Source organism: Lissotriton helveticus, chromosome 8 (assembly GCF_964261635.1).
Source record: "Lissotriton helveticus chromosome 8, aLisHel1.1, whole genome shotgun sequence".
NCBI lineage: Eukaryota > Metazoa > Chordata > Amphibia > Caudata > Salamandridae > Lissotriton > Lissotriton helveticus.
Genome location: NC_136069.1, coordinates 87,868,871 through 87,940,959, shown reverse-complemented (window position 1 = coordinate 87,940,959; position 72,089 = coordinate 87,868,871).

The following is a 72,089-nucleotide window of genomic DNA, read 5'->3' as shown; positions in this document are numbered from 1 at the left end:
TCACTCAACACCACAGCACCAATCAATGCCACAGCACCAATCAACGCCACAGCATCACTCAACACCACAGCACCACTCAACGCAACAGCATCACTCAACGCCACAGCATCACTCAATGCTATAGATTCACTCAGCACCACTGAATGCCACAGCAGCCCTCAACGCCACATCACCCCTCAATGCCACAGCACCACTCAATGCCACAACACCACTCAACACCACAGCATCACTCAATGCCACAGCATCACTCAAACGCCACAGCATCACTCAGCATCACTCAAAGCCACAGCACCACTCAAAGCCACAGCACCACTCAACACCACAGCACCACTCAATGCCACAGTACCAATCAACACCACAGCACCACTCAACACCACAGCATCACTCAACACCACAGAACCACTCAACGCCACAGCACCCCTAAATGCCACAGCACCCCTCAACACCACAGCACTACTCAATGCCACAGCACCACTCAATGCCACAGCACCACTCAGCGCACAGCATCCCTCAATGCCACAGCATCACTCAACATCACCGCATCACTCAACGTCACAGCATTACTCAACGCCACAGCATCACTCAATGCCACAGCATCACTCAGCACCACTCAACACCACAGCACCACTGAATGCCACAGCATCACTCAGCACCACTGAATGCCACATCATCACTCAGCACCACTGAAGGCCACAGCATCACTCAGCACCACTGAAGGCCACAGCGTCACTCAGCACCACTCAACACCACAGCACCACTGAATGCCACAGCATCACTCAGCACCACTGAACACCACAGCATCACTCAGCACCACTGAAGGCCACAGCATCACTCAGCACCACTGAAGGCCACAGCATCACTCAGCACAACTGACCGCAACAGCATTACTCTGTGCAACCATTGAACAACAACTGGTTCTAATATGTTCTTTCAATGTTTCAAGCTTTATTGCAAATGTCACAAAAAGATGCTAATATTTCACTTCTGTTCTTGGATTTTCATCACAATAAAATACACTGAACATAATCTTCCCAAAAGTTATTTAAAAAAGTTTAAGCTATTGCCATTATAAATTACAATAAGTTTTAACTAAGTATTAATTATTAAAAAAATAAGCCTTTGTTATTTGTAATATCAATACATCTAAGTCATGTAAATACAACACATATTGCATTACAAATGCTATAGGTGTCACGTTTGCGAAAGTTAAAACTATTGGCATTGTAAATGACAAAGCTATTAATTTAGCTATTTTCAAAACCAACACATAAATAAAATATTTGTCATTTACAATAACAATAGCTCAAAATGTCCTAATGCGAGACCTATTGCATTGCAAATGCTTGTTTATCAGGGAAAGAACCCTGATATGCAAATCAAGTCCATGTCCAGGACCTGCCCCTGTGTGTGATGCAGCGCCACTCCGGAAATAATTTCTAAAATCCTCATAACCCTTTCCCTAAAGTCACATTTACCACATTTATTCATCAGTGGGACCCATAACACTGATTTCGCTTCACGCACTTTCTCTCTTACTTCATGGATTGGTGTGATTCAAAGGAGAGTGGCTGGATCATGGCGGAGTGTCTAAATTCAACTAAACTATTTACAAAATATACATCTGCAGTTTAAATTCTTTTACCATGGTTCTAGTATTAGCTCGATTTATTCAGACACACCAATATTAATTCTGATGGATCATGCTAGTAAAAATTAGGCTAAGGAAGAACAAGACCAGCTTAATTCTTCATTTATCTAATTTTTATTTAGCATAGATTCTTTGTCATGACTTATTTTATTAATGCAAAATTTAAAGTATACTAAATTCAGGTTTATTAATCATAAATCTCAAACATTTAATTTATTAAATGAAAGCTCAGAAATGGATATTTATTTAAATTCAAAGGACACTGTTATTTAAGAAAGAAGACATAATAGTTCCCAATTTCATCATTCTATTTCCCTGTCTATCAACATCACCTAAAGACTCTGGGGCTTTTTTACAGGCCCTTTGCGCCGCCTCTGCGTCAGTTTTAACATGGGAAAAAGTGACGCACTGGTGGCGCAAGGGGTTTGTAAATAAGCCCTTCTGTTCCCAATCAGGCTAAGTTCAAAATCCCAAGAAAAACTACAAAGTTCTTACGCATCAAGAATCAATCAGCATTCCGGCAACATGTCAGGAAACATCAGGAAAGAAATTTTTTTACCTCATCGGAACGCCTTCTTTTATACTTTTTTTACTAACTAAACTATCTAAATTTCTGAAACATCTGGGGTCTCGAATGTCTCTGATTGGTCCTTTCAAGGTGTGGATGAGCTTAACCTCATCTCAGCTTCCGCAACTTCAGCAATTTTCAAAATGGTCATTGTCTTTGTAAATGTTCATGTCACTCGCGTCCTCAATTGGTAATTTTACTCTTCTTTCCCATGATTTCACTACAGACTTCCATTTTGTTGGCAGTCATTCAGGGTTCCGGGGCAGTTGTCCTTCACCCATCTCATTCAGCTTGAGGCTTTGCAAGCTTCGTCTGCAGTTTTCTTTCCAGCTCTGTGCATGCGTAATACGCCTCAAACACGATTTGATGCAAACGTCCATTTTTCTACCGTCCGCAGAGGCCCACACTGGAACTATCATAGAAACAAACACAGATAGCTATTAATTATTGAATTAAACCCCATTCTGTTTACCTCCCCCTTTACTAAGGTATCCCTGTTAGTTGTTACCTAGCAAATAAAAGCACAATTAGGCGTGTTTCTCTTACCCATCTTCCTGTTTTCTGCCACAAATGGACAAACAAAAAGCACATTCATGCCGCTTTTGGTTTAATTTAAAGCTGCTTGTTAGTTTAGGACACAACAAAATCACTTTATTAGTTAATTACGGTTGCAACATAAGCAAAATTAGTTTCCCACGTGTACTTGTGTAGGTGCAATTTTACTCTAGGTTGATTAGTATTTCAAACCATTCAATTAGTTCCTGTTACTGTTATGGGAAGGAGACTTCACGAGGCGTATACAAAATTTTGTTTCTACCCTCGCTCCATCATGTGCATAGGGAAGAGAGACTCAGAGGAGGGATTGAGTGCTGCCTGGGTGAAGGGTCCTTGTTGCAAGCGGCCTGACTTCAGCAGCCGCCCCTCCTTAAGGGCAGTGAGGCCCGCCCCTTTTGGAAAAAAAGAGTGCATGTCATTCTGAAGAAAGGACAGCTAGACAAACACTCTTTATGTTCAGGCCAGGCAGCCAGGCAGATTTACAATAACTGGCGCATCCCTGCATATCAGCACGGATGTGCCACTTATTGTGCGCCGCGGCTCCGCCACCATGGATGCGCCGCATTTACACTGCGGCTCACCATGGGGCAAAAACGGCACAGATGCGCATTGCTGGAGTTGCGTCGCAAGCGTGACGCAGCTTCAGCAATGCTCTGGGGGCCCCATCTGTCCAATGATGCGTCAATCCTTACGCCGGCTTGAAGCAGGCCGAGGGTTTTTGATGCAGCATGGGCACAAAAGTGACTGAGTGAAATCTTGTAGATTTCACTCAGCCACTTTTAGGAGGCGTTCCTGTGCCGGAACACCTCCCCCCCCCCCCCGCGCGCACGCCTGCGCAGAAACGGATTGGTGTCACTACAACGCATTCTTTTACCACGCATGCCTTTACAACGCGGTTTTTGCCACGCAGTCCATTACAACGCATAATGCTTTTAGGCGCTGGATAGTGAATTATTTAATTTACTATTCCAACTCCAGTCCCCGTGGATAGCAGGGAAGGTGTTGGATAGTATATTAAATACATTCCCTATCCTAGAGCGCCCCCCAGCGCATTGCGTTGTAATGGTTTGCGTGGTAAAAGTTGCGATGTAATGGTAGTGCGTTGTAAAAAATTCGTTGTAACCGTGCTACACCGCAGAAACGCCTCCTTCTGGCGCAGGGCTTTACAATGTGACGTTGTAGATACCCTGCACCATGACGGATCTTTTGTGTCGCCGCTGCGTCACAAAAGTTTTGGTATACAAGGAACAACATCCCAACTGGTATTATTTGGAGACAAATATGAAGGATATCTCTACAGCATTATCCAAGAAGAAAACAAGGAGACCCAATATAATTTTTCATATGTGCTCAAGGCATCATTTATATCAACATTTTGAGGAAAGTAGGGCAGAAAAAAATTACAGTTAATATCAGCACTGCAATTTAATAAATAACAAGTGACAGCCCAGAGTTCTACAAAGTGCATGAGTGCAAAGGTGAGTGGCACTACGGAGGCACAAGTGACAGTGAAAGCAGCGGGGGCGGCGCAAGAAATAGTGGTGAATAAATATGTACAGTGAGTAAAAACAGAGTGGTTTAGTGGTTTTCAAACAGTTCAATTTATATTTTCATTTTTCATTTTTTCTTCAAGAACCACTGAGTGAAGGGCGCCTAATATCTTGCTGGGAAGTCAACGGCGTTTCGATCCGTATTAATAAGGATCATCATCTGGACTGGGGGGCTCAGTGCAGTGCTGTAAGGGGCAGAAAAGGGGGGGGGGTTAATTGTGTGGAAGGAAATGGATCACTGTGGGGAAGGTGATCAATCGGAAATGGAGAGAGGGAAGGTGATGGAGATCTCACCGTCAGGTGGGTTATTTGAGGCCTCGGTTGGTGGTCCGATAGTTGAAAGTCTATCTGAAGGCTTAAGGTATCATCCCGGAAAAGGGTAATTGACATGTCCGGGAACGGATATATGGCAACCTGATTACCTGGGAGCTGTGGATGATAACGAGAATTAAAATCGGGGTAGGGAAACAAAGCGTGCAATGTACCTGGAGCCAGTGGTAGACAAAGACTTACCAGAGGTCAGCAATAGAGGCAGAGAGGGGCCAGATCCATGTGGTCCTTAGTGAATCAGGCGCCGGTCTTGGCGAGATCGGAGAGGAGGAGGAGGGCGAGTCAATCTGTGAAAATTACAAGGGGATCAGGGATCTCTCTTAGTCAGGGAGCGGTCGGTTTGAAGCGGGGGTAGGGGATCTCAGGAGCCAGAGGAATTGGGCAAGGAACGCTTACCTGAGGGTTGTAATCACAAAGTGGAAAGGGGGATCCGAACGGTCCGGTATGAGGCGGGAGTAGATCTCGGCGTGGGCCGCGGACGGGATGAATAAATCTGCGGAAGTAGAGAAGTGGTCAGCGGGTGAGGGGTGGGGGGGTGAAAAAAGGGGGAGGCAGAACGGGAAGTTCTCAAAGGGGGCCGATAAGCACCATTACCTGGTCTCGAGTTGAATCGGCCGGCGAGTGAAGCGCTGTCTCTGAGTTGCTATGGCAATCCGAGACTTTGCTTAGTGGAATTAAGATAGGTCGGATTTGCAGAACCGATGACGTGGGCCCGTCGGAAAGTGGTAGAAGGGCTAGTATAGGAGCAAGGGACAGGGGGCGGGGCTACTGTCCCTGCCTCAAATCGGGGAACAATATTACCGTGACGTGAGGAAGGAAGGGCCGGACCAAGTCGGTCGGCCGGGAGACAGCCCGGAGATCAATGGGAGAAAGCTAATTGAAGACACAAACGCACGTGACTTACGAGTGCCTAAGCAGTGATGTCATCGGAGACACAAACGTACGTGACTTGCGAATGCCTAAACAGTGATGTCATCGAATTGTGACAATAAAGCAATAAATCACTTGCACAATTTTTGCAAAAGAGTTCTAGATTGAGCATACATCGCTACCAATTAAAGAGGAATCAGTGAAGGGGGTATATACAAGATCTGTCCATCAGGTAACATGGGTGGAGGGATAAGCAGTCAATAGGGTCAGAGATTCAGGTGGGAGTGCAAGTGATGGAGATGTCAAATGGTAATAGTACTGTTCCACTCATCAATTGTATTCAATCCGTTATTGACGGAGTCGCAAAGGGTCATCCACCTGCATTCACTCTTATTCAGGAGGGATCGGATGCCACCACCTCTCGTGGGTACTGTCAGCTGTTCAATTACTTGCCATTTTATGTCTATGTCCTTATGGTTTTTTTCAAGGTAATGGTTTACCAAGGGTGCTGTGGTCACTCTGCAGTTAATTCGGCTTTTGTGTTGTATAATCCTGTTCTTGATAGTTTGTGTGGTTTGACCAATGTAGAGGAGGCCACAAGGGCATTCAATGGCGTATATAACATTGATGGACCTGCAATTGGTGTGGTTTCTTAGGGTATGCGTTTTCTCTTTGTATTTGAATACTTTGGTATTGGTTGTAAGTTCACACACTGAACAACTTTGACATTTAAAGTGGCCCAGGACTGGCGGTAAACCCCATGCTGCAGAGATACTGTGGGGATTTTTTGTTTGTTCTGGCCAAGTGATAGCTCGTACCAAATGGGATGACAGATTATTTCCCCTTTGATAGGAGAAGAGAGGTTCCTCTTTGAAAGGTTTGAATATGCGAAGAATAGGCCAGTTCTTTTTGATTATTTTGGCCACCTTGTTGCTGCTGGGGCTGAACTTGGAAACGAACGGAATTCTCTTTGAGGGTTGCTTGGTATGACTGGAGAGGAGATGCTCCCTGTGGCAATACCACGCTCTTTTGCGGGCTCTTGAGACCAGTCGTTTGGGGTATCCTCTGGTAATGAGTTTTTTGGTCAGAACCTCAGCTTCCCTGAAGTAATCATGGCGCCAATTGCAGTTGCGTCTGATTCGGAGGAATTGTCCAAAGGGCAGGCCATCTCTGAGTCCTCTCGGGTGGTAGTTGGCATATTGGAGCAAAGTGTTTCTTTCTGTCGGTTTGCGGAACAGACGGGTTCCCAGTTTGCCCTCCTCGGCATGAATGATGACGTCTAGGAAGGGTAAGTCGTTCTGTTTACATTCGCTTGTGAAGCGGAGATGTTCCTGTGAACGGTTCAACCAGTCAATAAAGGACGTGAGAGTCTCCTTGGTGCCCTTCCAGAGGAGCAAGACGTCGTCAATGTATCGACGCCATAAGTTTATATTTTCGTGGAAGGGATTGATGGGTTGATGAATGAGAGTCTTCTCTAAGTGATGGACGTATAGTATTGCAAAGTTGGGGGCAAAACAAGCGCCCATTGCTACTCCCTTGATCTGTAGATAAAATGTTTCTTTGTACAGGAAGTAGTTGTTTAGGAGCGTAATACGTAGAAGATCCATAATAAAAAAAGTTGGTATTTTGGTAGGTTGGGGTCTGGAGTTGAGGAGACTTTCGATCACTTGTAAGCCTTCCTGATGGGGAATGTTCGTATACAACAACTTGATATCTAGTCCTGCCATCAGATTATGATCTATGTCATAGTCAAAGTCCTCGATGGTATTTATAAGGTCCGTGGTGTCCCTGATGAATGTATCTGTGTGGGGGACGAATTCTTTGAGAATGGCATCGATGTATTTGCCTATTGGCTCCAGTATAGACCTACAGCCGGATACGATAGGCTTGCCCGGTGGGTTATTTTGGTCCTTATGAATCTTAGGCAAGACGTATAGGACCGGAGTTCGTGGATGGGCATTGTTGAGGAAAAGGTATTCTTTGTGGGTTATTATGTCCATCAATTTGGCTTGTTCAGTCACATCTATCATCTTCGGTAGTGTTCGGCATTGTTGAGTTGACGTATAATTTCACCGTCATATTTATCAGCTTGTATAACAACAAAACACCCACCCTTGTCTGCCGGTTTGATAATGATGTCCGTATTATTTTTCAAAGTCATAAGTGCCTGTTTCTCAGCAAGGGGAATATTGTATGGGACGAATTGTGGTTGTGACTGGAGTTCGGCGATGTCCCGGAGCACTAGCCGTTCAAACCCTAGGATTTCAGGTGGCATTGTTGCCGACGGCGGGTTAAATGAAGAAGGTGGAAGGAACCGTTGTGGTATAGGTTCATACAATTCGGTCTCATCAATGAAGAACTGTCTAAGGCGTATTCTTCTGAAGAACTTCAGGAGGCTAGATTGTAATTCAAGGAAGTTGGGGGCATATTACCAACAACTAGCGATAATTATCGCTATGTTGGCTTAGCGGCAATATTTTTATCGCCGAGCTGCGGCGATTTTTATCGCTTAGGAACCTTGCTATTATCAAGGTTTATCTCCTAAGCGATAAAAATCGGCCGAAATGCATGAATATCGCTGAAAAGTCAGCGATATTCATGCATTACCGAGCTAATGCTCTTAGCCATGTTATCCACCTACCATTGGATAACATGGCTAAGAACTGCTCAGGGGCAGGTGTTAGCTTTTGGAGATATTCGTGCTTAGAGCGCATATCTCCAAAAGTTGGTAATAGGAGATAGTGATGTTAGCGACTGTTTCCAGTCGTTAACATCTTGGCACGCCCACTTTGCATGTCATTAGTGATAAATTTCACTGACATGCAAAGCGGGGCCCAAGATGGTCGCTATCTCCTGCTAGCTGTCGCTAACTGGTGTTAGCGACAGCTAGGTAATAGGGAGATAATTTTATCTCCGCTTTCTTGGCTTTTAAAGCCAAAAAAGCGGAGATAAACCCCCTTGATAATATGCCCCTTTGTTCTTTCAGTCTGGACGAAACTTAGGCCTCGAGATAGAATACTTGTTTCCTCATTGGTCAGAACATAGTTGGAGATATTGAAGATAGGTATAACTTCAGTGTTAGCCATGGTTGATAAAGTGGCGTGAACCAGAGGGGTCATTAGTGGGGGGGAGGAGGAGGCCCCCATTGGTAGTACCGGTTGCGTGTTTGTCTCTCTCCCGGTAGTTGCGGTTGGTATTGACGACCTCTCGGTTGTCGTGGATGAGGTAGGCCGCGTCCGCGGTCCCGGTCTAAAAAACCTTGGGGGAGTGACGCAACGTCGGCGTAAAAGAGGCGAAAGGGCCTTATAAATCTGCCCCTAATTATTTTAAACAAGCACGGTGCAGACTAGCTGTCAATTTGGAAATTCTGCTTTATGGCTTAGGGGATTCGTATGCAACCTCATAATCCCTGCATAGACGTCCTTTCATTTCAGTAATGAATGTAAGGGTGGGGGCAGTGGGAGGTTTAGACCACCAGCCATTGCCCAAAGATTCCGGGGCAGGGCATGTTATCATAGGGAAGTGGGCACGGGGGAGGGAGTGTTTGGATGTGAGGCACCCAGGCTGCGACAGACTGGAAAACACGAGCTCAGTGTTCTCTTCGTAAGGATGTACTGGGATGACAGAACATTTCCAGAGCTGGGAGGAAAAGCACAAATCAACATTCCCCGCACATTCACAACAATATCGAGGCGGTGTGTTCCTCATCACACATTGCTGCTTTTGTGCGCTTTAGGGAGGAATGGTATAGACAGAGGGGCAGATTTACAACAAAGTAACGCATCACGGTGCAGCAAGTCATTTTGCTGCGCCGTGCTGCGTTAGTTTGGAAAGCACATAGATGCGACATATTTACATGAATATGTTGCATCTCTGTGCTTTCCCCTGTGCTGGCGCACAAATTGCAGGCATGCGCCGGCACAGGCATCCTTGTACCATGGTGCAAGGATGCCTGCGTCGTGGGGAGATTGTCTTTGTGCAGGAAGGGGCCCCTTCCTGCACAAAAACAATCACAAGAGGCTTTTTCCTCTTTCAATGCATGCTGTAGAATGCAGCACGCATTGAAAGAGGAATAAACGAGGAGAAATTAAAACATTTCTCCTTGTTGCGCCTCGCTACGCCACCTCTAGGGTGGCGTAGCATTCACACGCATCTCCACATTTATGATTTCTCTTAAATCTGGAGATGTGCTTGTTTCATGGGTGTTGCGTGGGAACACCCACAGCAACACCCATGGAACGCCCCTTCCACGCACTGTGCTGCGTGTAATATGCCATTCAGCTTCTCCAGGTGCAGCGTCCCAGGCATATAAAAGGTCAAGTAAAGGCAGAGTTTCTTCCATGGAATATAGCATTATACCGTGACAGTACAGCCTTTTCTGTATTATTGGAAATAATGGGGCAGATTTATGAGGCCCTTGCGCCACGTTTACGCCGCCGTTGCGTCACGCAAGGTGGCGTAAACGTGGTGCATCCCTACGAACGATTTACAACGTGACGCATCTAGGCAGATGCGTCACGTTGTAAAGCCCTGCGCCGCTTGTGGGCGTTCCGGCGCTGGGTGAGCGTTCCATGGCAGGTGCGCCTCGCAAAAGTGGCTGAGTGAAATCTATGAGATTTCACTCAGTCACTTTCAGGCCAATGCTGCGTCAAAAGCCTGCGCCTGCTTGAAGCAGGCCTAGGTCTTGACGCAGCATTGTTAAGATGGGGCACCCCCGAGCCTTGCTGGAGCAGCGTCGCTCTTGCGACGCAACTCCAGCAATGCGCCACCTTAACGGCACAGATGCGTCACGCATCTGTGCTGTTTTTGCCCCATGGTGCACCGCATTATAAATGCGGCGCACCATGGGTGACGGAGCTGTGGCGCACTGTGGCGCACATTAACTGGCGCATCCCTGGGGATGCGCCAGTTAACATAAATCTGCCCCAATGTGTTTTTATGTAGAATTTCACAGTGCACTTCTACGTGTCTAGGCTCTAGTAAATAAAGGTTTTAACTTTCTCCAATTTACCAACCTCTCCAAAAGAGAAGTTCGCAGTGCAGGCACAGGTGCGCAGGCCATGGTTTGGGGGGAGGGGCAGGAGAGGTGACGGGAAGAAGAAAATAGGGAGGAGGTTCAAGCTAATCAGTTATTCCTCATTACTTCGCTTTGAATTTTGCAATTTGATATATTGACCGCCTATTTTGCACATATTAGGTTCACGCTATTGACTCTTTATTCTACCACTCTTTACTTTTCAATGGTTGGAACATTTCAAGCAGCATCTTTACGGCATGCGATTAACGCATCAGCAGATGCTCCCCGCGGGGTCTGAGTCACAGAGGGTACCTGACGAGACAGCCAAGGGCCAGGAAAGTGAGGCTCATGGAATGGAATGTGAGTACTGCACCAACGAGACTAGAGCAGTGTGCGTGCCTGTGAGTGCTGAAGAACACAGAGTAGAGAGTGCGGCCGAGTTAGACGGTTTTGGACAGTGACCGTCAAGGCACTGAGGCAGGAAAGCAAAGTCAGTACGTGCCTCATTTATATAACGGCGTGAAAACAGCGATGCATCACTTTTCACTGCGCCCTCCTTGCGACACCAATGATGCGTCATATTTACAGTATGACGCATCATGTCGCAAGGAGTTACATTTACGTCAGTATTTCTGACGTATCTGTATGGCGCAAAAGTGACGCATTTCTGGAGTGTGTCACAAAAGTGACGCAACTCCAGCAATGTGTCCTTTCACATGGGGCAAGCCCCATGTGAAAGGGCCTGCGTCAGTCTTAAGCTTGCTGTGAGGCAGGCGTAAGATATTGACGCGTTTGTGTCCTAGAAGTGGCGCAGTGAAATCTTATAGATTTCACTGCGTCACTTCCATGACCCTTTCTTACGTCAAAACTCCCCCCTTGCATGCATTATACCTGGCGCAGGTATAATGTAGCGCAGGGGTTTACAAAGTGACGCATCTACCTAGATGCATCACTTTGTAAATATGGCGCAACAAGGCGCATTTTATATGGCGCAACAAGGCGCATTTTTTACGCCACTGGTGCGTCACAAAAAGTGACGCACCGGCGGCGTAAAAGTGACGCACAGCCTCATAAATGAGGCCCTATATATGGTAGCGGGACAAAAGCGTGAAGTAGCCTCAAGGAAGAGAGAGCGCGAAGGTGCCTGATGCGTGATACTGTGAAGAAGAGGGCATCTCCAGAGCAGGCTTAAGCTACGTACACTAGTACACTAGGTATGGGCAATGGAAGTAGGGGTGGCTGCAGCACCCCAAAATTGTGGTTCGGGGGCTAGAAAGTGCTGGAAGAATACAAGCATATCCAGACTATAAGCTATTGACATTCTATAAACCAATACCTTTTATTTATGTTTTGGGTTTAATAACATTATTAAAGGGCATTGTTATTTACAACACCAGTAGCACAAGTGTTTCATAATAGGTTACACGGTTCTATATATTTTTTTACATAACACAATTAGGGGGGCATCAGCCTATACTCCTCAGTATAACCAAAAGAACAACCTCCTATGTTACAAAATAGTTTTAAAATCAACGTCCAATAATTATTGATAACGGTCTTTCGCTGCGGCGACAGTTTAATGCTTAAACAGATGCATTTTGGGTATGCCGGATTTACCATCTCTCCTTTATGGCCTCATTGGAGATTTCCTTCAGACTAAAGACTGCAATTCCACTGACTGCCGACAGAGGTCCACGCTCGGGTTTACATTGTCATTCCTGCTCCCAGGCTAACTTCGAACTTTGCCTCATTAGACAGCTATGACGTCTCCTCTGGAGCCCCGCCCACTCTAGGGGAGGCTGAACCTCCAGTCCAGGGAGCTAGCTGCTAAGTGCCCCCCATCAGTGGTCGAAGTTGGGGGAAAAGAGTAGGGGAACTGTGAGTGGAGAATCAGGGGGCGGGAATAACCGAAGATTGGATCAGTGGGCAGAGTCGGAGGTGTGGCTAGAAATAGCAAAACATATCAATTTTTAGTACGTTTGGCATTTCACTGACCAATTACAGCTTATAATGTTATTTAATTCAAACAATGGATAAACATATTTATTTGAGGTTTAATATAGAAGTTGTTTACATTTAATACATTTACAATCTGGTACATGTTTCCAATCACAGAATTTTCCAAATACGCTTATAAGTGGAATCATAAGCCATTTGTGTCGGAGCCACGCACTTTCTTTCATCGGCACTTCTCCTCCCTTTTTCTAACCATTTCTGAACATACAATTCAGGTTTAAATTCTATGACAGGAGGCCTCAAGGTTTTTCTGAACATTATAGAAGACAGATGATTGATTGATATTCTGTTCCGCAGTGGTGTGAGCACCTCATTCATTTCACTAAAGCCCAGTTCACATTCAGCAGTGGAGGTGCAAAAGGTGTCTATAATGTGCACTAATGGTTTCAGGCTTCCAGGGATGCAATTTTTATTTGGCTGTACTCTCTGAAACCAAGGATATACTGCCTAGTATCAAATACATGCAACCTGCTGCAAAGGTTTTGTAATTCTCCCTCACCATATAAGATGTCTACTAGATCTGGCCAATAAACTGGTTGTAGGAGTTTCATTCAATGTACCAACTCTTTGTATTCCATTTTGTCATTGTTTGTTGTTGTGCATCTAGAACTATTTGATGCATTAGTCATTGTCATCATTTTTTTGCAGGTTATTTGCTAAGCTCCTAAAGAACTGTGCTCTATTGATGCTAACACAGCCTTTGTTCTGTTGCAGTCCTACACCAACAAGCTGCATCCGTTCAGCAGCATTTATTGCAGTTGTAGCAAAGGGCCCAGGTGAATCAGCCATTGATTCAAGCACTAAAATCTGCATCTGTATTGAACGATCCTCCTCATATATGGTCATATCACGCCGCACCAGCCTTCTGGATAGGTCACCCAACTGGAACTTTGCGTTGTGCATGTACCACGTTGCAAGGCCCTTGTAAACATTCCCATTAGTCTGGTGTGCATGCAAATCTTGCATTGCCAATCCCAGGTGAGTTGCTTTAGTACTGCTGGAACAAGGCAAATGGAGGCATCAATGGGTGAGGCGGACCGGCCTAAAGGGTCCTGTGACCTTAGTGGAAAAGTCACAGCTGCTCTAGGGTGTGCTGCTTTGTAGGCCTGCCCGCAAGACTGGAGGTGACCTTCAGTATGGATTGTGGTGGGCAGGGCTTCAAGGTTAACCAACACTGGCCACGGGTAAGGTCCACCTGCTGGTGCTAAGAGACCAGGGCTCCTAAGGTTTAGTAGGGGAATGTGCTCTCTCAGGAGAGTGGTCTGATGGACTAATCATGAAGGATGAATCAGGTTGCCCAGTTCCAAATTCTGTAGCTCTGGCCATAGTGCCACATCCTATCACCCGAACACCCTTCTGCCCCACTGAGTGAAACTCGCACTGTCTTCAGCTACAACCCAATTCTGCCCCATTATAAACACCTGGATGGGACTCAATTCAAATTATGCATTGCCTATACAAAGTAACAACATTCTGGAAAAGGCAAACACTCGTAGGGAATGCAGGATTATGTCCAGCATGCAAAATATAAGCAGGAACGACATGTTTCCTTAACACTTTTACTCTCATTGTTCAGAAATCAATGAGTATTTTTGTGTCAAACATTGAGGACATGAATACAGGGCTCCTCAAGTACACATGTGTTAAGCAGGGCTCAGAAGAGAAAGGGCCCCTTCAATAGAATCTGATCTGACTCATGGAAACCCACAAGGGCTCCTTCACATTCATGTCAGCCAGCTAGCTGCTCAAACATAGTGCAAAGGATATCTTTTGAATTGTCCTGCTTGGCCAACTCTTCTACTCACAAAAAACGAGAGCGATATTGACAGTAAAAGCCAACATTTTTTCATTTGGAAGTGAACAAAAAGCAGTAACCCACTGAACTATGAACATAAAATATTGTTCTTGTATATGCATGGTGCACGTTTATCGCAGCAGGCGTATTAACCCTGGACGCTACAGTAGATAAGTCAAAACTAAAAACTGCCAACAAGCAAAACTCCAATCTTTCTCCAGCAGGAATATAAACAATCTTAAGACTTTTATTGTTGCAGAAAAATTACTGGGTTTATAAGGAACTCTGCAGTGATTTGTGTGTTTTTGAAAGTGAAACATTATGCTGCACGACTAATGGCTGGCAGATCTCAGCATTAAGAGTAACCCAGGGCGAAGCACTACGCTAAGCTCGCGGAGTTTGCGAAGTTTGCGCAACTTCGCATTACGCGAGCTGCACGTAGCACAGTGCGAACACGCATAGTGCAGCGTAGCGTAGTGCAGCGCTCATTTTTTGCTTGTTCGTAGTCCTGAACGTCATGTTCGCGACCGCGAGCAAGCAAAATGACATCCCGGCGAGATTCTCAACGCGGGGAGGTAAGGTTTCTCATTGTGAGAGGTTGCGCATGCTCGCGACCGCTCTCCATGAGAAACTACCAGTTCTAGTTGAGAAAGCTGCCGCTCGAGTAATAATCTACTTGAGCAGCAGAAAACTACAGCTCGCACTGTGCAAGATGCCGTTTTCAATGATTGCACAGTGCCGGATGCTTGTCCGCACTGTGCAATCATTGAAAACGCATCTTGCACAGTGCGAACATGCTACTACGTAGCTCGCGTAGTGCTACGTGAAGTTCGCGTAACGCTACTTCGCGAACTACGCCCACCCCTAATTAAGAGTTTAACTCATGGAATCAACCTTCTGAATATCCGCACCTGCAACCACTTGCTTAAATTAAGCACTGGCTGCAGGCTTCATCATGAACTGAGCTAGGACGGCGCAGTCACTTTACTGGCTGTCTTGACCGCAGAGGCTCAGATGCGAAACACTGTGGACCAGGCCTCGTGATCTGCACAAGTGGCGTGTATTTGCTGGGAATTGTTGTACCAATAGTTAGACTCTCCGTCTGGTAGAAAAATAAAAGGTTATGTTTAGCTGATTTATCAGGGCAAATGTGGATTTGTAACTGGTCGTGAATGCAACTATCACTGTAAAATGTTGTCAAAACCTGTACTAAATTGTCCAGCAGGTTAATTACACATGTTTTGGCACTTGACCTGGTTCTCACTAAAGCTCCACCCCTGTGCCTCTCTACCTGAGTAAATGCGCTCTTCTGTATTTGTGCAACCCTTGTGGGAGGGTGTGCTTTGCATGACTTCCACCTTGTAACCAACACAATGCGGACTGAAGTAGCTAGCAGGCACTATGGACAGTATTTCTAAGGTGCCAACATACCTCAGTGAATGAATACTAGTCATGTGTATGGATCACGCTGACAAAACCAATTAATCCTTCCCAGGTTGGTAAATCTGAGTATCACTAAATTGGATACATAATGCTTAGAAATGGCAGAAGTGGTGCAAAGTGCTTTGCAACTAATATTGATGTGTACACAAGTCAAGTTGAACTGACGTTGCAATTTACCAACGAACCACAGGCTGGTACTGCCACGCTGGCTTTGCAATAGCACAGCTCACATGCATAGAAACTGATTCTTTTTCATCTTTACAGTATTTTGTCAGCCCTTGTCTGTCTGACACCTTGCTTCAGAGTGAACAAGGCTGATACTGAGGAGCAACTCTAGAAGTAGCCATAATCAACATATGTTGGTGCCCTACAAGACTGAAGCTGGGGAACCAGGTTCGGGTCTGGCAAGAGGCTAAAGCATCCTTTGATTCTGGGCAAATCGCTTAGTCTCCTCGTGCCTGGAAAAGCTAGTATTTGTAATGCAATAGGCCGCACATTACTGAAAGTTTGAGCTTTTGGCATGCATTATTATTTGCAACGCCAATAGGTCAAACTTTCAATAATGCGAGACCAATTGCATTGGAAATGCTTGTTTTAAAAGACCACATCCCTAAACAGACAAAGGAGTGGTACACATTTAAAAAAAAATAACATTAAAAAATAGCAGATAAGACATTTGACATTTTCAAGTTATGCATGACGCCGACGTTGCTTTAGATGACTCGTACGTTGTAGTTTAGGTGTCCCCTCATGTTTAGCAACACCCCCTTATGACCTACGCAGACAAGCACACAACGCTAAAGTATTTCTGCACAGAAACCTACATGCACCGTGCGTGCAGAACACCAGAATTTGTCACCCATGTACACATGAGTGTCTCATATGAAGAGAATTCAAGTATACGTACTGTACCAGATAAAGCTTAAGGGGTATTCGAGAGATGATTTTAAGATGGACAGAAGGCTGAATGGATGAATAGATGTAGGTTTCATGTACACTTTATGAACAGGAAATATAATTTGAAGTAGAGAACACATCAGAATGCTGGCACCCATACAGTCATTGGCCTCTCCTTGGTACGTCCTTTCACATCTAGTAGTCAAAGGCCGTAAAGAGTAGGACATTTTTTTTAGAACTGGGGAAAAAACAGTCACCATGAAGAGCAGGTGCTAGCCTTGGGCTATCTTGTAGTTTGTGTTTTCTATTACTTGGTCCTGTTTGATTCTTACTCGATACTCTCTCTTATTCTTTGAGGGCTTCCGACATGATTACTGGCAAATCTGAACTTCTGTTTAAGATTACTTTGTTGGGTGTGGCGAATCGGAGTGTCCAAAGGATTACTGAGTGATGTGAACTTTAGAAAAAGAAAATAAGTTTTTAAAAATGTTTCCTGTGTCATCCTGTTTCAGTAAGGACTCACTACCAAGCAATATGTAATCTGGGAAAGTTTGAAACTGGTCCTTGAGCAAGAGGGATGGAATCCAAAGATTGGGACAAGGGAGACTTGGAGTAATGCAGATTTTCATTCCCTCATTGGGGCGCTGGTACATTTAATACTCAACTGAGCCCATTTGCTGAGGAACTCGCATTGAAAGCGGAGAATGAGTAGAATATCAATGCCCATTCCATCCTTGGCCTCTTATAGTAGAAATTCCTTGCACAGTGTGATAGAAGGCTTTGCTGCAAGCTGAAATTTCAGGGACCCCAATAGATCTCCCTTGGCTCCAGGCTGGAAAGAAAATAGACTGGTGCCTCATAACTCCTCCATCAAATCTTACATAAAGTACACATCATTTGCGTTGGACAGTCCTGTCAGAGAATGGAATGGTTGTTGGTGAGTTCCCCTCGGCCTACCCTCCTGGTTAACACACAACTGAATACATATGGCTTGGAATACTAATTGCTTCACCAACATATAAACATATGTACCAAAGTAGAAAAATTACAAGTAAATTACCCACAGCAAGCATAAACATGCATTTGCAATGCAATAGGTCTCCCATTTACGTGAGTTTAAGCTATTGGCATTGTAAATGACAATGCTTTTTAATTATGTTTCTAAAACAAAAACATAAATAAAAGGCATTGTCATTTACAATGCCAACAGCTAAAACTCGCGTAAATGCGAGACCTGTTGCATTGCAAATGCTTGTGTTTTCCTGGTGGCGACAGTCAGTCTGTGTGAGCCCGGAAATAAAGGGCAGAGGAGGTCAAGGGCGGGGACTCCAAAGTATCCTGATGTGACCATTGTATTGGTCACAGTGGGGGCAGGCAGGTAGCAGCCCCACTAAATGAGGTGTGAATCACGGCAGCAGGAGGACCATCACAGGTAGCAGTTATCATGCTAACCTAAGACTGATGGCCCTTTCAGGGTTGTTTTGCAGGTCCCTAGACACAGGGAAGGGGAGGAGGTCATGGGCACTGCAGAGGCCTTCCTCGATGTGCACCACACAGGCTGAAAAGATTAAAAGTAGGGCTATTCCTGCAGTCCCGGGACGCTTTATTAAAAGAGAGAAGAAGGGGAACGGACTGAAACAATTTTTAAAAGTAGGGAAACGCCGTGCCCTTCCGATCCCGTCCACTTCTAACACTGCTCCCCATCCATCCATCCATCCATCCATCCATCCATCCATCCATCCACGCACCCTGTGCCAGGCAAGGGGGCTGGAATTAATGACCGAAATGGGCGTTGCCCTCCCACCTTTTTGTGAGTAAAAAGAGGAGGATGAAAAATAACACTGGGCAGCTGAAAATAAATTTTACCTTTGAAAACTGTCTGATTCTTTGGGGCATATTCTCAAGGATTTATCTCTGAGTTATAGGCACTTTATCGGAGCCAAAGTGTACATTGGCAAGTCACATTTCCAGACAATGCCAAATGTGACTTGCCAGTTTCTACACACAAGTGGCACCAGTTGTGTCCTCTGTTCTGTTGTGGACCTGTTACGGTTTGTACCACATTGTTCTCAATGTTGATGTGCTCTGCATGTAATGTGTGTGTGCTGCATTTTGGGGGGCTTGCCCCTGCAGCTCTGATTTTGCTGCCCCTTCTCCCTTTCAAGCGAGGATGTATGTCGTTACAACGCATGCTTTTTCCACGCATGCCTTTACAACACAGGTTTTACAACGCAAGTCGTTACAACGACTTCCGTTGGGGGGCGCTGGATAGTGAATAGTTTAATTTACTATTCCAACTCCAGTCCCCGTGGATAGTAGGGAAGGTTTTGGATAGTAAATAAAACTATTCCCTATCCTACAGCGCCCTCCAGCGCAAGTCGTTGTAACGACTTGCATTGTAAATCCTGCGTTGTAAAGGTACTGCGTGGAAAAAGTTTTGTTGTAAAGGATGTTTCCCTTCATGCGATGTGCCTTTGACTTCTGTGCTTCTACAGTGCTGAGATGTCGCATACTTGCGTACATTGGTCTCTTGGTAGGAGTTGGGGGTCTGGGGCATGGTTTGTCAGCAGATATGCGCTACTTAATTGTGCATGTGTGCCACTGTGCCCATCTGCCCCCGTCCCCCCAGTCCCTGGTCGTTACTCGCCCTGGTGCTGTTGTGTCGGGTTATGTTGAGCAGTGTCCGGTCCCCCAACTCCTGCCACCGTCTCCCTACTGATGACTGTGGACACCATTTCCTCATTTTCGTCCAGCTCCTCCTGTGGCGTTGGACTCCCACCTCCAGTCTGCATTGCTGCGTTCCGGTTGTTGGCAAGTTTCTGCTTGGTTTTGCGCTTCACATCATTCCAGCTCCTCTTGACCTCTTCCATTGACCTCTTCAGCACTCCGACTGCATTCACCTTGTCCACGATGGACTGCCATATTCCATTTTTTGTTGCAAATGACACAGTGGAGGTGACGAACAGTAGTTGATTGTGTTCTACCACCTCTGTTATCAGGATCCAGGGGCATATTATCAAGGCAGGCGAAAGGACATTATTGCCGCTTTAGTAGCCGTTTTTGGCCGCTAAGCGGCGATAAATTCATCGCTCTATTATCAAGCTGTCGCTAACAGCAGTTAGCGACAGCTTTTAGGCGATAGTGAGCGGTTTGGGGCCCGCTTTACATGTCAGCGATATTTATCGCTAATGATATGCAAAGTGGGCGTACCCAAACTGTTAGCGACTGAAAACAGTCGCTAACATCGCTATTGCCTATTATGAACACAGGCGTAGCGATGGAAATATTCGCGCTAAGTGCGAATATCTCCAAAAACGAACACCTGCTCAGACCAGTTCTTAGCCATCATATCCAATGGGAGGTGGATGTAATGGCTAAGACCTTGTTAGCGATAATGCGTGAATATCGCTGTATTCGCAGCGATATTCACGGATTTCGGCGCTATCGACGGAAATATTATCGCTTTTGAGATAAACGTTGCTAATAGCACGTTATCTCAGCGATAATATCCGGCGATGCACGGCGATAAAAAAATTGCCACTAAGACTACTTTGCGATAAATATCGCTAGTTGTTGGTAATATGCCCCCCTGTTTTTCTGCGGACTGAACCGCTTCTTTCTACTCTTCTTGTCCTTGCCCTTCCCTGACCCCGACACCCCAGGCTGGTCCTCTGGGGGGCTTGTAGGGTTCTGGTTGTCCTCTGTATTTTGGCTTTTGTTTGTATGTTTTTCTTCCACTTTTATAGTAATTTTTTCCCACCTGACGTGTGTGAATCGCAGGCCTGGGGAAGATTATCGCAGATTTTTTTATCACGGTTGGGCCCATCGCAACTTTTTTCATGTTGGGGTTTAATTTTTTGATCGACGTCCCGGTGACCATATCACACATTTTTGATGCATTATTGTGAGACTATTGCATGGTACCGCCGTGTTGAAAATACAACGTTAACAGTGTTATTTTCCCGTGATAGACTGAGATGTGAAGAGCTGCGTTAAGCTAATTATGCTATAATTATCACATGTTCTTGAGAATATCCCCCTTTGTTTTTCTGAGGGCGGGAGGGGTTAGGTCTGAAGGAATTTTTATTTTAGACAGACAAGGGAAACCCAACGGGTAGCCAAGAACCATGGGTATGACTAAGTTATAGAAACAAAGGTTCCTAGCTTTTTTGAATTCTCTACAATACAATATAGCAACACAATGGACTACTATATGATAACATGTTCCTGCCCAGCCGGACCGGAAGTTTATTCTTTCAGACAATGTCAGTTTTGACACAATATTTTCAAACAATTAGTATGACACAAGCCTGTGCCGTACTTAGAAGAGGAGAAAATAGAAAAAGGTGAAAGGGGTGTCTTCAGGCAAGGAAAAAGAGCAAAACAGGGCACTTTATGATTGAAAGGAAATAGTGACAGTGTCGCCTGGAGTGAAACAAACAATCTCAAATTATACGGTGCTACATGTATGTACACTCATAGGTGTCGACGTTTCGATCCCTTCGCTCAATTAATTAATTGGGATCATCATCAGGACTTAATAAATAGGTTTGCCTGAATATAACAAAGCCTGTTGAGGAGATAAGAAAAACAAGCACAAGGAGAAAACTTTAGAGAAATTTTAAAAAGAGCAGTAAACGCATGCCTTAAAATACCTTTTTCAACTGCGATCGCAACTTGTGACATGTGCTTGGTGACTGTGCCTTTGTGAAGCCAAAAATCAGGTTCATAATCTATATTGTCGATTTGACATTTTATTTACATACTAATCTTCGGATTCGCAGTGATTCATGTGCAGAAGACGCTTGAAGTTTGTGCACAACGAGTGACTGTGGGGATTGTGCAATGGTGTGTATAGTGACTATGGGATCCTTGTGGCTCAGTGAGCTGGTGTTGGAGCCGGGGCACATGCACGTTTGGTTTTATTGAGATAATGGGCATTAAGGCACTATTGGTCATTTCAACAATTACCTCTATATTTTAGAAGAGGTTTTGAATGCGGCGTCAGCCTTGTTAGGGGCGCCAAGGGGGAGCATCCAGCAGTTCAGTGCTCGAGGGTTTTAATTATTTCCCATTGCGATTTTTGGTCAGGCTGTGGGAAAAATTATATATTTTTATTACAATGGCCGTTGATAGGTGGGGTAATAATCAGGTAAACTCGTCAGGATACCTACCCATTATGGGCTCGTTTTGAAACGCGTTGGTTTACAAACGAATCTGGGGGCGAGGTGGCTCAAAATTGGAAGATGTCGATATAAGCGTGCTGAAATAGATAATAATACAGGTTTTGACATGCCAAAAAATTGGCTCGGGGAGTCTAATAGGCCCAAGGCGCGGGGCATTATTACCTTGTTATTCTTTCTTGGAGGCTTTGGGGGCTCGGTGGCCAATGGTGAAAGATCAGCAGATGTACACTTCATACACGAACAATGTCGCAAATACTAAAATACAAATAGAAGGCAAAATTTGCAAGACGCCCGATTCGGGAAATTGGGTCAGAGTCAGCATGCAACCGCCGCTGGGGAGCCACTTACCGATTAAGGATGAACCTCGCGCTTGGTCGGGGTGCCCAGTGTCAATGCCGGTTACCGCTATCGTTCGCGGGCTCGTTTATACTAGAGTGGCGTCTGGTCACGTGGATGTGACTGCGGGCGCCATCTTGGAACGGAGTTCCAGTCATGCCTGGCTGTAAACGATGATGGACTGCTCGGGCGAAAACATGGGCGCCATTTTCAAGTGTCCAGGAGTAGTAAAGATAAAGTTAAAAGGCCATTTCCCCACGATCTGGAGTTTAGATTAGGATCAATTTTGGTGAATTTAGGCAGCGCAGATTGCTGGGCGATGGAATTGCTTGGTGCAAAGCCCTAAGTCAGCCGAGATTAAGGGCTGCTACCGGGGTATTCCAACATATCAACAACTACCGGAGTGATGGGTGAGGTGAAGGGTTCGCATGCATAACAGTGTGACATTTGTGAAAAAAAATTTTGTTCATTAAAAACTAGTAAAAACCATTAGATGGGAGCACTGAGTTTTTTCTTTGGAGTTCCATAATTCAGTATTGTATATTCACAGTAGAGTGGTCCAGTCCTCACTCCGGTTCAGTCCAGTGTGGATGGTGTTGAACTGTATGATAGATTTCAATTCCTCACGATTCAGAATTTGTTGCAGATTGCCACCTCTTTGTGGTAATTTTACCGATTTCAAGACTGCCCATCTCAAATCTTCAGCCGTGTGTTTCATGGATGAGAAATGTTCCACTAGTGGGGCGTTGAGAGTCCCACATCTTATGCGGCTCCGGTGTTGGCTTATGCGTGTCTTCACCTTCTGTGTAGTTTGCCCCACATACATTTTTGGACAGGGGCATAAGACCGCATAAATTACATTGTGACTGTTACAGTTTGTCACGGTTCTCATTTCATTTGTGACATTATTGTGAGTGAACGTGCGCCCCTCCAGTGTCAAATCACACACAATACATTGTCCGCATTTTACATGCCCTATCAAAGGTGGTAAACCCCAGCTGGACTCAATCGTATTACTTATAGGCGTTGTGGGTAGGGCCGCCCTGACAAGATGGTCTTTTATATTTTTACTTTTTTTGAATGCAAACAATGGCTTTTCAAAATTTAGTTGGCCTGCGTTCAGGATTGGCCAATGTTGAAGGATTGTCTTTCGAATTTGATTCGAAACTGGGGAGAAAGTGGTTACACAGGCAATTCTGTCAGTTCTCTCTCTACTCTTTGGTTCAAGTAAGACGTCTCGGGGGCAGTACCAAGCTCTCTTGGCAGCATTCTTAACTAACCTTTTTGGGTAACCCCGTGCTCTCTCTAAGTTTGGATGACAGGACATCTGCCTCTCTGAAATAGTCCAGTTTTGATGAGCAATTGCGTCTTATACGAAGGAATTGTGAGTAGGGGAGAGAGTCTTTAAGGGCTTTAGGATGATTACTATCATACCTCAACAGTGTGTTGCGTTCAGTTGGTTTCCTGTACAGTCGGGTTAGTAATTCACCTTCTTCATGGTAAATTGTCAAATCGAGGAAAGGGATCTCTGTTTTGTGATGAGAGAGGGTGAACTGTAGGTCATCACAATTGTTATTTAGCCAGTGTAAGAAGGACTCTAGGGTCTTCTCATCCGAATTCCAAATTAGAAAAATATCATCTATGTACCGTCGCCAGATGGCGATCCCAGAGCGGAATGGATTGAAATCTGATAGGATCGTACCTGTCTCAAGTGCGTCCATAAACAGAATTGCCAGGTGGGGGGCAAAAATGGCCCCCATAGATGTACCCTTTATCTGCTGGTAGAATACCCCATCAAAGACAAAGAAGTTTTTTGTAAGACACAATTCCAATAGCTGGAGTATGAAAAGTGTCGGTACTCTATGAGGTCTGGGCCTGGAGTCAAGAATTTTTTGAATGACCAGTAGAGCCGCTCCTTGGGGGATATTAGTATAGAGCGACTCTACATCCAGGGTACACAGTGTCTGGGAATCAGGGTCAAAAGGGTAATGCTCAACTAAGTTAATCATTTCCATGCTGTCACGGACATAACAGCTGGTTGATGGCACAAAATCTTTGATGTGAAAATCCACATAAGAACCTAATGGTTCCAAAATGGAGCCACATGCAGAGACTATCGGTCTTCCCGGGGGCTTTTCTACGTTTTTATGTATCTTCGGGAGGGTGTAAATCACAGGTAAACGTGGACATTTGACATTCAAGAAGTTACACTCCTTTTTACTGAGGTAGCCTTCATCTTTGGCATCTGAGGTCAGCTTTTTAATTTGCGCTTGAATGTCACTAGTTGGATTACGCCCTAGTCTTAGATAATGCTCTCTGTTGTTTATTTGTCGATTAATCTCATCTTTATACGAGTCAATGTTCTGCAGTACAATGCCACCGCCCTTATCGGCACTTTTGATGATCAATTCGGCATTAGACTTAAGTGTGCTAATTGCTTCTTTTTCACTCTTAGGGATGTTGTAAGGTACAAATAGTTTTTTCTTTTCTAATGCCTCTAGGCCTTTGATAATCATTTTTTCAAAAGTTACTATTTCAGATGGGACCATACTGGCAGATGGCAGAAAGGTGGAAGGAGGGCTGAAGGGTGTGTTGCGGTTTCAAAACGAGCCCATAATGGGTAGGTATCCTGACGAGTTTACCTGATTATTACCCCACCTATCAACGGCCATTGTAATAAAAATATATAATTTTTCCCACAGCCTGAGCAAAAATCGCAATGGGAAATAATTAAAACCCTCGAGCACTGAACTGCTGGATGCTCCCCCTTGGCGCCCCTAACAAGGCTGACGCCGCATTCAAAACCTCTTCTAAAATATAGAGGTAATTGTTGAAATGACCAATAGTGCCTTAATGCCCATTATCTCAATAAAACCAAACGTGCATGTGCCCCGGCTCCAACACCAGCTCACTGAGCCACAAGGATCCCATAGTCACTATACACACCATTGCACAATCCCCACAGTCACTCGTTGTGCACAAACTTCAAGCGTCTTCTGCACATGAATCACTGCGAATCCGAAGATTAGTATGTAAATAAAATGTCAAATCGACAATATAGATTATGAACCTGATTTTTGGCTTCACAAAGGCACAGTCACCAAGCACATGTCACAAGTTGCGATCGCAGTTGAAAAAGGTATTTTAAGGCATGCGTTTACTGCTCTTTTTAAAATTTCTCTAAAGTTTTCTCCTTGTGCTTGTTTTTCTTATCTCCTCAACAGGCTTTGTTATATTCAGGCAAACCTATTTATTAAGTCCTGATGATGATCCCAATTAATTAATTGAGCGAAGGGATCGAAACGTCGACACCTATGAGTGTACATACATGTAGCACCGTATAATTTGAGATTGTTTGTTTCACTCCAGGCGACACTGTCACTATTTCCTTTCAATCATAAAGTGCCCTGTTTTGCTCTTTTTCCTTGCCTGAAGACACCCCTTTCACCTTTTTCTATTTTCTCCTCTTCTAAGTACGGCACAGGCTTGTGTCATACTAATTGTTTGAAAATATTGTGTCAAAACTGACATTGTCTGAAAGAATAAACTTCCGGTCCGGCTGGGCAGGAACATGTTATCATATAGTAGTCCATTGTGTTGCTATATTGTAATGTAGAGAATTCAAAAAAGCTAGGAACCTTTGTTTCTATAACTAGGTCTGAAGGAATGGCCTGTGAGGACGGACAAGGGAATCCTCGCCCTGCAAGCATGAGCTTGACATGTGACAGCAAAAGTGGTGGGAGTGATGAGTGTTCATTTCGAACTGCATAGTTCTTTTTGGGCGTTCTTCTCAATGGCCAAGGATGTGTTTGGAGCAGTGCCAGTAAAGGCAAGCAGTTGAAGTGCAATAGGTCTTGCAGCATGGAATTTATTTTTTTTACAAAAGATTTTATTGAAATTTTGCAACAAACGGGGAGAACCCCGGGCATACATAGCTCATGCAAGAGATAGGTTACAAACGACAGAAACAGCTGATGTATGCAACATTTAAGGAGCAATATTACTTTGAGCCTGGAACAGCCCCCTCCCACCCCCCCCGTGCACCGCATTACTCACTAAAAGCATTATACTGGCATAAAAACAGACAAGCATATCTCCTAATTGGTCTAACTTCTTCTGCAGGAGAAGAGTCACTAAATAGTAATTCTGTCTTTCGGGTCTGACTCCACCTGTGGTGATAATGTGGAGAGGTCTATGCCGCGATAGGCAGCCCATGCCTTCCAGATCTTCCCATGCTTCCGTGCTTCCGCGGGCACCCCCGAGCCTAAAACACCGCCACTTCAGCCGACATACACCTGTCTAAAGCGGATTTCCAGGCCCCCACCCCCGGGGGGGAGGAGGACTTCCACTGTTGCGTTATGTCGCGCTTGGCCAAAGTGAGTCCCAAAAATAACAGATGACGTTTGTAGATGTTCCCACCAATGTCGTCCGTGCTATGGAGAAGAGTCAGTCGAGGGTCAGCAGGAAGGTCCCATCCCAGCACCCGCCCCAGGCAGGACAACACACGTGACCAAAAATGTTGCAGGGTTGTGCATTCCCAGACAGTGTACAAAAATGTGCCGTCAGCAGAGTGGCATCTAAGGCAAGTTGGGGACGCAATAGCCCCCATCTTCCAGAGTCGGAGGCGGGTGTAATACACCCGATGTAAGTACTTGAACTGGATTAGTCGGTACCTGGATGAGACTGCAGCACCCCTGGATCTAGCGAGGGCCTCTGACCAATCGTCATCCAAAAGGGTCTGCACATCTGCCTCCCACGCCGCTCTTGTCCGATGCAGGTTTGTCTTGGAATGGGTGGTCAATGTCTGATAGAGTTGGCGAATTTTATGTTCCCCGAGGTCCCCCATCAACATCCTACCCTCCAATGGATGACATTCTGGCAAGTACGTCAGGTTCTTGATCAGGGGAGACAGGGCATGGGGAAGATGAAGGTATTTGTGGAATTGAGACTTGTCAGGGTCGAACTCCTCCTGCAGCCATTGGAAAGATTTAAGTGTGGGTCCACGCATTACATCGCCCAAAGTTGAAATTCCAATATCATCCCATCTGCGAAACCCGGGCAGGGTCGCAACCGGTCGCAGTTACGTGCCCCGCCTGATTGGGGTCTCACGCTTAAGCATGCCCCACCAACCGAGGGTCTTAGAAGCACTCCGCCAAATCTGTATCACTGTGCGGCAGGCAGGAGGAAGGGCCCCCAAAGTAGAATTAATGTAAAGGAGATCAAGCAGGGGGTGGACCTCGTAAACATTCTCTCTACAGCGTACGCGTATTATGGAAAGTTTGACCTATTGGTATTGCAAATAATAATGCAACGCCAATAGCTTAAACTTTCAGTAATGCAAGACCTAATGCAGGGTTAGATTAGGTTAGAAATCAGCCCGGATACACAAACAAAATGTAGCCCATATTTGCATAATGCCTTTTTGCAAAACACTGCTTCAGTGAAGTTTTATAAATACCTGAAAACAGGTGGTGCAGACCATGGCGCCCGGGATACAATTCCACTGAGTCCCCAGAAGGGGACAGCGGGCATTCCGACATGTTTGACCCATCTGACATGTATCATCCTAGGTCAGCCGAGTGGACCCCAGACCAAAAAGTTGCAGAGTATGTCCCCAGCAAAATCCACCATCTTTTGGAGAAGGATGTCAGGGCGAGACTCAGGAGGAGGATTCCCAAGACTATCACTGAAAGCGAAGGTAGCTTCCACCCCTGACATAGACGATAAACTATGCACCTTTTTTAGAAAATATATGAGAGACCCTAAGAAGGGCATTGATCGATCTTGGAGGGCCTGCCAGGACAAACTCTTAGATGTAATTGGACCTATCACCCAAATCATTCAAATAGCAGAGCTTTCTTAGCAATTTGGGGTTCTTATGCCCACAGAGATAGTGGCTGACTGAGCACTGAGTGCTATCTGCTTGCTCGGTAACGCAAACTGCGCACTGGCGGTGGAAAGAAGGAGATCTCTTCTCATTAAGATCAACCCTAATCTGGGGAAACTGGCTAAGTCTGGGGCGGGGCCATAGCACAAGGTAACCTATTTGGGAACCCTTTCATCAAGGAGCTGAATACTTTTGTAACAACCTTCTCTGCCCTCGACAAGGTGCAAGCCTCCATAAAAATATTTTTTACAGGAAGGTTTTTGCAGGGGCCAGAAAGAGACAGAGGCCGCTCCTCTGACTGACCATACTACTGTGGTTCCTCTAGAGGTCAGTTCAAGAGAAACAATGGCTGGAATGAAGGCCGACAGGGGACCTTCTACCCCAGCAGGGGTACCGAAAGACGAGATAGCAACCGAGCAGGCACAGCAGCCAACGACATCCCAGGAGGAAAATCTGGTAAGCATTATGCCTTCATCCCCTCAAGATCTATGGGGGAGACTTCTGCAGTATGCACAGAATTGGGGGAAGATTACAGTGGACCCTTGGGTCCTACAAACAGTGAGAGGATTCCTCATAGAATTTTACGAATCACCTGTTCAGGAGCTACGACAGAGACCACTGGTTCCCTCAACGGAGGGCATGCATCCAATAGACTCTGAGGTAGCAGAACTTCTGCAAAAAGCTGCCATTTACAGGTCAGTACTTCACCCAAACCAGTTTCTGATCAACGTATTCCTCGTGGAGAACAAAGAAAAGGGCTTCAGTCCCATCACGATCATAAACTTGAAAGAGTTTAACGAGTGGCTGGTATAGCACCACTTAAAAGTGGAGGGTATGCATCTGCTCAGGGATATTCTCCTTACAGGGGACTGGAAGGTCAGGCTGGATATCAAGGATGATTACCTTTCAGTTCCCGTTTACCCACCACTCCGGAAATTCTGCCAATTCACATGGAGGGGACAAATTTATGAGGTTTGAGCTCTCCCATTCAGCCCCTCATCTGACCCTTGGTGCTTCACCTAGTTACTGTGGCCAGTGGCAGCAACCCTCTGCACAAAAGGAGAACCAATGATTATTTACCTAAGCAACATCATACTCATTGACCAGTTTCCAATGCAACTCAGACGCAATCTGAACATGACTATTGCGCCACTTCAGGATCCAGGCCTCGTCATCAACAAGCGGAAGTCCGAACTGATACCCACACAACAGATGACCTTCTTGGGGTTTCTCTTTAAATTGACTTTGGCTTCGATGAGCCTACCATCCACAAATGTATCCATAATCCAGAAGGAACTCAGAAAAGTCCTAAAATGGGACAGGACCTCCCTGCGGCAATGGTCCCAGATTGTAGGACTTCTATTGTCATCCATAGAAGCTAATCAATATCCCCGGCCCCCTGAGCTCTACAGAGACTGAAGACGATACACCTATGAAGAGAATTAGCTTATTTCGAACTAATATCCCTGACACAAAAAGCCAGAACAGAACTCCAGTGGTGAATCAGCCACTAGATGCTTGGAACAGGAGAGAAACCTTTAAGACGACACCAGATATAGTAATGAAGTCAGACGCCAGACGACTAGGGAGCCAGATGTGGAGATGAGTCAAAGGGGGGATAATGGTCCTACAGGGACACCTCTCCCTCATGGAATGTATGATGTTACAATGCATACTTTTACAAAGCATACCTTTACAACGCATTTTTACAACGCAACATCCATTACAACGCATTCCATTACATCACAGGCCATTACAATGAATTTTTAAAAGCTACCTTTACAACGCATTCCATTACAACGCATACTACCTTTACAACGCATACCATTACATTGCATGTATCGTAAGTATTGGAAAGTGTAGGGGTAAAAATTACCATTCTAACTCCAGGGGGGTGCAACAGTAGGGTAAGTGTTGGATAGTGTAGGGGTAAAAATTGCTATTCTAACTCCAGGGGGTGCAACAGTAGGGTAAGTGTTGGTTAGTGTAGGGGTAAAAATTACTATTCTAACTCCAGGGGGTGGACCAGTAGGGTAAGTGTTGGATAGTGTAGGGGTAAAAATTACTATTCTATTTCTAGGGGGTGCAACAGTAGGGTTAGTGTTGGATAGTGTAAGGTACTATGTGTTGTGATGGTGTGCGTTGTAATGGTATGCGTTGTAATGACTGCGTTGTAATGACATGTGTTGTAGTGGTATGCGTTGTAGTGTCATGCGTTGTAATGGTTGCGTTGTAATGGCATGCATTGTAATGGATGTTGCTTTGTAAAAGTTTCGTTGTAATGGTAGTGCGTTGTAAAAGTTGCATTGTAAAGGTTGTTTCCCCCCTCATGACATGGAAGATTTCCAGGGACCCTGAAAAGACAACCAACTTTCAGCAGATGCTGAAACCTTTATCCAGCAAGCATGGGCTTCAGGCACCATCAAGAGATATTGTTCGTCTTGGAGACGATAGAATAGTTGATGTTTGGACAGACATCTGGATCCCTTGTGGGCAGGACTTACTCACAATCACATTTTTTGGCAGAATTGGCACTGTCAGGGCTGGCATAGCATACAGTCAATTCCTTTAGGTCAGCCATATCATCCGGACATAACATTATTGTTAACAAACCTCCTGGAGAAAATCCTTAGGTCTGTAAACTAATGAAGGGTATCAGACTCTCTAACCCCTTGGAGCTCAGATAGTCAGACATATGGGACGTTAATGATGTCTCACGACTAATCCTTAGTTGGCAGGATAGCCAGTGCTTGTCACAAAAGGAACTCTCAGCAAAACTGCCCATATTCCTATACCTCATTTCATGTTAAAGGGTGTCCGATGTGAGGACTTTGGATACCTCCTCTAGGGTTGTCACGCCAGGAGGAGTCACGTTTGCCATATGTAGGAGAACTGAGAAAAATACCATGTCGGTATCTTATCCTACCTTTTTGTAACGCCCCAAACTATGTGTAGTCAGATGCATTAAGGTATATGAAGAAATTACAGAGGATATCCGACCAGCAGGTGAGAGGCAACTTCTAATTGCCACACAAAAGCCATTCATTCTATTGCGAGGTGGGTAAGTTGGATCATAGCCAAGGCCGGTGTGGACGTGCATACATTTGGGGCCCAACCCACAAGAGGGGTCATGACGTCTAAAGCCATACAGGTAGGTGGGAAACTTGAGGATTTCATGGCCATCCGAGTCAACCTTCAAGAGGTTTTACTTCAAGCTATCTTGGAGGCGCCACTCTGGTCGTAAGTAAGCTTTGAACATGCAAAATCCTCGCCTCAGTTCCTCACATAATGAAAAATTTCCTAGCTAAGGAGAAGAAATTTTTCAATTCTATGAAGGACAAGGAGGCGAGGATTATCCCACCAAGGGACATCATGAAATGATTTTCAGACCAACCCAATGTCACTTCGTTATCAGTAAGTAAACTTAATATCATATGTCTATTTAAGTGAATATTCATGGAATTGATGTAAATGTTTTGAGTTAGATTACTCCAACGAAGTGTCCCAGCGCTAAGAATTCCTCCTCTCTGTGAAGTGGGCCCCTATCCAAATTAAAGGTTAACTTAGCACCAATCTACTGTAGATGATCTAAAGAACCATGTTTTCATGTTTCTACAAAACAGCACTACTGAGGGCTGCATCCTTAGCTCCAACGGCACTTGGTTCCAAGCTTTCGCTGCGAAAATGCTAAAGGATCTGGCTCCTAAGCATGCCTTTTGAATGTTTGGCACTGTCAGCTTTGCAGTACCCGCAGACGTAATATTCCAAATAGGTCTAAGGGGTGTGAGTAGGGGCAGAAGATATCTAGGCTTTTTCTCGTTAAGAATCCTACGGCAAAAGCACAAAGCTTTAAAAGGTACTCTGTCCTGCACCGATGACCAGCGTAGTTCCCTCAGGGCCACTCCCACAGGGGCTCGCCCTGGGATATTCAATAATATCCGGGCTGCAGCATTTTGGACTTTCTGCAGCATTCTCATATTGCTTTTGGTGGCCTCTAAGTAGAGAATGCTGCAGTAATCTAATCAATCTAATCAAGATGTAATCAACGCCTGAATAATGGTCTTTTTTGCTTCCAAGGTAGATGGTCTAAGATTTTCCGTATCATCCTTAAAAGGGCAAAACGGGTGCCAGACCGAGCTGATATCTGTTCCATGAACGAAAGGATTTTATCACACCATACTCCCAAATTTTTGATCTTAGATTTAGGAAAAGGGGTCGGCCCTAATTCTTGCGGCCATCGGGTATGAGACCAGATGGAAGGCTGTTTACCAACTACCATGATGTCAGTCCTGCCTGCATTTAATTGCAGGCAACTGAGATTCATCCAGTTAGCCAAGTCAATTAAGCAAACTTTACATTTAGGCGCAGCCTCTACATCCTTCTGTTCTAACGTGATGATAAGCTGTGTGTTATCAGACTGAAGCTGAACTCGGACAAGACAGAGGTCCTCATCCTCGGCTCCAACCCCTCGGCCTGGGACGAATCCTGGTGGCCGACGGCACTAGGAGCACCCCCTACACCACCAACCACTCACAATACCTAGGGTCATCCTCGACTCCACACTCTCCATGACAAAGCAGGTCAACGCAGTCTCCTCCTCCTGCTTCAACACCCTCCGCATTCTTCGCAGGATCTTCAAGTGGATCCCCACTGAAACTAGAAGGGCGGTCACCCAGGCCCTCGTCAGCAGCAGACTGGACTACGGCAACAAACTCTACGCAGGAGCCTCGGCCAAACTGCTGAAACGACTCCAACGCATCCAGAACGCTTCAGCACGCCTGATCCTCGATATCTCCCGCTGCAACCACATCACACCCCACCTGAAAGACCTGCAATGGCTCCCCATCCTTCAAGCTCCTCACCCATGCACACAAGGCACTCCACAACACTGGACCAGCATACCTCAACAGACGACTCAGCCTCTACACCCCGCCCGCCAGCTCCGCTCTGCAGACCACGCCGTGCCACCGTCCCCCGCATCTGAAGAATGACCGTCGGCGGCAGATCATTCGTCCACCTCGCCGCCAAGACGTTGAACACCCTCCCCATCGGCCTACGGCAGACCGAAGACCTTCTAACCTTCAGGAGACTCCTCAAGACCTGGCTCTTCGAACAGTAGCAGCACCCCCCCCCCACACCCAGCACCTTGAGACCCTCACGGGTATGTACTGTGCTTTACAAATGCTATGATTGATTGATTGATTGATTGATCAGCATAAGACACCAGTCTCATCCAATGTTTCAGGACTATATCCTCTAATTGACTCATATAAACTTTAAAGAACGTTGGACTCAGGGCAGAGCTCTGTGGCACCCCTTGCAGCAGGGGACAGATTTCCGATTTAAAGGACCGTTGCAGGACGTGAAAGGATCTGTCTTGTAGGAAATGCTTAATCCATTCCCATTTGCGGCCTCTGATCCTGCATCCCACAACCGTTCCAAAAGAGGGCCTTGGGATACCGTATCAAAAACTGCACTCAAATCCAGCAGGATCAATGCTGCTGTCCTACTTCATCCTCTGCTATTTTTAACGCTTTGGAGACTAGGAGTAGATCCAATTCTTTGCTGTAGAAGCCCCTGAAACAAGACTGAAGGGCATATTATCAAGGGTGGCGATAGGGAATTATCGCCGCTTTAGCGGCCGTTTTCGGCCACTAAGCGGCGATAATTCTATCGCCCTATTTGCAAGTTGTCGCTAACTGCTGTTACGACAGCTTGTAGGCCATAGCGAGCGGTTTGGGGCCCGCTTTGCATGTCAGCGATATTTATCGCTAATGACATGCAAAGTGGGCGTTCCCAACCTGTTAGCGACAGAAAGCAGTCGCTAACCTCGCTATCGCCTATTATCAACGCAGGCGTAGCGTTGGAAATATTCGCGCTAAGTGCAAAATCTCCAAAAACTAACACCTGCTCAGACCGGTTCTTAGTTATTATATCCAATGGGAGGTGGATATAATGGATAAGACCCTGTAAGCGATAATGCGTGAATATCGCTGTATTCTCAGCGATATTCACGGATTTTGACGCTATCGCCTGGAATTTTATCGCTTTTGAGATAAACGTTGCTAATAGCACGTTATCTCAGCGATAAATTCCAGTGATGTGCGGCAATAAAAAATAGCCGCTAAGCCTAGATAGCGATAAATATCGCTATTTGTTGATAATATGCCCCTGAGTTTTGTAAAGTACCTGGGGGCATATTACCAAGCAATAGCGATAATTATCGCTATTGCTTGGTTAGAGACAAAAATTACCGCTGAGCTGCGGCGATTTTTATCGCAGATAAACCTTGGTATTACCAAGGTTTATCGCAAATGCGATAAAAAACGGCCGCAATGCATGAATATCGCTGAAAAGTCAGCGATATTCATGCATTACCGAGCTAATGCTCTTAGCCATGTTATCCACCTCCCATTGGATAACATGGCTAAGAACTGCTCAGGGCAGGTGTTAGCTTTTGGAGATATTCGCGCTTAGCGCGAATATCTCCAAAAGTTGGTAATAGGAGATAGCGATGTTAGCGACTGTTTCCAGTCGCTAACATCTTGGCACGCCCATTTTGCATGTCATTAGTGATAAATATCACTGATATGCAAAGTGGGGCCCAAGATGGTCGCTATCTCCTAATAGCTGTCGCTAACTGGTGTTAGCGACAGCTAGGTAATAGGGAGATCATTTTATCTCCGCTTTCTTGGCTTTTAAAGCCAAAAAAGCGGAGATAACCCCCTTGATAATATGCCCCCTGGTTTTCTTCCATAAACTTGGTTAGTTGGAAGTATAGAAATTTCTCTGCTATTTTAGCAAAAAAGGTAGCAATGATACTGGTCTCAGATTTTCTGGGAGCGTTAGGTTCGAGGACAGTGTCTCCAATAGAGGAACCGCCATTGCATGTTTCCAATTAGTAGGGACTTGGCCCGAGTCGAAAGATAAATTCAGCAGGCTTGTAAGCACCAGTGCAATAGCTTCCTTCCCTCGTAGCAGAATGCTTGGAGGGATAATATCCATGGGAGAGCCCTATTTTACTACTGACATAAGCTGTAGTATATCTCTTTCGGCTGGTGGTTGGAAAGTGAACATTCCCTCATGAAATGTTTCACTCTTTGGGGGATTAAAATTAAAATTCCTACTAGTTGTTGGAAAGGTGGTGTAGATCTTCTCTATTTTTTTCCAAAAAGAAATTAGCTACGTTATTACAATACTCCACTGATGCCGACATCACTGCTGTAACTCGCTCCAAGGAGGTAAGGTATTTGACAATACGAAAGATGTCTTTGGGGGCTTTCTTAGCTGATTACATTGAATGAGTATAAAACTCCTGATGTGTTCTCCTGATCTGTTTATGGTAGTGTTTAGCGCTGCAAGATATATCAGCTTCTGGCAGATAATTTCTCCTACAACAATGTTCAGGACGTTTACATTCCTTTTTAAGTATTGCTAACTCCTCCGAAAACCATTTTGCTGAAGGATTCAAGCGGAAACCATTACATAGTTTCAGGGAGGCTAAGGAGTCAACTGCCTCCTTAATCCAAGAAGAAATTTTTTGCCAGCTATCTGGGTGGAGGACACCAGTCCCTGAGTGCTAAAAGACAGTTTGACCGTGAAAGAGTCAGGGGTTAGTAGGGACCGTTTCCGGGTCAATTTTGACTCCAAAAGCTGTTTCAATTGGCAAGAGACTTTCCTAGGATTTTTGATCTTAAATGAAAGAATCGAATGGTCAGACCATATGACAGGCACAGGTGGCAAAGCTTCCACCTGAGCACAATTAGAGAAGATATTACCCAGTGTATGACCCCTAATGTGCGTAGGGGCATGAACTAACTGCTCTAGACCTAAGGCCTGTAAACCAGCTGTAAGCTCACAAATTCCTTGACTACCCTTGTTATCAAAATGTAAATTTAGGTCCCCAAAAACTACTAAGGTTGAATAACGGATAGCATAAGGGGCAATATTTCTGCCCTATCATTAATAAACGCTCTTGCCGTGATGAAGGGGCAGATTTACAATAACTGGCGCAACCCTGCATATCAGCAAGGATGCGCCATTTATTGTGCGTCAGGGCTCCGCCACCATGAATGCGCCGCATTTATAATGCGGCGCACCATGGGGCAAAAACGGATAGATGCGTGACGCATCTGTGCCGTAAAGTCGGCACATTGCTGGAGTTGCGTCGCTAGCACGACGCAGCTCCAGCAAGGCTCCGGGGTGCCCTATCTGTACAATGCTGCGTCAATCCTTACGCCTGCTTCAAGCAGGCGCAGGGTTTTGACGCAGCCAGGTTTTAGCTAAAAACAGCCGTACTGGCTCCTGATCCACTAATAGCTCACAGATATCCTGACTATGATTGCTTAGAGACCTACAGTTTAAAAGCAGGCAAATAAAAAATCATTGACGGGCTCTAGGACCCTTGTGATCTTCCCTCCCTTTGCTGCAGTATTAAAAGAGAAATGCATCTCCCTCAGCCATTAGCTCCAGTACCTACTTCTATTATTTTTGGCTTTGTAATAAACCTTGAAAACTTTTCCTGGTAGTCAGTGGTCCTTTGAGTCTAAATTGGAATTGGATCATAAAGTTGTTTGAGCTATGATTTAGAAAATCTTCCCTTTACGCTTCTAAGACAGGGAAAAAAGGTTCAGTCGAGGAGACCTGGGTTTCTAGAAATATGTAGGAAAATCTAGATGAGAATCCCTGCTTCCCCAAATGCATTCCTTATCTACTGCCGCTCTGAAAGTTAAAATCTCAGAGGAGGAGTAACAAACTGCTCCCCTAGAGTAGCGGGCAGGGTTCCTGATCCCTAGCGCCATCCTGGCGCCATCCAGGCGCAGACGGGCTTAACTTTGGCGCAGTCATGTAGCTGCCATGTTTTGTAGCCCACCTCTAGGGACGTGGCTAAATTGTGGCTAAAAATGGAAAGAAATGTAGGTGTTAAAACCATAGTTTTGAATAAAGAATCGTATAATATTATAAAGAATTGGATAATGTAAGTTACCTCTCTGTGGTAGAGAATGATCAGAAATTTGAATGGGACAAGCGTTCAAAGTTAACTTCCTCCCGTGAAGAAGAACATGAAGGGACGTCATACAGTTACACTGGATTGGAGTGTGATTGGACTATGGTTACTATGGAGACTCATCCCCTTATGGTTCATGGTATATATAGTCTGTGTTGTTTTTTATGCAGTCGGGGCGGAAAGACTAGCCGACTGACCTGCCACCTCCCAAGATGGTGCCTCCGCGTTTAGACAGCGGGGCCCGGGTGTGATTGAAAAAGCGTGTGCTAAATCGCAAATGTCAGGTAAAAATGCAGCTAAATCGCCGTTTACTGTTTCAAAAGTTTCAACAATAAAAGCAGTTAAAAACATTTAATAACACAGGTAATCACATTAGTACCTTTCGAAAAAGTGTCTACTCCTGGCTCAAGCCTCAGGAGTACTCTGACTAGCACATTAGCCTCAGTATTTATGCAGTCAGGGGCGAACAACTAGCCGACTGACCTGCCCCCTCCCAAGATGGCGCCTGGGCATTTAGACAGCGGGGCCCGGGAGTGATTGTAAGAGCGTGTGCAAAATCGCAAATGTCAGGTAAAAATGCAGCTAAATTGACGTTTACTGTTTCAATGGAGACTCTCCCCCCTATGGTTCATGGGATTTATAGTCTGTGTTGTTTTTTATTGTAGAATGCAGCACACATTGAAAAAAAAAGAGGAGAAATGAAAACATTTCACCCTGGTAGCGCCTCGCTCCGCCATCTCCAGGGTGGCGTAGCATTCACACGCATCTCCAGATTCACGATTTCTAGTAAATCTGGAGATATATCTTGTTCCAAGGGTGTTGCGTGGGGACACCCACAGCAACACCCATGGAATGCCCCTTCCATGCACAGTGCTGCGTGTGAAGGGGCCGTATTTACCAGGAGAGGAAAAGTCACACAGGGCGGCTTTTCCTCTCACGAAAAGTGACGTACTGATGGCGCAGGGGGCTTGTAAATCTGCCCCTAATTATTTTAAACCAGCATGGCGCAGACTAGTTGACAATCAGAAAATTCTGCTTTCTGGCTTAGGGGATACGTACGCAGCCTCATAATCCCTGCATAGACGTCCTTTCATTTAGACAATAATGAATCTGAGGTTGGAGGCAAGGGGGAGGTTGCCTGGAAGTTTTAGACCACTTAAGCACATTTTGAAACAGCTGTGTAATTACTGTGGCTTCTGTGTTCAACAGCCAATCCCAATTTGTAGTCATTTGCAGTCTCAGAACATCTGTGATTTCTCAACAGCCCCTTCGTACCCCCCACCTGAGAGCCACTGAGCACCCCCACCCCCTGAACCCTCCCCCACAGGAAGTGCCCATAGATACCAGGGCAAGGCATGTTAGCATAGGGAGGTGGGCACGGGGGGAGTATGTGAGGCACCCAGGCTGTGACAGACTGGAAAACACGAGCTCAGTGTCCTCTTCATAAGGATGTACTGGGATGACAGAACATATGCAGAGGCTGGGAGGAAATGCACAAATCAACATTCTCCGCACACTCACAACAATATGGTGTGTTCCTCATCACACATTGCTGCTTTTGTGCGCTTTAGGGAGGAAGGGTATAGACAGAGGGGCAGATTTACAACAAAGTAACGCATCACGGTTCAGCAAGTCATTTTGCTGCTCCATGCTGCGTTAGTTTTGAAAGCATAGAGATGCGACATATATTCAAGAATATGTCGCATTTCTGTGCTTTCCCCTCCGCTGGCGCACAAACTGCAGCCATGCACCGGCACCCTTGCACCATGGTGCAAGGATGCCTGCGTCATGGGGAGATTGCTTTTGTGCAGGAAGCGGCACCTTCCTGCACAAAAACAATCACAAGATACTTTTTCCTCTTTCAATGCGTGCTGTAGAATGCAGCACCCATTGAAAGAAGAAAAAACGAGGAAAGGAAAACATTTCTCCTCGTTGCGCCTCGCTACGCCACCTCTAGGGTGGCGTAACATTCAGCAACACCCATGGAACACCCCTTCCACACACTGTGCTGTGTGTGAAGGGGCCATATTTACAAGGAGAGGAAAAGTCACACAGGGTGGCTTTTCCTCTCCTTGTAAATATGGAGAAGCCCCCTGCGCCACCAGTACGTCACAAAAAGTGACGTAGTGGTGGCAGAGGGGGCTTGTAAATCTGCCCCTGAGTCTGTAAATACATTGCTTGTCACCTGCCTATTTCACAGTGTTTACCTCTTTGCTGTGACATGCCATTAGGCTTCTCCAGGTGCAGCGTTCCAGCCATAGAAAAGATCAAGTAAAGACAGGCTTTCTTCCATGGAATATGGCATTATAGCGTGACAGTACAGCCTTTTCTGTATTATTTATTTTTGGAAATAATGTGTTTTTATGTAGAATTTCACAGTGCACTTCTACGTGTCTAGGCTCTAGTAAATAAAGGTTTTAACTTTCTCCAATTTACCAACCTCTGAAGGATGGGAGATTGGTTTGGCCCTCCCATATTCCACCAGGGAGATATTATGGATAGTGCGCAATGTTCCACTCTGGACGGTGAAGTGCTCTCAGCTGGGGGCACCAGGCATAGACTGGAATTGAATTCCCTATGTCTTTGAATGCAATGTTCCCCATGCAAGCACACACTTCCATTTGTCTTTCTCTCTCTGTTCCTGTCTTTCTCTCTCTCTCTCTCTCTCTCTCTCTCTCTCTCTCTCTCTCTCTCTCTCTCTCTGTTCCTGCTTTTCTCTCTCTGTACCTGTCTTTCTCTCTCTGTTCCTATCTTTTTCTCTCTGTTTCTGTCTTTCTCTCTCTGTTCATGTCTTTCTCTCTCTCTCTCTCTCTCTCTGTTCCTGCCTTTCTCTCTGTGTTCCTGTCTCTCTCTCTGTCCTGTCTTGCTCTCTTTGTACCTGTCTTTCTCTCTCTGTTCCTGTCCTGCTCTCTCTGTTCCTGTCCTGCATTTCTCTCTCTGTTCCAGTCTTTCTTTCTCTGTTCCAGCATTTCTCTCTCTGTTCCTGCCTTTCTCTCTCTGTTCCAGTCTTTCTCTCTCTGTTCCAGTCTTTCTCTCTCTGGTCCAGTCTTTCTCTCTCTGTTTCTGTCTTTCTCTCTCTGTTTCTGCCTTTCTCTCTCTGTTCCCGTCTCTCTCTATCTGCCCTGTCTTTCTCTCTCTGTACCTGTCTTTCTCTCTCTGTTCCTGTCTTTTTCTCTCTGTTTCTGTCTTTTTTTCTCTGTTCCTGTCTTTCTCTCTCTCTCTGGGGCATATTATCAAGGGGGTTTATCTCCGCTTTTTTGGCTTTAAAAGCCAAGAAAGCGGAGATAAAATTATCTCCCTATTACCAAGCTGTCGCTAACACCAGTTAGCGACAGCTAATAGGAGATAGTGACCATCTTGGGCCCCACTTTGCATGTCAGTGATATTTATCACTAATGACATGCAAAGTGGGTGTGCTAAGATGTTAGCGACTAAAAACAGTCGCTAACATCGCTATCTCCTATTACCAACTTTTGGAGATATTTGCGCTAAGCAAGGTTTATCTGCGATAAAAATCGCCGATTTGCGGCGATAATTCTTGTCTCTAAACAAGTTAGAGACAAAAATTATCTCTATTGGTTGGTAATATGCCCCTCTGTTCCTGCCTTTCTCTCTCTTTTCCTGTCTCTCTCTCTCTCTGCCCTGTCTTTCTCTCTCTGTACCTGTCTTTCGCTCTCTGGGGTATATTATCAACAACTAGCGATAATTTTTGTCTCTAACTTGTTTAGAGACAAAAATTATCGCCGCACATCGGCGTTTTTTATCGCAGATAAACCTTGCTATTAGCAAGGTTTATCGCAAATGCGATAAAAAACGCCCGCAATGCATGAATATCGCTGAAAAGTCAGCGATATTCATGCATTATCGAGCAAATGCTCTTAGCCATGTTATCCACCTCCCATTGGATAACATGGCTAAGAACTGCTCAGGGCAGGTGTTAGCTTTTGGAGATATTCGCCCTTAGCGCAAATATCTCCAAAAGTTGGTAATAGGAGATAGCGATGTTAGCGACTGTTTCCAGTCGCTAACATCTTGGCACGCCCACTTTGCATATCATTAGTGATAAATATCACTGACATGCAAAGTGGGGCCCATGATGGTCGCTATCTCCTATTAGCTGTCGCTAACTGGTGTTAGCGACAGCTTGGTAATAGGGAGATCATTTTATCTCCGCTTTCTTGGCTTTTAAAGCCAAAAAAGCAGAGATAAAACCCCTTGATAATATACCCCACTGTTCCTGTCTTTTTCTCTCTGTTTCTGTCTTTCTCTCTCTGGGGCATATTACCAACCAATAGAGATATTTTTTGTCTCTAACTTGTTTAGAGACAAAAATTATCGCCGCACATCGGCGATTTTTATCGCAGATAAACCTTGCTATTAGCAAGGTTTATCGCAAATGCGATAAAAAATGGCCGCAATGCATGAATATCGCTGAAAAGTCAGCGATATTCATGCATTATCGAGCAAATGCTCTTAGCCATGTTATCCACCTCCCATTGGATAACATGGCTAAGAAATGCTCCTGGGCAAGTGTTAGCTTTTGGAGATATTTGCGCTTAGCGCGAATATCTCCAAAAGTTGGTAATAGGAGATAGCGATGTTAGCGACTGTTTTCAGTCGCTAACATCTTGGCACGCCCACTTTGCATGTCATTAGTGATAAATATCACTGACATGCAAAGCGGGGCCCAAGATGGTCACTATCTCCTATTAGCTGTCGCTAACTGGTGTTAGCGACAGCTTGGTATTAGGGAGATAATTTTATCTCCGCTTTCTTGGCTTTTAAAGCCAAAAAAGCGGAGATAAAGCCCCTTGATAATATGCCCCTCTGTTCCTTTCCTTCTCTCTCTCTCTTTGGGGCATATTACCAACAACTAGCGATAATTTTTGTCTCTAACTTGTTTAGAGACAAAAATTATCGCCGCACATCGGCGATTTTTATCGCAGATAAACCTTGCTATTAGCAAGGTTTATCGCAAATGCGATAAAAAACGGCCGCAATGCATGAATATCGCTGAAAAGTCAGCGATATTCATGCATTATCGAGCTAATGCTCTTAGCCATGTTATCCACCTCCCATTGGATAACATGGCTAAGAACTGCTCAGGGCAGGTGTTAGCTTTTGGAGATATTCGCGCTTAGCGCGAATATCTCCAAAAGTTGGTAATAGGAGATAGCGATGTTAGCGACTGTTTCCAGTCGCTAACATCTTGGCACGCCCACTTTGCATGTCATTAGTGATAAATATCACTGACATGCAAAGCGGGGACCAAGATGGTCGCTATCTCCTATTAGCTGTCACTAACTGGTGTTAGCGACAGCTTGGTAATAGGGAGATAATTTTATCTCCGCTTTCTTGGCTTTTAAAGCCAAAAAAGCGGAGATAAACCCCCTTGATAATATGCCCCTTTGTTCCTGTCTTTCTAACTCTGGGGAATATTATCAATCAGGGCGATATGCAATTATCGCCACTTTAGCGGAAATTTTCGGCCACTAAGCGGCGATAATTCTATTGCCTATTAGCAAGCTGTCGCTAACTGATGTTAGCGACAGCTTTTAGGCGATAGCGAGCGTTTTGGGGCCCGCTTTGCATGTCAGCGATGTTTATCGCTAATGGCATGCAAAGTGGGCGTACCCAACTAGTTAGGGACTGAAAGCAGTCGCTAACGTCGCTATCGCCTATTAGCAAGGCAGGCGTAGCGGTGGAAATATTTGCGCTAAGCGCGAATATCTCCAAATACTAACACCTGCCCAGACCAGTTCTTAGCCATGTTATCCAATGGGAGGTGGATAACATGGCTAAGAGCATTTCGTTGTTAATGCGTGAATATCGCTGTATTCTAAGCGCATTTTGCGATAAATATCGCTATTCCTTGGTAATATGCCCCTCTGTTCCTGCCTTTCTCTCTGTTCCTGTCTCTTTTTCTCTCTTCCTATGTCTTTTCCGCGCTTTCTCTTTTTGCGGGCTGCCATATACCCCGGGGAGCTGTGGACAGAGGCACCGGTCGTCACCCTTCATAAACTGGCCTCCAGTGACCCAGACTCCACCCCGCCTGCCTGCCGATATAAATGGCCAATCTGTCCTCGGCGATTATGCCTCATAAGTGCACTCAGGGCCTTATTTATGAAGGTCTTGCGCCACCAGTGCGTCACTTTTAACATGGAAAAAAGTGACGCATCGGTGGCGCAAAGCCTTCATAAATCTGCCCCTCAGATTTTTTGCCTGGAACTGGGCTCGGCCCACAATGTGAAAAGAGTTTTGGCCTCCAAAAATGAAGTTTACTTAGGTTGTTTCAGTAGCAAGTGCTAGTGATGCAGCTGTGGGAAAGTGACACATTATGATCTATAAAATAAAAAGCTGAGCTTGCAAAAGAGAAGTTTGCAGTGCAGGCACGGGTGCGCAGGCCATGGTTTGGGGGGAGGTGACAGGAAGAAGAAAATAGGGTGGAGGCTCAAGCTAATCCGTTATTCCTCATTACTTTGCTTTGAATTTTGCAATTTGATATATTGACTGCCTTTCTATTTTGCACATATTAGGCCCACGCTATTGACTCTGCATTCTACCACTCTTTACTTTTCAATGGTTGGAACATTTCAAGCAGCATCTTTGCGGCATGCGATTAACGCATCAGTAGATGCTCCCCGCGGGGTCCGAGTCACAGAGGGGACCTGACGAGATAGCCAAGGGCCAGGAAAGTGAAGCTCATGGAATGGAATGTGAGTGCTGCACCAACGAGACGAGAGCAGTGTGCGTGCCTGTGAGTGCTGAAGAACACAGAGTAGAGCGTGCTGCCGAGCTAAACGGTTTTGAGACAGTGGCCGCCACGACACTGAGAAAGGAAAGCAAAGTCAGTATGTATTGGAGCGTTACGACGGCGTGAAGTAGCCTCAAGGAAGAGAGAGCGGAGGACCCTTGTAACACTCTAACGTGACAGCAAAGAGAGGTGCCTACTGCGTGTTACTGTGAAGAAGGTGGCACCTTCAGAGCAGGCTTACGCTACGTACACTAGGTATGGGCAAAGGAAGTAGGGGGGTCTGCAGCACCTCAAAAATAAGGTTCGGGGGACAGAAAATGCTAGAACAATAACAAGCATTTGCAATGCAATTGGTCTCACATTTACGCGACTCTATTGAAATTCTATATAACAATACCTTTTATTTATGTTTTGGTTTTTAAAACATAAATAAAAGGCATTGTCATTTACAGCGCCAATAGCTCAAACTCTCACAAGGGCGAGACCTATTGCATTGCAAATGCTTGTTTAACAAGCGCCTAGCCTTGCTTCGCACTATCCTCCAAGGCACTTCTTGCTGTTTGCTCGGGGTCGCCTCCACATCCTGTGATTCTGGGAAGATCACTTAGGAGCAGATTTACAATAACTGGCTCATCCACTGGCGCATCCCTGCATATAAGCAGGGATGAGCCAGTTATTGTGCGCCATGCCTCCGCCACCATGGATGCGCCACATTTACAATGCGGCGCACCATGGGGCAAAACCGGCACAGATGCGTGACGCATCTGTGCCGTAAAGTCGGCTCATTGCTGAGTTGCGTCGCAGGCGCGACGCAGCTCCAGCAATGCTCTGGGGGGCCCTATTTTAACAATGCTGCGTCAATCCTTACGCCTGCTTCAAGCAAGCGCAGGGTTTTGACGCAGCATGGGCTCAAAAGTGACTGAGTGAAATCTTGTAGATCTCACTCAGCCTCTTTTAGCAAGCGTTCGTGCGCCGGAACGCCCCCCCCCCACCCCTACGCAGGAACACCTCCTTCTGGCGTAGGTCTTTACAACGTGACGCATCTCCAAGATGTGTCACGTTGTAAATACCACGCAGCATGGCGCATCTTTTGCGCCACCCCTGCGCCGCAAAAGTGACACAATGCCGGCGTAAAAGAGGCGCAAGGGGCTTGTAACTCTGCCCCTTAATTTCCCCGTACCTGAATGCGTAATGTAAATACGGTGCTTGTAAAGCGCTACAATACCTTCGAGTCGAGTTTGCGCTACATAAATATGAAAAAAATTAAAATAAAGAGTGCAATGCCACTGACGGCCAACAGAGGTCCTCAGAGGGGTTACATCGTCACGTTAGCGCTGCGGCTCCGCCTGTACCAATGAGAATACAACTTGGTTTAACTATTGTTCCTTATGTTAGTACCAGGAGGGACTGCGAGTAGAGCCCGGGGATCACGTGATATGTAAGCACCTGTAGTGGCGCCAAAGAGAAGTAGTATTCAGAATCACAAAAATCGTAAGAACATTACATTACTAAATTTTCCATTTGCTGCAGCTTGCACGACCAAGTTAAATCGCTTCACACACATGAATACATATTATTTCCGTTGTAACATATTATCAGATCTCAACGATAAGAGATCGTACACAAATTATCTAAGAAGTCTCTCATCAGCGCAACACGAGGTGCATCTGATTTGAGACTAATCCAGAAAATATCATTTAACGTGGAACGTTTTTACACTGACCTATATATTTTTTAACATAATACAACTAGGGCGGCATCACACCATAGTCCTCAGTATAACTAAAAGAATCAGCTCTTATGTTACAAAATAGTATAAAAATAAACGTCCAAAAATTATTGATAACGGTCTTTTGCTGCGGTGACTGTTCAATGCTTGCAATGATGCATTATGGGTATGCAGGATTTGCCATCTCTCCTATACCATGGCCTCATTGGAGATTTCCTTCAGACTAAAGACTGCAATTCCAATGACTGCCGACAGAGGGCCACACTCGGGTTTACATTGTCATCCCTGCTCCCAAGCTAACTTCGAACTTTGCCTTATTACACAGCTGTGACGTCTCCTCTGGAGCCCCACACACTCTAGGGGAGGCCGAACCTCCAGCCCAAGGAGCCAGCTGCTAAGATCCCCTCCCACATCCATGCACAGGGTGCCAGGAAAGGGGGCTGGAATTAATGACCGAAATGGGCGTTGCCTTCCCACCTTTTTGTGAGTAAAATGAGGAGGATGAAAAATAACACTGGGCAGCTGAAAATAAAATTTACCTTTGAAAAATGTTTGATTCTTTGGGGCATATTCTCAAGGATTTATCGCCAAGTTATAGGCACTTTATCGGAGCCAAAGTGTATATTGGCAACTCACATTTCCCGACAATGCCAAATGTGACTTGCCAGTTTCTACACACAAGTGGCACCACTTATGTCCTCTGTTCTGTTGTGGACGTGTTACGGTTTGCACCACATTGTTCTCAATGTTGATGTGCTCTGCATGTAATGTGTGTGCTGCATTTTGGGGGAGTCGCCCCTGCAGCTCTGATTTTGCTGCCCCTTCTCCCTTTCGTGCACGTGCCTTTGACTTCTGTGCTTATACAGTGCTGAGATGTTGCATACTTGGGTACATTGGTCTCTTGGTAGGAGTTGGTGGTCTGGGGCATGGTTTGTCAGCAGATATGCGCTACTTAATTGTGCACGTGTGCCATTGTGCCCATCTCCCCCGTCCCCCCAGTCCCTGGTCGTTACTCGCCCTGGTGCTGTTGTGTCCGGTCATGTTGAGCAAAGTCCGGTCTCCCTACTTCTGCCACCGTCTCCCTACTGATGACTGTGGAAACCATTTCCTCCCTCACGTCCAGCTCCTCCTGTGGTGCTGGACTCCCACATCCAGTCTGCATTGCTGCGTTCCGGTTGTTGGCGAGTTTCTGCTTGGTTTTGCGCTTCACATCATTCCAGCGCCTCTTGACCTCTTCCATTGACCTCTTCAGCACTCTGACTGCATTCACCTTGTCCACGATGGACTGCCATATTCAATTTTTTGTTGCCAATGACACAGTGGAGGTGACGAACAGTAGTTGATGGTGTTCTACCACCTCTATTATCAGGATCCTGTTTTTCTGCGGACTGAACTGCTTCTTCCTACTCTTCTTGTCCTTGCCCTTCCGGGACCCCAATGTCCCAGGCTGGGGCTTGTGGGGTTCTGGTTCTCCTCTGTACTTGCTCTGGCTTCCTCCATTGTGCTTTGCTATTGTTTGGCTTTTGTTTGTATGTTTTTTCCCTACTTTTATAGTAATTTTTCCCACCTGACGTGTGTGAATAGCATGCCTGGGGAAGATTATCGCAGATTTTTTTTTTATCGCGGTTGGGCCCGGTGCCATTATTTTTGTGTTGGGGTTTACTTTTTTATCGACGTCCCGGTGATCATATCACAGACGTTTGACGCGTTATCGTGAGACTATTGCATGGTACCGCCGTGTTGAGAATACAACGTTTAAACTGTGTTATTTGCCTGTGATAGATTGCGATGTGAAGAGTTGTGTTAAGCTAATTATGCGATAATTATCACATGTTCTTGAGAATATCCCCCTTTGTTTTTGTGAGGGGCGGGAGGGGTTAGGGCTGAACGAATGGCCTGTGAGGACGGACAAGGACATCCTCGCCCTGCAAACATGAGCTTGACATGTGACAACAAAAGTGATGGGAGTGATAAGTGTTCATTTCGAACTGCATAATTCTTTTTGGGCATTCTTCTCAATGGCCAAGGATGTGTCTGGAGCAGTGCCAGTAAAGACAAGCATTTGCAGTGCAAAAGGTCTTGCATCATGGAAAGTTTGACCAACTGGTATTGCAAATAATAATGCAACTCCAATAGCTTAAACTTTCAGTAATGCGAGACCTAATGCAGGGTTAGATTAGTTTAGAAATTGGCCCGGGCACGCAAATATTTTTTAGCCCATATTTGCATAATGCCTTTCTGCAAAACACTGCTTCGGTGAAGTTTTATAAACACCTGAAAACAAGTGGTGCAGACCATGGTGCCCTGGATACTATTCCTCTGAGTCCCCAGAAGGGGACAACGGGCATTCAGACATGTTTGACCCATCTGACATGTATCATCCTAGGTCAGCCGAGTGGACCCAAACCAAAAAGTTGCAGAGTATGTCGGCAGCGAAATCCACCATCTATTGGAGAAGGATGTCAGGGCAAGACTCAGGAGGAGAGTGTCCAAGACTATCACTGAAAGCGAAGGTAGCGGCCTCCCCTGACATAGACGATAAACTATGGACCTTTTTTTGTAAATATATGAGAGACCCTAAGAAGGGCATTGATCGATCTTGGAGGGCCCGCCTGGACAAACTCTTAGATGTAATTGGACCTATCACCCAAATCATTCAAATAGCAGAGTTTTCTAAGCAATTAGGGGTTTTTATGCCCACAGAGATAGTGACTGGCTGGGCACTGAGGGCTATCTGTTTGCTCGGTAACGCAAACTGCACACTGGCGGTGGAAAGAAGGAGATCTCTTCTCATTAAGAACGACCCGAAGCTGGGGAAACTGGCAAAGTCTGGGGCAAGGGCCATAGCAAAAGGTAACCTATTCGGGAACCCTTTCAGCAAGGAGCTATATAATTTTGTAACAACCTTCTCTGCCCTCGACAAAGTGTAAGCCTCCATAAAAAATATTTTTTCCGGGAAGGTTTCTGCAGGGGCCAGAAAGAAACAGAGTCAGCTCCTCCGGCTGACTATACTACTGAGGTCCCTCTAGAGGAATGCTCAAGAGAAACAATGGCTGGAATGAAAGGCCGACAGGGGACCTTCTACCCCAGCAGAGGCACCAAAAGATGAAAGAGCAACCGAGCCGGGAGAGCAGCCAATGACATCTCAAAAGGAAACACTGGTAAGCATAATGCCTTCATCCCCTCAAGATCTATGGGGGAGACTTCTGCAGTATGCACAGAATTGGGTGAAGATTGCAAAGGACCATTGGGTCCTACAAACAGGAAGAGTATTCCACATAGAAGTTTATGAACCCCCTGTTCAAGAGCTACGTCCAGGATCACTGGTTTTCTCAACCAAGGGCATGCAGCCAATAAACTCTGAGGTAGCAGAACTTCTGCAAAAAGGTGCCATTTGCAGGTCAGTACTTCACCCAAACCAGTTTCTGATCAACGTATTCCTTGTGGAGAAAACAGAAAAGGGCTTCAGGCCCATCACCATCATTAACTTGAAAGAGTTTAACGAGTGGCTGGTATATCACCACTTTAAAGTGGAGGGTAGCCATCTGCTCAGGGATAGTCTCCTTACAGGGTACTGGATAGTCAGGCTGGATATCAAGGATGACTACCTTTCCATTACCATTTACCCACCACACCGGCGATTCTGCCAATTCATATGGAAGGGACACATTTATGAGTTTTGGGCTCGCCCATTCAGCCCCTCATCGGACCCTTGGTGCTACACCTAGTTAATGCGGCCTTTGGCAGCAACCCTCTGCACAAAAGGAGTACAAATGATTATTTACATGGGCAACATCATACTCATTGACCATTCTCCGATGCAACACAGACACCATCTGAACATGGCTATTGCGCCACTTCAGGATCCATGCTTCGTCATCAACAAGTGGATGTCTGATCTGATACCCATACAACAGATGATCTTCTTGGGGTTTCTCTTTAAATTGACTTTGGCTTCGCTGAGCCTACCAACCACAAAGGTATCCATAATCCAGAAGGAACTCAGAAAAGACCTAAGATGGGACAGGACCTCCTTGCAGCAATTGGCCCAGATTGTAGGACTTCTATTGTCATCCATAGAAGCCAATCATTATCCCCGGCCCCTGCAATACTGAGCTCTACAGAGACTAAAGACGGTACACCTATGAAGAGAATTAACTTATTTGGAACTAATATCCGTGACACAAGAAGCCAGAACAGAACTCCAGTGGTGAATCGGCCACTGGATGCTTGGAACAGGAGAGCAACCTTTGGGACGACACCAGACATAGTCATGAAGTCAGACGCCAGCTGGCTGGGGAGCCAGATGTGGAGATGTATCAAAGGGGGGATAATGGTCAGAGGAGGAGCGCAGATACACATCAACTGCTTGGAACTCCTTGCTGGATTCTTTGCGGTCAAATCCCTGACCAGAGGTAGAGTCCTGTTGCATTCAGTTATGGATGGACAACATCTCAGTGATCCAGTACATCGATCAGCTGGGGTGGCACCCCCACAAAGACACTATCAAATTTGACAAAGGATTTCTGGAAATACTGCCAATAGAATCAGATTTTCGTGATGACAGAGTACTTCCCAGGAGTACAGAATATGGTGGCGGACTGGAATTTCAGGAACTACTCGGATCTAAGAGTCTATGTAGTCCGGTCGAGCGCATACAGGAATTGATCCAGTGCTTTTTGACATGTCGGAATACACTCTGTCTTTGCGAGGAGCTGCAAGGACCGCGAGGAGCGCGAGGAGCGCTGTGAGGAAGCTGAAGCGTGTGGAGTGCTGCCTGCTTGCTGCACAAGCCTGCACAAGCCAACAAGCCAACAAACCAATATCTTCATTGAGCCGCCGAGCCCACTGCCATCCTCGAAGCGTCCTGTAACGGACCCCAGCTGCACAGCAGCGCCGGCGAGAGGAGACTGAGAACACCATTACTGTATCATTACCGCTCTGCGGCTCCCGGCTCCCTGCTCCTGGCCCAGGAAAGTGGCGGTAAGCCCCCGGGATTGCAAGTGGGAGACTCAACACAGTGTTGGTTGTCCGTCCACACTCCCCCCCTCTGCCCCCTACCGCTGGAGTGGATTAGAGCACGGGAGCGGAGTAGAGGGGGGTAAGGGGGTAATGGGGTCACGAGCAGTAAGCTCCCATCAGCCACGGAAGCCCCCCCCCCCGTAGGAGGGGGAACAAGGAAGCCTTTTGCTCCTGTACTGTTCTGTACTGTCCCCCCACTGACATTTGACGCCTGGGGGCCCACCGAGCCATTAAAACATCAAAGCCACCTGAGCCTTGTACTGCTAGTACTTAAAGTGGGCATGGTTGGATCCTGTCTACGCCGTGTTGGTCCAGCCACAGTGCTCTTCTTGCAATTGGGAAAGCAAGGAGGTCAGGGGCAGGGGAAAGGTCACTAGGAACTGCCAAAGGAATCCCAGAAAATCCCCCAGAAACCCCCCCAGAAGTGACTCGATCTCCGAGGTCGCCAGCCTCAGCTCACTCCTTGCTTGTGAGCCAGCCCGTTAGTGTGCTGGCCCGACGTCAGCAAGCCCAGCAAAGCAAGGCGTGTTGGAGGTGTTGGAGGAGTGGGAAGCCCTTTAGGTGGTGTGGGCATTGCGGTTTGCAACCAGAACGGCGGTGGACGGCGCAGGACGGGGGGGTCGACTGAGCACGCCCTGCCCCGCGCTCGGTCATCCGCCAGCTCTCTAACCCAACAACCTCTACAGAGCTCAACGAGCCTTCAAGAAGCCTTCAAGAATATAGCGTCAGGGCTCCGGACAGATGCGATCACTGAGGGACACAGGAGCCAGCATGACCACCGTAGTGAGGCGGCTGGTGTCCCCTGAGCAGGTTGTTCCTGATGTGTACCATCCGGCCGTGTTGGCTGACGGCAGTATGAGCTACTATCCGGTGGCTCAAGTTCCCTTTGAGAGGGGTGGAGTGTCAGGCCCATTGAGAGTTGCGATCAGCCCTGCCTTGCCTGTGGACTGTCTACTCGGTAATGACCTCGAACATACCGCCTGGAAGGAAGTGGAGTTTAAGGCCCACACTGAGATGCGGGGATTACCAGGGTGGACTTGCGTAGTCACATGGTCCATGGCTGCCCGGCAAGAAACTCAACCCGGGTTGGAGCCTGAAACAACGGCCCAACCGAGTGCCGGTCCAGAGGAGAGTGTTGTGGAGGACACACCCCGAGTGAAGGATGGGGAGCCCGCGGAGGTAACCCCGGAGTCCGTGGAGGTGGATTTCGTTCCCGTGGGGGACTTGCCGACCCTTGCCGAGTGGCATGTGGAAGGAGGGCCTACCCAGGAAAAATTCTGTCGGGCGCAAAAGGAGTGCCCCACGCTTGAAGGCATGCAGCGACAGGCCGAAGCCCAAGCGGAGAACAAGGAGACCGGCAGCTATCACGTGTATTGGGAGGATGGCCTCCTGTACAGTGAGCCAAGGATCCTCGAGGGCCTTAATGGTCCCCCAGTGTTACCGGGCCTTTTTGTTGGAACTGGCGCATGAGATACCCTTAGCTGGACACTTAGGGCCAGGACAAAACCTTTGCAAGGCTCGTCCCACACTTTTATTGGCCCAGGATGAGAGTTGCCTCTGACACCTATTGCAAGACCTGCAAGACTTGCCAGGCCAGTGGCAAGACTGGGACCAAATTGAAGGCCCCATTGGAACCACTCCCGGTGGTCGGGACCCCTTTCGAACGGGTTGGTATCGACATCGTTGGGCCGGTGGACCCTCCGACCTCTGCAGGACATCGGTTCATTCTGGTGTTGGTGGACCACGCTACTCGGTACCCGGAGGCCATCCCTCTGAGGACCGTTACTGCACCTGTAGTGGCGCGGGCCCTGATAGGGATATTCACCCGAGTGGGATTCCCCAAGGTCATGGTGTCGGACAGGGGCGCAAATTTCATGTCGGCCTACATGCAGGCCATGTGGAAGGAGTGCGGAGTGACCTATCGGTTCTCCACTCCTTACCACCCCCAGACTAACGGGCTCGTAGAGCGCTTCAACAAGACCTTGAAGGGGATGATCCGCGTCCTGCCAGAAGACGTGAGGCGGAAATGGGACGTCCTCCTCCCTTGCTTGTTGTTCTCGTATCGCGAGGTACCACAGAAGGGAGTCGGGTTCAGCCCCTTCGAATTGCTCTATGGCCATCCCGCTAGGGGGCCCCTCAGTCTGGTCAAAGAGGGGTGGGAGAAGACTTCGAAGAAGCTTCCCCGTGATGTTGTCAGCTACATGCTGGCATTCCGCAGCCAGATGGCCACGCTGTGGAAGGAAGCCTCAGACAACTTAGAGGCTAGCCAAGCCATCATGAAGGAGTGGTATGACCGCAACGCTCGGACGGTGGAGTTGGAGGCTGGACAGAAGGTGTGGGTCATGGATCCTGGGGAGCTCAGTGCCCTCCAGGACCGGTGGACAGGTCCGTACGAGATTGTGGAGCGTCACGGCCAGACCACCTATGTCGTTGACTTGAAGACCCCCCCGACAGCCCCACCGGGTGCTCCACGTCAACCGCCTGAAGCCTCATCATGAGCGATTGGAGCTTGCTCTCCTCATGTTGACGGACGGGAGCGAGGAGGAGGAAAGTGAGCCTCTTCCTGACCTTCTAGCGGCTCAGGAAAAGGATTGTTCAGTGGAGGGAGTTGTCCTCTCCCCATCCTTGACCCCAGAACAACAGAGGGACTGCTGCCAGGTATTGGCGCAGCATGCCTCGTTGTTCTACCTCATGCCTGAAATCACACATCTGTGTACCCATGATGTGGACACAGGGGACAGTCCGCCAGTGAAAACCAAGTCTTACCGGCTGTCCGATAAGGTGAAGAACAGCATCCAGGGTGAGGTGACCAAGATGCTGGAGCTGGGAGTAATCGAACCCTCCAGCAGCCCGTGGGCTAGTCCGGTTGTGCTGGTGCCGAAAGCGGCTCCACCGGGCACCACACCAGAACTTCGGTTCTGGGTGGACTATCGGGGGTTGAACTCTGTCACCAAGACAGATGCTCACCCGATACCACGGGCAGACAAGCTGATTGACCGGCTGGGAGCCGCCAAGTACCTCAGCACCATCGACTTGACATCAGGGTACTGGCAGATTGCCATGGCCGATGGAGCGAAGGAGAAGACAGTGTTCTCCACCCCCGAGGGCCACTTCCAATTTCGAGTGATGCCTTTCGGGCTCAAGAATGATCCGGCCACCTTCCAGCGGTTGGTGAACCAGGTGTTATCTGGCCTGGAGTCCTTCTCAGCTGCCTACCTGGACGACATAGCTGTCTTCAGTAGCACTTGGGAGGACCATCTGCAGCATCTCCAGGAGGTGCTGCGGGCGTTACAACGTGCTGGCTTGACCATCAAGGCTAGCAAGTGCCAGATTGGACAGTGATCTGTCGTGTACCTGGGACACTTAGTGGGTGGAGGTAAGGTGCAACCCCTCCAGGCCAAAATTGAGACCATCATGCCCTGGGAGCCCCCCAAAACTCAGACTGAGGTCCGAGCTTTCCTCCGCTTCACTGGCACCATCGTGGCCCCCTTGACCGAGTTGACGTCCAAAAAGCCGCCACGCAAGGTGATCTGGACGGCTGCTTGCCAGGAGGCATTTGAAACACTGAAGCGCGCGAGGTGCACCACTCCGGTGCTGGCCACTCCGGACTTCCAAAAAGAATTCATCGTGCAGACAGATGCCTCAGAGCATGGCGTAGGCGCCGTGCTGACGCAACTCAACGATGATGGCCAAGATCAACCTGTGGCCTTCATCTCCAGAAGACTCCTCCCTCGGGAACAGCGAAGGAGTACCATCGAGCGAGAAGCCTTTGCTGTGGTCTGGGCTTTGAAGAAGTTGAGGCCATACCTTTTTGGCTCTCACTTCCTAATTCAGACCGACCACCAACCCCTTCGCTGGCTCATGCAGATGAGAGGCGAAAATCCCAAGTTGCTAAGGTGGTCCATTTCCCTACAGGGGATGGACTTTAGGGTGGAACATCGGCCCGGAGCTGACCACGCCAATGCTGACGGTCTCTCCCGGTTTTTCGGCCTTAGCGACGAGAACACCCTAGAGGTTGGGTAGTTCTCCCCTCTTTCGGCTGGGGGGACGCATGTTAGACCTGTCAGCCCTAGGGTGGTCTTTCCCTGTGTTTTTTTTTTTGCCCTTGCCTCATTTTCCCACCTTCTTTTTGTTGGCCCGTAGGTCTTCGGGCAGCTTTTCATGGCTGATCTGTGTTAGGGTGCAGGTGCTCTCTACTTCAAACATGGCTGCCACTGGCCCCTGCTACTGCAGCGTGCTCTTTTTAGTGTAGCACCCTAGCTGCCAGGAGCAGGCTGGATCGCCATACAATGTTGCAATGCCAGCCACCCCTCCCCTGTCCATAGGTAGAGTGGGGAAGCTCCTGGAACCTTCCAGAAGAAAGGCGGACCTGATTTTTGCCACCTTAGAGAGTGGTCACCTGACCTGGGCATACTTAAGCAAGGGAGGGAACTTTTTCTAGTCAGTTGGGGCATCACTGACCTGGGGAACCCACGCAGGAGTTTTAGGTGGGAGGGCCTAGTTAGGAACCTATGCTACTGGGAGTGACAGGATTAAGGTGCTGCCTCTTAAGCTGGGTGAGGTGTCCTAGACTAGCCCCCTGATCTGGCCCAGTGGTAGGGAACCCCAGGGTCCATCTGCAGTGACTGAGGAAAACTCCTTCAGGCCTTCAACTCAACCCCCCCCTCCAACTTCAAGAAACCAACATCCAAGGGCGCAGAACCATCCAAGCGCCAAGAAGTTTGCTTTTCTGTGACCAGAGACTGCTGGGGGATCGACCAGGTACTGGACTGTGCTGCCCTGCGCACCCCCTGCCTGCAGTGGGCCACCTTGCCCCACTTGTCTCCCCCCTGGACTGAAGTGCTTTGCTACCCATCCTGCCTGCAATCCTTGCCAAGTTGTGGGGAAAGCGCTATATCCAATTACCCTGCAAGCACTGCCTGCCCTGAGCTAACTGTGCTCCCGTGGTTCAAGCGCCATAGACCCCAGTGAAGCGCTGTAACCCTGAGGCGCTTTTCACCTCAGAACTCATCCTGTCTGCAAGCGCTCTCCTGAGCCGACTGATTTACCCCTCACGAGTGAGCGCTGCGGTGCCTGGACACCGTCGCCTCGAGGTGCTATTGACCCCCACTCACTGCCGCAGCCCAGAGCTGCTGTGCCGTCCGAGGCACACGACGAGGCCTGGCGACCATCGAGGCGTCGCGACGCCCACGCGACGCCCCTGAAGTACGGCTGCCCTGTTGGCGCGTGACGACCATCACCGGCTTCCATTGCCCACCACGGCGGCCCCCATATGTGAGGAGAGGGCCGCCATTCTCCATACGCCGGGCCACGGTAGGCCGAAGCCAAACTGTCCCCTGTCACGTGACCGGGGAGCTCCTCCGCCCTGTCCCGGGTGCCGCGCTGCCATTGGTCCAGGCAGGCGGCCCACGCGGTTGGTTGGAGCCGCCCCGGCCTCGAGACGGCCCGTAAACAACACGGAGGGGGCCGTGGAGCCTCATTGCCCCCTCCTTTCAGTCTCACACGTCGGTCTCGCCCCGGCCCCGGCGCTGGTGCCCAGAAGCCACACCTGCACCGCGCCGGGCCGAGTGAGGCCCCGGGAGGGTCGGAACCCCTCCCCACCGCTGATACCTCTGCAAGGGCCCTGATCAGGCCGAAGAGCACCAGGTAACCCCCGGGGAGGAGGGCGGTAGGCCGGGTGAGGCCCGAGGTCGCCCCTCCCCCGGGGTGAACTGATACTGGGCCCCGTTGGCCCCCTTAATGTGCCTCGAGAATTAGGAGGTTTGAGAACAGACACTTGCCCCCCGGCATTGAACTGCCATATTGCCAGTTTCCGGCCTGTAGTGCTCATGTTAATGCCATATTTACAAGCCTGCTTATGGAATGGGGATCTTTTTCACGGTACTGAATTTCTTGCAGGGGCGGGCATCTACAGTTACTGATGGGGCCGAACTGTGATACTTATTGATTCAGTCTAATGCTATTCTGATGATCTGATTTTGGTCGCAAGACTGTTGGTATTTACAAGAGGAAATGCTTTTGATTGCTTCCTATAGGTTAATCCATGGTTTATGAAACTGCCTTCTAGCCTGCTGAATAGTTTAATGCGACAGGCTGTGTTCATTGGAGTTTTATGCTGCATTGAGAGTACTTAATGAAATGTTTACCCTTTTACAGGAACTGCATTTTGAAGGGCGCTCATGAAATGTTTTGGTAAGGTACTTTGATGCAATGCTAATGATTTGCTAATACCTTATCTGCTCTGATCTAAAATCTATATAAAAGATCTTGATTTATAAACACAACTACTGGTGTGGTCCCATTATTGCGTCCCACTCCGTGTCTCATTGGATGCGTGTGTTGAGTAGCTGCTTACACATAAGCCCCTGGCCGCCTTCCTGCTCGAGCCAGGCTACCCCCCGGAGAACTGGTGGTCCCAGTTCTTACAAGGAGTCTCTGACAACTTGGTCGTCCAAGGACATGGTGGACAAAATTGTAGCTATGAGTGGAAGATTTATGGCATGGGGCATCAGGCTTAAGGCATATCAACGCCCAAGGTATCCATAATCCTTTCTTAAAAAACTAAACGAAGGGAAAAGCCCAGGAAAACATCAGCCCACATGCATACGTGGTGCGTGTTCAAATTCACTGGCAGCTCCCTCTTGCAAGAACAGGCACCCCAAAAGCGAACATCCTGGTAATGCCGGGGGAAGCCTACAGGAATTCAAGGACTGGTCCTGGATCCCAAGAACGCTGAATAATAAGTGTTCCTAACCAAGTCAGAAAAAGTATAACATTGGCGCTGGAAGATGCCCAAATAACCAACATCTCGCTCTGTTCATGGAACGTCCATGGCTTCAGAGACATGGGACAAGACCAAGAAGCCGTATCATTCCTTATGCAACAACAAATAATCCTGCTCCAAGAAACATGGAACATGGGGGCAAGCTCAATACCTGGTTTTATTGAACATCGCTGCCTGGCAGAAAGACATTCAAATTATGGTCATCCGAGAGGGGGCTTATCAACTTTCATCACTCAAAAATTGAACTGGGCAACGGAAAAACTAGACATGGGGGCAAACTGGATCCAAGTGATCAAGGTAAGCAGCAAGGAACCAACCAGACAACTCCTTTGAATCAACATCTACATCCGCCCGGAGAGAAAAAAGCAGAAGGGTAAACATTTAACACTAATAAAGTTATTAAAGTCATTGCAGGAAAGCCACGTGAACACCCAAATAGTGATCTCAGGTGACTGTAACAGCAATCATCTAATGACTGAATGGGGAAGAAACAGTAAATCCTCCCAGGGTGCGACCAAGCTTGTTTGTAAACTAGCAGCACTCGATATGACAATCATGAACGGTAAAGCTCCGGGGGATTCGGCAGCCTCGGCAACATATCTGAGCGGAAAGGTCGCATCATCAATAAACTTCATAATAATCAGCAATAACTTGCTTCCACAAATTAACAACTTTAGAATTATCCCATGAGCCGAAAGTGACTACCTTCCGTTGACTCTGAACTTGAAGAACAAAGCAAAAATTGCTCAAAAGTGCAATACCATCATGCAGCCGCCAGAAACATTCAATCTTCGTAAACTAAAATGGCGAGGAGTGGCCCCACAATCCATTCAGGAGAAAGTCAAGGCTTTCATAGAAATCCAAGGCCCCATACAAGAACATGCTCACGTAATCCACTGGGAGCGATTGGCCGAGTTTTTGGTCCTAAATTTCCCAGTTTTCACGGGACGGATTTCAACAAAAATCACCAGAGGGAATCCGTGGTTCTATCTAGATCTCAAAATGCAAAAAAGAGAGATTGCGAGAGAAGTGCGACGCCTATCTCAAGTTGGAGAAAAGGGTACAAAACAAGAAATAACAAAGCTGCACGCACTAAGGCGCACGTACAGGAGGAACCTGGAAAGAGAAAAAACAGGGCACAAAGTGTCCATCTGGCTGCAACTATTATCGCCGGTAAAAAATCCAACAGCAGCGACTTCTGGGGCATAGTAAACACATTAACAACTGGTCCAATACTCCAGCAAGAGGCAGGAATTGGTGCTGATATATGGATTGCCCACGTGAAAACCCTGTTTAACAAACCTACGACGGGTCCCGAACAATCACCTCACGGGCTAGACCACGAACAGAAGGAAGTCCAAACCTCATCCACTCCGGCCTCTGCAGAAGACATAACATCTCAATCAAATTCACTCATCAATGAGCCAAACACCCTGACAAACGTGAAAGAGCTGAGTGGTCTCATAATGAAACTGAAGTCTCAGGGAGCAGCCGGGCCAAACGGTATACCGAACGGGATTTTTAGGAATAACCCAGAGATGTGGTCTTCTATCCTCACCCCAGTCTTCAATGAGATTTATTCGTAGTCCAATATCCCGGCTTCCTGGAGGTGGACCATCATCCACCCCATATTCAAAAAGGGAGATCACTGTAAGCCGGGAAACTACAGACTAATCTCACTGATTGATGTCGAAGCAAAACTGTACGCTTCGTGCCTGCTAATTCAGTTGCAAGTTTGGATGGAGGAAAAAAACATAATTCCCAGATTCCAGACAGGATTTAGGCAAGGTATGGGTACTCTATCCAACCTCGCAACTCTAGCACTTTTGACGGAACAAGCACAGAAGGAAACGCCGCCTGTTTGCCTGTTTTGTGGACAATAAATCCGCATTCGACAGAGTGAGCAGGAGTCACCTATGGAAAAAACTCAACAGATGGGGCTTGCCGAACGTACTGCTCAACTGCCACCCTCTACCGAGACCTTTTGTGACGCTGCGGCAGCACAAAAGATGCGCCATGGTGCTGTGTATTAACAACGTGACGCATCTGAGAGATGCGTCAAGTTGTAAAGCCCTGCGCCATCAGGAGGCGTTCCGGCGCAGGGGAGGTCGTTCCTGCGCAGGAACGCCTCCTAAAAGTGGCTGAGTGAAATCTACAAGATTTCACTCAGTCATCTTTAGGCCAATGCTGCGTCAAAACCCTGCGCCTGCTTGAAGCAGGTGCAACGCTTGATGCAGCATTGGGGAGATAGGGCCCCCAGAGCATTTCTGGAGCTGCGTCGCAAGCGCGACGCAGCTCCAGCAATGCGCTGCTTTTACGGCACAGATGCATGACGCATCTGTGCCGTTTTTGCCACATGGTGCGCAGCATTGTAAATGCAGATCCCCATGGGTGGCGGAGCTGCGGCGCACAATAACTGGCGCATGACCTGGGGATGCGCCAGTTATTGTAAATCTGTCCCTATACATTTAGCCAACGAGGGAGCACTTACTGATTAGACAGTAGAAAGTACTCCAGTTGAGTAGAGGTATTGCACAAAAAGGTGGCATCTTCGTGGACAAACACGCAGGGCGGGATTCTATGTCAGGACGGAGGCGAGGATTATGCAGTCCTCTTTCTTCTCTGCTCGTCAGATAAGTCACTTTCATACCTTTCTGACTTGTGTGGTATTTTTTTTATTGTTTGAGATTCTTTAAGCGATCTGACCTAAGCTTTTAGGCTATGCTTCTTGATGTGTGCTTACTAGCGCTGTTGAGCTTCACTATCTTTCTGACTTGTGTGGTATTTTTTATTGCTGAGATTAGCTAGGCGATTGTCCTAGGCTTTTATACTATGTTTTATTGTTGATATTAGTTAGGCGATCGGCATAAGCCTTTATACTATGTTCTTGAAGTGCGCTTATTAGCGCTGTCGAGCCGGCAGAGTGACGCGCGCCAGGCGCTGCTTGCGCCGTTCCTGCCGCTTCCATCGCGGACCGTGTGAGGCGCGCCCTCGCGCTTTCCCCGGCTCTGTGGGGCGCCGTAGTGTGAGGAGAAGCTGCGCTCGCGGTCTTCTTCCCATCCTTGCGGCGTGCTGAGGCGGTCTTCCTTTCGCCTCACCAACCCTCGCCTGACACCCTCTGTGGTGATCCTCGACTGCGCGTTGCGCGCGACGCCATCTGGTGGCGGACGCGGGTACTGCACCTGCATTTTGAGCACATAGGCTGCAAGAGCATCGGCGAGGGGGCTGCCCTATTGTATTTAGGATAAGGGCGTTTGGTGCTCACACCCTCACAATATACAACCTCAGTGTAGGCAATAAACCCCGTTCAGGAGGCAAACAATGTATGATTCTTCCAACCCTTGCCGCCGGCGGTGGGTCGCGCGTTTCACAGACCCTGTCACGGTGCTGGCGCCCTGGCGGGAAGGAGTGGACACTGTTGACCATTGACCATTAGTTTTCCCGGGGTGTCTGGTGCCGCAGGGCATGTCGTTCGCGGACCTAGAGGCGCGCAGGGTGGGGCAGGAGTCTGCTAAACGTCACGCGGGGCACCTGGGGGGGAGTTGACCGCTTGCGAGACTCCTCCAGTAAGAGTGCGCGGACGCTAACACATATACCCTACCGGGAGGGGTTCTTCCCCGGAGAAGATGGCGACGAGGTCGCCCCGGAGACGGACCATGAGGATGGTTTCCCCTTGGAGGGAGAGGGTGTTATGGATGAGGACTCCCCGGAGGATGTGGAGGAGCTTTTTCCGACGGCCTCTGGGGGCCAGAGAGGGGGATGAGTTTACCACCCTCGAGTGTAGGAATGGATCCTGGATCCTAAGCTGGCGACGTATGTCGCGGGTAACGTTCGCCAACCTCCGGCCCGGGAGGTTTAGACGCGCCTGCGGGGCGCAAGCCCTCGCCCAATATGGGGGACAGGTTGGCTGCCACCCCGGATGTTACCAGCAAGGCGAAATGTTCTGCACGTTCTTTGCGGAGTTCATTGCGGCTCCTGAGAAGGGCATAGTTCGCTTTTGGCTTAGCTGTCAGTATGAGCTCCGGGACGCGGCGGGCCCCGGGACTCCGATCATCCAGTTGGCCGTGGGGGCCAGGGAACCGGGGACGTCGATGTCCACGGAGGTCGTGGCAGGCTGGGCAGCGCGAGCCCTGTTCTTCTTGGGTACGGCAAACTGTGCATTGGCGGAGGCGCAGAGGAGGTCTCTCCTCATTACAATAGATTCTAGGCTTGGGGACCGGGCCTACTCAACTGTAGGGCCTTTTGCAGGAGGCAAGTTGTCTGGCGAACCTTTTTTATTGATTTAGTCAAACCCGTCCTCACTTTCTCCGCTCTGGCCAGAGCACGGACATCAGCTAAACCGATATCCTCGGATGGGTTTCTGCTGGGACCGTAAGAGGCCCTAATGCTAACAATACCAGCGGAGTCGTACAACGAAGGGCCTTCCGTGGCGGAGCCGACGCACCAGGAGGTTCCCCCCCCTGGTTTTCCTCCGGACACCCTGGGAGGGGGGGGGAGGCCTCCAAGCAGCCCGGGTTTCCGGACAGAGTTCTACGGTTCACCCCAACGGGGTGCAATCCCTCGCCCTCTAGTTTACCCTCCGAGGGCAGGGTTTCTGCTCGGCAACGGAACTACATTTTGGTCCAGAAGGACAAAGGAATTCGCCCGGTTCTGACCCTGCTGCACTTCGTCAAACGGCCGGTCTACTGCCACTTCAAGGGAGGGGATTCATTCCCCGAGCAGTACCTTCCTCGGAGGGGGGAGTGGAGGATACGTCTGGACCTGACAGACGCCTACCGCTCAATCCTCATCCTCCCGCCTCATCTGCGCTTTTCGCTCCCCTTCGGCCTCCCTTCGGCCCCTTGGTGCTTTACGAAGCTCCTGCGTTCAGTGGTGTGGACACTGCGCGAGTGGGGCGTACAAAGGATTGTATATTTCGCCGATATACTACTTCTCGAGCATTTGCGGAACCGATTGCGCTGCATCTTGTCTATTTCTTTGCCCCAGGAGCTGGGGTGGGTAGTGACTTCCCTGAAGTCTGTCCTAATTTCGATAAGACAATTCTCTTTCTGGGGTTCCACATGGCCTCGGGGTCAGCCTCCCTCCTCATAGGGGCGCGGTTTCGTAGGAGCCCTCCCAGGTCCTTCGGGAAGACGGAACCTCCCCTCGACGGCTAGCTAGACTCAGTAGCCTCCTTCCAGGCTCATCTCAGTAGCAAGATAGATGGCTCACTGGCAGTTCAGGGGACTGTGAGTGCTCTTTCGCTGTGGCGATATAACGATGGGGGCCGCTGGTCGGAGGAGGAATTCCAGCTTCACGTCTACTATTGGACGCTTCCAGCTTCTCATCACTTGCTTTGAATCCCTAACGGGTTTCCGCGCAAGGACGTCCGCCTCAGAAGCAGATATAGGGCTGCTTCTTGCTGCGCATAGACTGGGTGTCAGAGGGACTGTACATCCATCGCCAGGGCGAGCCTCGGCCTCGGGCCTTGGCGGACCTGACATAGGACTTCGGACACTATTGTTCGAAGAGGCGTATTTTGGGGTCGGCGGAGTATATTCCGGGCACTCGGAATTCGATTGCGGATTGGCATTCCCAGAACTTCCGCGACTTCAACACTTGGCGACTGCATCAGGCAGTATTCCAGGCCTTGATGGACTGGCGGTCGCCGTGCCCTGCGGACTTTTCACGTCCCGCCTCAACCGTCGACTCCCGAGGCTTGTGAATTGGAGGCCGGATCCGGAAGCAACAGCAGTTCATGCGTTCTTGCATGACGGTTCTCCGGTCAGGACTTCTGCGTCCTCTTTTCTCATGGTCTCTCGAGGGGCGGCTCCAGTTCGCCGACCACAGGCGTCCCGGATCCTAGTGATCCTTTTTCTGGCGAGCCCAGGTCTGGTTCCCTCTATTGGAACTGTCGCGAGTCTGCCCGATTCCACTGCCCTGTTCCCTCTACTGCTACCGGGCTCTTCTGGAAGAGCCTCTCCCGTGGGTGCTTCTGATGTTCCTGCACCTCCTGACTTGGTGGTTTTCGGGGGACGTTTGGAAGGCGGTCGCCTTTCGACGGAGGCTGTGGACCTCGTCGATAGAGCCTGGGCTCCGGGACCTGTCAAGAGGTGCCGCTAATCTTAGCAACGGTGGCGTACTTGGGGTCTGGGTAGGCACGCAGGTCCTGTGGGGCAGGCGTTAGCCACTTCCTGTTTTCTGGCCGTATGGGCCTTCTCTGGACTAGCCTACCGGACCACTAAGTTGGTCAGGTCCGCCATGTCGGTGGGACATGCCCACATCGACGGTAAAACGGCGGGGAACACCCTTGGGTATGCACAATTAGGTGGGGTCCAGACCCTCTAAGCCCCGGACTCAGGTACGAGTCCCTTTGGGACGTCAATTCCGTACTACGGTTCCTTGCTACTGGCGGGATAATCAATACCTTACCAGGAAGGAGCCGTCGATCTAACCGGCGATCCTGCTGTGTCTGGTTTCGTGTGCACGCTTCTCGGACGTGAGGGCACTGGTTACTATGGCACGTATTCTCCCCTTAGGTGGACTCACCGACGCATGCTGTGTGTGGGGCGTTGCCTCAGGCGTCTGTGGATGTGACGGCGGAATGTCGCCCCGGGAGAGAGTCAGCTCCTTATTGCTCTGCGGAACCCTTTAGGGCCGTCTCGGCTCCATCCATCGCCAGGTGGGTCTGTTAGACCAGGACGGAGGCTGGGGTGGATGTCACCAGGTTCGACGTTCACTCCGCGAGAGGAGCAGGGCCTCCAGAGCCGTGCAGGTGGGCGGCCGTTGGGAGGATATTATGTCTATGGCGGACTAGTCCTCCGAGTCCACATTCCAGTACTTTACTTAAGCCCGTCTATGGTGCGGCAGAACTGGTGGTGGATAAGCTTTAAACCTGCATAATCCTCGCCTCCGTCCTGACATAGAATGAAAAATTTCCTAGCTTACGTAACGGAAAGTTTCGATTCTATTAAGGACTAGGAGGCGAGGATTATCCCTCCCGAGACTCCTGGTCTCGACCCACCCGTAATCCTCGTATTTCGGTAAGTAGTGCCTTAATGTTTACTTTATTGTGTTATAAAGTAGTAACTCAACGTTGCTTTAATATATTATGTAAGTAGTGCCTTAATGTTTACTTTAATGTGTTATAAAGTAGTAACTCTACGTTACTTTAATGTGTTACTGTTTGTTCAATTGGATTGTGTTCTCCCTGCCCTGGTCTCCATGGGGGAGGATGGATTCTTGGATGTGCGGTAGACTGCCTTTATATGCTTTCTTCCACGGAAGAAGAACAGGATAACGGTTGTCTTGTGTTGATTTAGGACAAGAACAGACGGATTGATGAACGTTCCCGGGAGTTTTTCCTCACAGAGAAGAAGAGGAAGCGGAAGGGACGTCACAGCCAGTTATACCAAGGACTCCATCACCATTGGCTGGCGGTTACTATGGACACTGTGCCCCATGTGCTCATGGGAGTTGTAGTTCCAGAATGTTTTATGTTTTTCTTTGAATCTGCTATTATAATAAAGAGAAGAAAGGACTGCCAGGTGGGTCTGTTAGACCAGGACGGAGGCTGGGGTGGATGTCACCAGGTTCGACGTTCACTCCGCGAGAGGAGCAGGGCCTCCAGAGCCGTGCAGGTGGGCGGCCGTTGGGAGGATATTATGTCTATGGCGGACTAGTCCTCCGAGTCCACATTCCAGTACTTTACTTAAGCCCGTCTATGGTGCGGCAGAACTGGTGGTGGATAAGCTTTAAACCTGCATAATCCTCGCCTCCGTCCTGACATAGAATGAAAAATTTCCTAGCTTACGTAACGGAAAGTTTCGATTCTATTAAGGACTAGGAGGCGAGGATTATCCCTCCCGAGACTCCTGGTCTCGACCCACCCGTAATCCTCGTATTTCGGTAAGTAGTGCCTTAATGTTTACTTTATTGTGTTATAAAGTAGTAACTCAACGTTGCTTTAATATATTATGTAAGTAGTGCCTTAATGTTTACTTTAATGTGTTATAAAGTAGTAACTCTACGTTACTTTAATGTGTTACTGTTTGTTCAATTGGATTGTGTTCTCCCTGCCCTGGTCTCCATGGGGGAGGATGGATTCTTGGATGTGCGGTAGACTGCCTTTATATGCTTTCTTCCACGGAAGAAGAACAGGATAACGGTTGTCTTGTGTTGATTTAGGACAAGAACAGACGGATTGATGAACGTTCCCGGGAGTTTTTCCTCACAGAGAAGAAGAGGAAGCGGAAGGGACGTCACAGCCAGTTATACCAAGGACTCCATCACCATTGGCTGGCGGTTACTATGGACACTGTGCCCCATGTGCTCATGGGAGTTGTAGTTCCAGAATGTTTTATGTTTTTCTTTGAATCTGCTATTATAATAAAGAGAAGAAAGGACTGCCAGGTGGGTCTGTTAGACCAGGACGGAGGCTGGGGTGGATGTCACCAGGTTCGACGTTCACTCCGCGAGAGGAGCAGGGCCTCCAGAGCCGTGCAGGTGGGCGGCCGTTGGGAGGATATTATGTCTATGGCGGACTAGTCCTCCGAGTCCACATTCCAGTACTTTACTTAAGCCCGTCTATGGTGCGGCAGAACTGGTGGTGGATAAGCTTTAAACCTGCATAATCCTCGCCTCCGTCCTGACATAGAATGAAAAATTTCCTAGCTTACGTAACGGAAAGTTTCGATTCTATTAAGGACTAGGAGGCGAGGATTATCCCTCCCGAGACTCCTGGTCTCGACCCACCCGTAATCCTCGTATTTCGGTAAGTAGTGCCTTAATGTTTACTTTATTGTGTTATAAAGTAGTAACTCAACGTTGCTTTAATATATTATGTAAGTAGTGCCTTAATGTTTACTTTAATGTGTTATAAAGTAGTAACTCTACGTTACTTTAATGTGTTACTGTTTGTTCAATTGGATTGTGTTCTCCCTGCCCTGGTCTCCATGGGGGAGGATGGATTCTTGGATGTGCGGTAGACTGCCTTTATATGCTTTCTTCCACGGAAGAAGAACAGGATAACGGTTGTCTTGTGTTGATTTAGGACAAGAACAGACGGATTGATGAACGTTCCCGGGAGTTTTTCCTCACAGAGAAGAAGAGGAAGCGGAAGGGACGTCACAGCCAGTTATACCAAGGACTCCATCACCATTGGCTGGCGGTTACTATGGACACTGTGCCCCATGTGCTCATGGGAGTTGTAGTTCCAGAATGTTTTATGTTTTCCTTTGAATCTGCTATTATAATAAAGAGAAGAAAGGACTGCCAGGTGGGTCTGCAGTCCTTTCTTCTCTTTATTATAATAGCAGATTCAAAGAAAAACATAAAACATTCTGGAACTACAACTCCCATGAGCACATGGGGCACAGTGTCCATAGTAACCGCCAGCCAATGGTGATGGAGTCCTTGGTATAACTGGCTGTGACGTCCCTTCCGCTTCCTCTTCTTCTCTGTGAGGAAAAACTCCCGGGAACGTTCATCAATCCGTCTGTTCTTGTCCTAAATCAACACAAGACAACCGTTATCCTGTTCTTCTTCCGTGGAAGAAAGCATATAAAGGCAGTCTACCGCCCATCCAAGAATCCATCCTCCCCCATGGAGAACCAGGTCAGGGAGAACACAATCCATTTGAACAAACAGTAACTGTATGCCAACGTAGATCAGACAGCAGCACAACACATTAAAGTAACGTAGAGTTACTACTTTATAACACATTAAAGTAAACATTAAGGCACTACTTACATAGCATATTAAAGTAACGTTGAGTTACTACTTTATAATACATTAAAGTAAACATTAAGGCACTACTTACATAGCATACTAAAGTAACGTTGAGTTACTACTTTATAATACATTAAAGTAAACATTAAGGCACTACTTACCGAAATACGAGGATCACGGGTGGGTCGAGACCAGGAGTCTCGGGAGGGATAATCCTCGCCTCCTAGTCCTTAATAGAATCGAAACTTTCCGTTACGTAAGCTAGGAAATTTTTCATTCTATGTCAGGACGGAGGCGAGGATTATGCAGGTTTAAAGCTTATCCACCACCAGTTCCGCCGCACCAGACGGGCTTAAGTAAAGTACTGGAGTGTGGACTCGGAGGACTAGTCCGCCATAGACATAATATCCTCCCAACGGCCGCCCACCTGCACGGTCATGGAGGCCCTGCTCCTGTCACGGAGTGAACATCGAACCTGGTGACATCCGCCCCAGCCTCCGTCCTGGTCTAACAGACCCACCTGGCGATGGATGGAGCCGAGACGGCCCTAAAGGGTTCCGCAGAGCAATAAGGAGCTGACTCTCTCCCGGGGCGACATTCCGCCGTCACATCCACAGACGCCTGAGGCAACGCCCCACACACAGCATGCGTCGGTGAGTCCACCTAAGGTGAGAATACGTGCCATAGTAACCAGTGCCCTCACGTCCGAGAAGCGTGCACACGAAACCAGACACAGCAGGATCGCCGGTTAGATCGACGGCTCCTTCCTGGTAAGGTATTGATTATCCCGCCAGTAGCAAGGAACCGTAGTACGGAATTGACGTCCCAAAGGGACTCGTACCTGAGTCCGGGGCTTAGAGGGTCTGGACCCCACCTAATTGTGCATACCCAAGGGTGTTCCCCGCCGTTTTACCGTCGATGTGGGCATGTCCCACCGACATGGCGGACCTGACCAACTTAGTGGTCCGGTAGGCTAGTCCAGAGAAGGCCCATACGGCCAGAAAACAGGAAGTGGCTAACGCCTGCCCCACAGGACCTGCGTGCCTACCCAGACCCCAAGTACGCCACCGTTGCTAAGATTAGCGGCACCTCTTGACAGGTCCCGGAGCCCAGGCTCTATCGACGAGGTCCACAGCCTCCGTCGAAAGGCGACCGCCTTCCAAACGTCCCCCGAAAACCACCAAGTCAGGAGGTGCAGGAACATCAGAAGCACCCACGGGAGAGGCTCTTCCAGAAGAGCCCGGTAGCAGTAGAGGGAACAGGGCAGTGGAATCGGGTAGACTCGCGACAGTTCCAATAGAGGGAACCAGGCCTGGGCTCGCCAGAAAAAGGATCACTAGGATCCGGGACGCTTGTGGTCGGCGAACTGGAGCCGCCCCTCGAGAGACCATGAGAAAAGAGGACGCAGAAGTCCTGACCGGAGAACCGTCATGCAAGAACGCATGAACTGCTGTTGCTTCCGGATCCGGCCTCCAATTCACAAGCCTAGGGAGTCGACGGTTGAGGCGGGACGTGAAAAGTCCGCAGGGCACGGCGACCGCCAGTCCATCAAGGCCTGGAATACTGCCTGATGCAGTCGCCAAGTGTTGAAGTCGCGGAAGTTCTGGGAATGCCAATCCGCAATCGAATTCCGAGTGCCCGGAATATACTCCGCCGACACCAAAATCCGCCTCTTCGAACAATAGTGTCCGAAGTCCTATGTCAGGTCCGCCAAGGCCCGAGGCCGAGGCTCGCCCTGGCGATGGATGTACAGTCCCTCTGACACCCAGTCTATGCGCAGCAAGAAGCAGCCCTATATCTGCTTCTGAGGCGGACGTCCTTACGCGGAAACCCGTTAGGGATTCAAAGCAAGTGATGAGAAGCTGGAAGCGTCCAATAGTAGACGTGAAGCTGGAATTCCTCCTCCGACCAGCGGCCCCCATCGTTATATCGCCACAGCGAAAGAGCACTCACAGTCCCCTGAACTGCCAGTGAGCCATCTATCTTGCTACTGAGATGAGCCTGGAAGGAGGCTACTGAGTCTAGCTAGCCGTCGAGGGGAGGTTCCGTCTTCCCGAAGGACCTGGGAGGGCTCCTACGAAACCGCGCCCCTATGAGGAGGGAGGCTGACCCCGAGGCCATGTGGAACCCCAGAAAGAGAATTGTCTTATCGAAATTAGGACAGACTTCAGGGAAGTCACTACCCACCCCAGCTCCTGGGGCAAAGAAATAGACAAGATGCAGCGCAATCGGTTCCGCAAATGCTCGAGAAGTAGTATATCGGCGAAATATACAATCCTTTGTACGCCCCACTCGCGCAGTGTCCACACCACTGAACGCAGGAGCTTCGTAAAGCACCAAGGGGCCGAAGGGAGGCCGAAGGGGAGCGAAAAGCGCAGATGAGGCGGGAGGATGAGGATTGAGCGGTAGGCGTCTGTCAGGTCCAGACGTATCCTCCACTCCCCCCTCCGAGGAAGGTACCGCTCGGGGAATGAATCCCCTCCCTTGAAGTGGCAGTAGACCGGCCGTTTGACGAAGTGCAGCAGGGTCAGAACCGGGCGAATTCCTTTGTCCTTCTGGACCAAAATGTAGTTCCGTTGCCGAGCAGAAACCCTGCCCTCGGAGGGTAAACTAGAGGGCGAGGGATTGCACCCCGTTGGGGTGAACCGTAGAACTCTGTCCGGAAACCCGGGCTGCTTGGAGGCCTCCCCCCCCCTCCCAGGGTGTCCGGAGGAAAACCAGGGGGGGGAACCTCCTGGTGCGTCGGCTCCGCCACGGAAGGCCCTTCGTTGTACGACTCCGCTGGTATTGTTAGCATTAGGGCCTCTTACGGTCCCAGCAGAAACCCATCCGAGGATATCGGTTTAGCTGATGTCCGTGCTCTGGCCAGAGCGGAGAAAGTGAGGACGGGTTTGACTAAATCAATAAAAAAGGTTCGCCAGACAACTTGCCTCCTGCAAAAGGCCCTACAGTTGAGTAGGCCCGGTCCCCAAGCCTAGAATCTATTGTAATGAGGAGAGACCTCCTCTGCGCCTCCGCCAATGCACAGTTTGCCGTACCCAAGAAGAACAGGGCTCGCGCTGCCCAGCCTGCCACGACCTCCGTGGACATCGACGTCCCCGGTTCCCTGGCCCCCACGGCCAACTGGATGATCGGAGTCCCGGGGCCCGCCGCGTCCCGGAGCTCATACTGACAGCTAAGCCAAAAGCGAACTATGCCCTTCTCAGGAGCCGCAATGAACTCCGCAAAGAACGTGCAGAACATTTCGCCTTGCTGGTAACATCCGGGGTGGCAGCCAACCTGTCCCCCATATTGGGCGAGGGCTTGCGCCCCGCAGGCGCGTCTAAACCTCCCGGGCCGGAGGTTGGCGAACGTTACCCGCGACATACGTCGCCAGCTTAGGATCCAGGATCCATTCCTACACTCGAGGGTGGTAAACTCATCCCCCTCTCTGGCCCCCAGAGGCCGTCGGAAAAAGCTCCTCCACATCCTCCGGGGAGTCCTCATCCATAACACCCTCTCCCTCCAAGGGGAAACCATCCTCATGGTCCGTCTCCGGGGCGACCTCGTCGCCATCTTCTCCGGGGAAGAACCCCTCCCGGTAGGGTATATGTGTTAGCGTCCGCGCACTCTTACTGGAGGAGTCTCGCAAGCGGTCAACTCCCCCCCAGGTGCCCCGCGTGACGTTTAGCAGACTCCTGCCCCACCCTGCGCGCCTCTAGGTCCGCGAACGACATGCCCTGCGGCACCAGACACCCCGGGAAAACTAATGGTCAATGGTCAACAGTGTCCACTCCTTCCCGCCAGGGCGCCAGCACCGTGACAGGGTCTGTGAAACGCGCGACCCACCGCCGGCGGCAAGGGTTGGAAGAATCATACATTGTTTGCCTCCTGAACGGGGTTTATTGCCTACACTGAGGTTGTATATTGTGAGGGTGTGAGCACCAAACGCCCTTATCCTAAATACAATAGGGCAGCCCCCTCGCCGATGCTCTTGCAGCCTATGTGCTCAAAATGCAGGTGCAGTACCCGCGTCCGCCACCAGATGGCGTCGCGCGCAACGCGCAGTCGAGGATCACCACAGAGGGTGTCAGGCGAGGGTTGGTGAGGCGAAAGGAAGACCGCCTCAGCACGCCGCAAGGATGGGAAGAAGACCGCGAGCGCAGCTTCTCCTCACACTACGGCGCCCCACAGAGCCGGGGAAAGCGCGAGGGCGCGCCTCACACGGTCCGCGATGGAAGCGGCAGGAACGGCGCAAGCAGCGCCTGGCGCGCGTCACTCTGCCGGCTCGACAGCGCTAATAAGCGCACTTCAAGAACATAGTATAAAGGCTTATGCCGATCGCCTAACTAATATCAACAATAAAACATAGTATAAAAGCCTAGGACAATCGCCTAGCTAATCTCAGCAATAAAAAATACCACACAAGTCAGAAAGATAGTGAAGCTCAACAGCGCTAGTAAGCACACATCAAGAAGCATAGCCTAAAAGCTTAGGTCAGATCGCTTAAAGAATCTCAAACAATAAAAAAAATACCACACAAGTCAGAAAGGTATGAAAGTGACTTATCTGACGAGCAGAGAAGAAAGAGGACTGCATAATCCTCGCCTCCTAGTCCTTAATAGAATCGAAACTTTCCGTTACGTAAGCTAGGAAATTTTTCATTCATTCTGCCCCCTGTTAGACTCGTTTTTTTGTGCCCTTCTGCCCTCTGTTAGACTCGTTTTTCCCTTGTTTTTCTGCCCTTCTGCCCTCTGTTAGACTCGTTTTTCCCTTGTTTTTCTGCCCTTCTGCCCCCTGTTAGACTCGTTTTTTTGTGCCCTTCTGCCCTCTGTTAGACTCGTTTTTCCCTTGTTTTTCTGCCCTTCTGCCCTCTGTTAGACTCGTTTTTCCCTTGTTTTTCTGCCCTTCTGCCCCCTGTTAGACTCGTTTTTGTGCCCTTCTGCCCTCTGTTATTCCCTTGTTTTTGTGCCCTTCTGCACTCTGTTAGACTTGTTTTTGTGCCCTT